The 70,614-nt window shown below is 47.6% G+C and overlaps 3 protein-coding genes across 10 annotated transcripts in view; 1 reads left to right on the forward strand and 2 right to left on the reverse strand.

Annotated features, from left to right (window-relative positions):
* EDC3 (enhancer of mRNA decapping 3) overlaps positions 1-8,980 on the reverse strand; it is a 65,967-nt gene extending 56,987 nt beyond the window's left edge. For 2 of the 4 annotated variants that reach the window (XR_005795939.1, XM_040493265.1), the window contains exon 1: positions 8,433-8,548. Coding sequence is in view for 1 of the 4 variants with exons in the window: in XM_040493265.1 (XP_040349199.1) it covers positions 8,433-8,519 (87 nt within the window). In the remaining 3 variants the exon portion in view is untranslated. Of the gene's footprint in view, positions 1-8,432; positions 8,549-8,822 lie in introns of those variants that run through there. The other 2 variants (XM_040493267.1, XM_040493266.1) reach the window with 2 other exon arrangements.
* A 12,100-nt stretch (positions 8,981-21,080) lies between these two features.
* Positions 21,081-27,293, reverse strand: LOC121041992 (cytochrome P450 1A1). Of its 4 annotated transcripts, none has more exons than XM_040493271.1 (8): positions 27,158-27,275; positions 24,669-24,779; positions 23,695-24,556; positions 23,044-23,170; positions 22,864-22,953; positions 22,656-22,779; positions 22,424-22,510; positions 21,081-22,272 (listed from the first exon to the last, which is right to left on the reverse strand). In XM_040493271.1, exons 3-8 carry the CDS (start codon positions 24,532-24,534, stop codon positions 21,987-21,989), a joined length of 1,554 nt encoding a protein of 517 aa, XP_040349205.1. In that variant the 5' UTR covers positions 24,535-24,556; positions 24,669-24,779; positions 27,158-27,275; the 3' UTR covers positions 21,081-21,986. The 4 variants fall into 4 exon arrangements, with proteins under 4 accessions (XP_040349205.1, XP_040349204.1, XP_040349202.1 ...); XM_040493270.1 differs by having other exon boundaries at positions 23,695-24,559; XM_040493268.1 differs by lacking the exon at positions 24,669-24,779 and having other exon boundaries at positions 23,695-24,559; positions 27,158-27,293.
* A 15,287-nt stretch (positions 27,294-42,580) lies between these two features.
* On the forward strand, positions 42,581-48,335 carry LOC121041994 (cytochrome P450 1A2). Of its 2 annotated transcripts, none has more exons than XM_040493272.1 (7): positions 42,581-42,702; positions 43,802-44,632; positions 45,180-45,300; positions 45,777-45,866; positions 46,046-46,169; positions 47,087-47,173; positions 47,899-48,335. In XM_040493272.1, exons 2-7 carry the CDS (start codon positions 43,814-43,816, stop codon positions 48,194-48,196), a joined length of 1,539 nt encoding a protein of 512 aa, XP_040349206.1. In that variant the 5' UTR covers positions 42,581-42,702; positions 43,802-43,813; the 3' UTR covers positions 48,197-48,335. The 2 variants fall into 2 exon arrangements, with proteins under 2 accessions (XP_040349206.1, XP_040349207.1); XM_040493273.1 differs by having other exon boundaries at positions 43,805-44,632.
* The last annotated feature ends 22,279 nt before the right edge of the window (positions 48,336-70,614 follow it).

Here is a 70,614-nt window from a genome sequence, read left to right on the forward strand (position 1 = left end):
AGAGTATGTGCACACGCAGAGGAGAGGCAGACAGAGAGGGAGAGGGAAAGAATCCCAACCAGGCTCCACACAGTGCAGAGCCTGATGCAGGGCTCGATCCCACAAACCACGAGCTCATGATCTGAGCTAAAATCAAGAGTCAGACACTTAACTGATTGAGCCACCCAGGTACCCTCTCCAGTAAGGGTTTAATATCCAAACTGTAAAGAACTTACACAACACAAAAAAATAACCCCAATAATCTAATTAAAGATGGACAGAGGACGCAAATAGACATTTTTCCAAAGAAGACATACAGATGGCCAACAGACACATGAATAGATGCTCAATATCACTAATCATCAGGCAAATACAAATCAAAACTACAATGAGATAGCACCTCACATCTGTCAGAATAAGCAATACCAAATGGACAAGAAACAATAAATGTTGGCAACGATGTGGACAAAAAGGAAGCCCTGTGCAGTTGGTGGGAATGCAAACTGATACAACCACTGTGGAAAACAGTATGGAGCTTCCTAAAAAATTAAAAATAAAGATCCCAAAAAAAAAAAAAAAAAAAAGAAAGAAAAAGAAATGGAAGGAAAGCTTCCAAACTCATTCTATGAAGCCAGCATTACCTTGATTCCAAAAACCAAAGACCCCTCTAAAAAGGATTACAGGCCAATATCCCTGATGAAGCTGGATGCAAAAGTTCTCAACAAGATACTAGCAAATCAAACTCAACAGTACATTAAAAGAACTATTCACCATGATCAAGAGGGATTCATTCCTGGGTTGCAGGGCTGGTTCAATATTCATAATCAATCAACATGATACACCACATTAATAGAAGAAAGGATAAGAACCATATGATCCTGTCAATAGATGCAGAAAAACCATCTGACAAAATACAGCATCCTTTCTTGATAACAACCCTCAAGAAAGTAGGGATAACAGGGATACCTCAACATCACAAAAGCCATATACGAAGGCCCACAGCTAATATCATCCTCAATGGAGAAAAACTGAGAGCTTTCCCCCTAAGATCAGGAACATGACAGGGATGCCCACTCTCGCCCTGTTGTTCAACATAGTGTTGGAAGTCCTGGCCTCAACAATCACAACAAAAAGAAATAAAAGGCCTCCAAATTGGCAAAGAAGAAGTCAAACTTTCACTCTTCACAGATGACACGATACTCTATATGGAAAACCTGAAAGACTCCACCGAAAAACTGCTAGAGCTGATAGATGAACTCAGCAAAGTCACAAGATATAAAATCAATGCACAAAATCAGCTGCATTTCTATACACCAATAATGAAGCAACAGAAAGAGATATCAAGGAATCAATCCCATTTACACTTACACCAAAAACCATAAAATACCTAAGAATAAACCTAACCAAAAGGTAAAAGATCTGTATGCTGAAAACTATAGAAAGCTTATGAACGCAACTGAAGACACAAAGAAATGGAAAAACATTCCATGCTCATGGAATGGAGGAACAAATATTGTTAAAATGTCAACACTACCCAAAGCAATCTACACATTCAATGCAATCCCAATTAAAATTGCACCAGCATTCTTCTCAGAGCTAGAACAAGCAATCCTAAAATTTGTATGGAACCACAAAAGACCCCAAGTAGCCAAAGTAATGTTGAAAAAGAAAACCAAAGTGAGAGAAATCACAGCCTTTAGCCTCTACTGCAAAGCTGTAATCATCAAGACAGTATGGTATTGGCACAAAAACAGACACACAGACCAATGTGCATGAGAACCCAGAATTGGACCCACAAATGTACAGCCACCTAATCTTTGACAAAGCAGTAAAGAGTATCCAATGGAAAAAAGACGTCTCTTTAGCAAACGATGCTAGAAGAACTGGACAGCAACATGCAGAAGAATGAAACTGGACCACTTTCTTACACCATACACAAAAATAAACTCAAAAGGAATGAAAGTCCTAAATGTGAGACAGGAAACCATCAAAACCCTAAAGGAAAAAAAAGGCAACAATCTCTGACCTCAGATGCAGCAACATCTTGCTCGACGCATCTCCAAAGGCAAGGGAAATAAAAGCAAAAATGAACTATTGGAACCTCATCAAGATAAAAAGCTTCTGTACTGCAATGGAAACAATCAACAAAACTAAAAGGCAACCAATGGAATGGGAGAAGTTATTTGCAAATGACATATCGGATAAAAGGTTAGTAGCCAAAATCTATAAAGAACTTAAACTCAACATCCAAAAAACAAATAACCCAATGAAGAAATGAGAAGACATGAATAGACACATGAATAGACACTTTTCCAAAGACATCCTGATGGCCAACAGACACATGAAAAGATGCTCAACATCACTCATTCTCAGGGAAATACAAATCAAAATCAGTCTGATTCCACCTCACACCAGTCAGAGTGGCTAAAATTAACAACTCAGGAAACAACAGATGTTGGCAAGGGTGTGGAAAAACAGGAACCCTCTTAGAACTGTTGGTGGGAATGCAAACTGGTGTAGCTGCTCTGGAAAACAGTGTGGAGGTTCCTCAAAAAATTAAAAATAGAATTACCTTACAACCTAGCAATAGCACTACTAGGAATTTATACTACTAAGATACAGGAGTGCTGATTCATGGGGCACATGTACTCCAATGTTTATAGCAGCACTTTCAACAATAGCCAAATTATGGAAAGAGCTCAAATGTCCATCAACTGACAAATGGATGAAGAAGATGTGGTTTAGATATACAATGGAACACTACTTGGCAATGAGAAGGAATGAAATCTTGCCATTTGCAATGTGGATGGAACTAGAGAGTATTATGCTAAATGAAATAAGTCAAAGAAAGACAGATATCCTATGTTTTCACTCATGTGGAATTTGATAAACTTAACAGAAAACCATGGGGGAAGGGAAGGGGAAAAAACAGAGAGGGAGGCAAACCATAAGAGACTTAAATACATAGAACAAAGTGAGGGTTGATGGGAGGGGTTTAGGGGAGAGGAGAAAATGGGTGATGGGCATTGAGGAGGGCATTTGTTGGGATCAGCACTGGGTATTGTATGTAAGCGATGAATCATGAGAATCTACTTCCAAAGCCAAGAGCACACTGTATACACTGTATGTTAGCTAAATTGACAATAAATTATATTTTTTAAAGAAAAATAGCCAAATTATGTCCATCAACTGATGAATTAAAAAGATATACACATTCATTCATACATACATACATACATACAGTGAATACTACTCCGCAATGAAGAATGAAATCTTGCCATTTTGCAACAACGTGGATGGACCTGGAGGGCATTATGCCAAGCAAAATCAGTCAGTCCGAGAAAGACAGATATCATATGATTTCATTCATATGTGGAATCTGAGAAACTCAACAAATGAACATAAGAGAAGGGAAGCAAACTGTAAGAGACTCTTAAATACAAAGAATAAATGGAGGGTTGCTGGAGTGGGGGAAGGCAGGGGGATGGGTTAAATGGGTGATGGGCATTAATGAGGGCACTTTTCGGGACAAGCACTGGGTATCACACGTAAGAGATGAATCACTAGAATCTACTCCTGAAGCCAAGACTACACTGTGTGTTAACTAACTTGAATATCAATTAAACAGAAAAGAAAAGAAATACCATACAATCTAGTAATTCAACTACTGGGTATTTACCCAAAGAAAACAAAACCAACAGTGTGAAAAGACAGGTGCGCCCCTATGTTCACTGTAGCTTTACAATAGCTAAGAAATGAAAGCTAACCTAAGTGCACACTGACAGATAAATGTATAAGATGTGGTACACACACAGGAATATTACTCGGTCATCAAAAAGTATGAGATCTTGCCAAGTGTGACAACATGGATGGACCCACAGGCCATTATGCTAAGTGAAATAAGTCTGATAAAGACAAATACCATATGCCTTCACTTACATGTAGAATCTAAAAAACAAAACAAAGAATCATAAATAGAGAAATGGTGGGTGCCAGAGGGGATGGAGTTGAGGGGATGGGTGAATTAAGTGAAGGGGATTAAGAAGTACAAAATTCCCCTTACAAAATAAGTCACAGAGATGAAAAGTACAGCACAGGAAACATAGTCAATGATATTGTGACAACAGTGTATGGTGACAAATGGTACCCATATCCATCATGGTAATAAGCACAGTGTGATGTACAGAATTACAGCTGAAACAAATATAAGATTGTACAGCAACTATAATTTAAAAAGATGTTGTACATTCAAGTTTATATTGGTAATAATTGAGAACTTTTAATAGCTTTAAAACGTGGACTGCCAGTTCTACAATAGAAACTTTTTAAAAAGTAACCACTCGACGTGTAACAAATTACCCTATTATCACAAACTTCCCTCTATGTAAAATACATTAATGCATTATCCAAAACTCATCAAATAGGCTCATTCTATAAAGAAAATTGCTCTATTAATTTAAACCAGTAAATCTAAAACCAGTGAGTGCCATCTGGGTTCCGAATCAGATGAACACACTAAGGAAGGGGGTTTCATCAGAGGGCTAACATCTTCGTGTCAAAAGAAGAGCAACAGCTGAAGCAGAAGGAGATCTAGAAGCCACAAGGAGACCAATCTTTGATGTCTTTTACTTTCTACTTTTCTATCAGGGCCTAATATACATAGTAAGCCTACATATTTTAAGTGTACAGCTGCATGATCTTTTGCATATTAATTCACCCACATTACCACCACCTAAATCAAGACACAGAATACTTTGAACTCCCACGAAGTTTCCACTGTGTCCCCACAAAGGTAGCCATTATTCTGGTATTTAACACAAAGGATTAGGGTAGCCCTTTTTTTTTTTTTTTTTTTTTTTTTGAGACAGAGACAGAGTGCGAGCGGAGGAGGGGCAGAGAGAGAGAGAGAGGGAGACACAGATTCTAAAGCAGGCTCCAGGCTCTGAGCTGTCAGCAGAGCCCAACTCGGGACTTGAACTCACAGACCGTGAGATCAGGACCTGAACTAAAGTCGGATGCTTAACTGAGCCACCCAGGCACCCCTAGGTTAGCCTTTTTGAACTTCATATAAATGGAATCATGAAGATTCTTATTTATTTTTTTATTTATAAAGGCTCTCTTTTGAAGTGTTTGGTTTCTTTGCTCAATTTTACATCTGTGAGATTCATCCTCATTGTTGTATGTAGCAATAGTTCATTCTTTTTCATGACTATATACTATTCTATTATATAACTATGCCTCAGTGTATTTACCCATCCTGTTTGGGGGGCTATTATGTATAAGGAATTTAACATTTTTGTATTTGTCTTTGTTGGGAACAAATGTGCCCATTTATGCTGGCCAATTACAAAGTCTTAGAATATGTATGGACTAATCTGCTCAAACGCTAAACTATCACTTTTTCCCCATTAAGTATGAGGCTTTCCATATCATTTCTCTTAATAAGAGACCTTTAGATAATAAATTCAGGTAGCCCTAAATGATCTTCCACCCATTATGCAACTGAGGCAGCTGCCAAAACAATTTATAAACTACAAATGAAGAACTTGCCAGTTACAAACCAACTAACTTCCATTTCCTCTGCCACATCAGACAGAACTCACACTATTCAGATTGAAACAACAACTCTGGTCAACTAAGGACAGTTATAACCAACAGCTGAGGATGAGTAAGTGGTTACTTATGGGCTTCTGAAAAACTAGGTATTTTTCCATGCATTTATCTCGAAAGCTATTTAATCAAAATCTTGGGAATGGCAGGGTTGCCTGGGTGGCCCAGAAGGCTTCACTAGTAAATTCTATCAAACATATGGAAAAATAAACAATCCTACACAAACTCTTTCAGAAAACAGAAAAGAAAGTAACATTTCCCAACTCATTTTATATGGTACTATCACTCTGATACTAAAGCCAAAGACATTAAAAAAAAACTTCAGTATCCCTCATGAACACAGACATGAAAATTCTTTTTTTTTTATTTTTTTTAATGTTTGTTTATTTTTGAGAGAGAGAGACAGAGCGTGAGCAGGGGGAGGGGCAGAGAGAGAGGGAGACACAGAATTTGAAGCAGGCTCCAGGCTCTGAGATGTCAGCACAGAGCCTGACACGAGGCTCGAACTCACGAACAGTGAGATCATGACCTGAGCCAAAGTGGGAAGCTCATCCGACTGAGCCACCCAAGCGCCCCATAGACATGAAATTCTTAACAAAATATTAGCAAACTAAACTCAGCAACATATAAAAAAATATTATACACCATGACTAAGTGGGGTTCATTCCAGGAACACAAGATTAGTTTAACACCCAAAATTCAAGTAGTGTAATACACCATTTATACATATCTTACACATATCTCAGAGGTTTAATACAAAAAAGGTTACTTGTATATTTTAAACACATCAAGGGGTGCCTGGCTGGCTCAGTCGGTGGAGCATGCGACTCTTGATCTCAACAGTCTTGAGTTCAAGCCCCCACATAGGGTGTGGAGCCCACTTAAAAAAAAAGAATAAAATAAGAACAACAAATTGCATATTTAGATAACTTTGTACGGATCTTCTAGAAGTCAGTATTTACATGCCAAAACTTACATGCTAAATTATTTAAAATGTTTAAACTACTGAAATTTACAATGACCAATTTAAGATGCCAACTTAAATGTGTAAGAGATACATAGACTTTCTAATGTTTTGGACACTAAAAAAAGTTTTAAGACCCTGAGTAACAAGGGAAAAAGAATCACTCATGTCAATGCAACTCAGACAACCAATAAAAAATTACTTTTGAAAATTTGACAAATTCCAACGACTTTTAACTTGCACCCCCAAATTAATTTACTCTTTTAGAGTACCCAGACATAAACCTTATGTTCCAGGAGAGAGCTAATCAGTGCTAAGGTCAATCTTCCTTTCTTGTCCTAGATTCTATGTTCTCCTAATGCGATCTGCCACCACAGTCCCACGAGTTTTTCTCACAACCTAACCATGCCACTGATTCAGATGATTGAAACTCCACTTCTTTTTATCACATGAACCCCTTCCAAGTTACATCTACCTTCTTTTTTTTTTTTTTTTTTTTTTTACATCTACCTTTATTACCTGGTATAATTGTATTTTTTGTAACCTAACTGAAATTTCTCACATTTGTATGACCATTTCGTTTCATTAAACTGCACTGGGAAAATCTTGAGATTAACCAGATGATATTTTCTCTCTTCACTTCAAAAAGGTAAAAAAATCTGATAAGCACACCTTTCAGATAAGGCTTGAAATACACACTGTATATAAAGAAAGTGATATAGCCTCAACTCGCCAGAATCCCAACTGTAAGTTGTATTCATAAATCAAACCTTTCCAGACCTAGAGGCTCAAAGTCATGACTCCATCTAACTTTACCACAATCTGGCAAATTCCCCTATGTCATCCACCAGGTCATCATAAAAAAGATGTAATGAATGCCCTCTAAAATAGTGAAAAACACTATTACTACATTCCTTTGAGACACCAATTTGAAGTTACCGTCCTGTTGTTCTGGAGGAACTTATAACTCTAGCAACCCTGCTCCTCTGGCTAGGATACATTTCCACTTTGAATTCTCAGAAGTCACAAATATCTTAAACAGTTTCTAATCCAGTATTTTTCAAACTACAGGTCTTTGGCAGTCAAACCTGTTGGCAGTCAATTTAGTGAGTAGCAATCAACTTTTTCTTTCGATGAAATAGAAAATGTCAAGGGGCATCATATGTAGAAAGGGTAAACTTTTGAGGGGTATGTCGTGTGTACTGTGCCCATGCTGGGAGCACACACGGAGTCATGATGTAAACTGTATCTAACTGTGGGTCCCAGGTCAAAAAAGTTTGAAATACCCTTTGCTAGTCGCACAGCCCTACCCCCACAAGGAAGTTCCACCAAAAAATTCTAAGTGATAAAAAAGTTACGTTATTTGTAACCATCTTTATTTCATTGAGAGAAACCAACAGATAGGAATTTTGAACTCAGTACCCCTAATCTGCCATTCATAAAAAAAGACTAGAATCCATCTGAGGTTTCCAGTTGAAATAGTGACCTGCTCACAAAGAGTCATTTATGTTCTGATGGTCTTACTAGACCGATACCTGACAGCGGACCGAAATCACTGTAGTCTGTGGCTAGGTAAGAGTAGAAAAACCATTCCAGTTCCTCATCCGCAACCACAGGAGAGGATTGTTAGGACTCCTCCTAGCTCTGGAATTGGAAGAGTCATTGAAAGCCAACTCGCCAACCAGGCGAGGACTACGCCTCGCACACGCCAGAACACTTGAACCACTTAACAAGCCAAATGTTGATAAATTCAATCCACAGCACACAAAGGGTAAAGAAGCTCAGGCTTAACACCTACAGCTGGAAAGAATCAAGAGGCTGCGCCCCGGCGGGTATCGTTAACTTCTCGGCCACCTTTCCCTCTCAGATCCCAGTTCACCTCTGTCCTCAGGCTATCAGTCACGGAGGTGGCACCCGCGCTGTTCCATGCCACCCTACTCCATTGTGCAAAAGGGCACTGAGGCATGGAGCAAAGAGTGGGCTAGCTGCCCCGGCCATCAACGAGGCTAAACCAACAGCCTAGGCCGCTAATGCCTCCCCTCTCCCACGCTTCCCGGGCTGTTTAGAATCCTGCTGCCCTCCGCCGCCCACCTCAAACCACACCCCCTGAGGCAACCCCTAGGACCTGGCCCCCGGCTCGCGCCCGCCTCTATAAAAGTCTACAAGGCCCGGAACCCCGAAGCCTAAAAGCAAACCCGCTTGGCAACCCCGGAAGCCCCCTCCCGCGAGCGCCCGTACCCCAGCCGCCCCGCGGCCCCGCCGCTCCCACCTCCAACGCCGTCTGCCTGTCGCCGCCTCCGCACACCGCGCCAAGGAGACCTCGCAACACGAGGAGACCCAGAGGCTGATAAGGGGCTTCTCCACACCCACCCCCACAGTCGCGGCCGCCGCCGGAAGCGCCCCGCGTCTCCACGCCACCGCCGTGAGGTCACTTCCGGCGCGACGCCTTGGAAACCGGAGGGCAGGCAGTTGAGGGGCGGAGCTCCCGGGAAATTTGAGAGCCTGGAAGAGCGCGGCGAATGCACGCGCTGCGGCCTCCGGAACCGCGCCTGGGCGTCCATTTTGCGAGCCCCGCCTGCTCACGCGGGGTAGGGGCCTGGTTGGAGTTGGGGCCCTGACCTTCTTTCCGGCCCAGTTGTGATGAAAAGTTCCAGCTTTCCCTCTAGATCCCTCGGCTTATCGCCGCAGAAGAGCTGAGGACTTTGGGGAGGAGGGGGTGCCTGGTGGCGTGGACGTCGGCGTTTGATCACTTGTAACTGTGGAACGCAATAAGTAGGCCCCCGCAACGGATTAAAGGAAACCGATTCCCCTTGCGGTTGATCTTCGGAGTGGAATCTGCTTCAACTCATTTGGGAGTTAGTGCTAGCCAATGTGTACTTGAGTGCCGCTCCCCCCCCCCCCCCACATCCCAGTACTTGGTACATGGGTAAGTGCCACTCTCCTTGTGGCATTTTAGAGCATTGGTAGTCTTGGTTTTGCAATGGAAACCTGAGCAAGGTACAGGTGACCACCCAGCTGAATGCAAACAGGCACATTAGGCAACCAACCTCAAAACAGCCATAGACCCCAGCTGACTAATGGGCTACTTGCAACCAGGCACAGGTACCAAAAAGGGAAAATTCTATATGTTGCCATACTTCCTCACTCCCTTCCCCTTAAGTACAGCCCTCCTCCACTGCCTTCTGATGGACAGTCTCTCCTTTGCTGTCCTGCCCGCTGCTCTCTTGCAGTGTATTCAGTAAATGTCTATCTCCTTTGTTCTGCCTTGGGTGAATTCTTTCACCTCCTGCACTACCAGCCTCCACCCAATCTGGAGGCCCCACATCAGCCTTCAGTCATGTGGTTGTTCTCTGCTGCCCCATCATCTTGCACAGTGCTTGCCAAGAGTAGGTGCTAAAATAAGCGTCTGTTGAATGAAAGAAAGAATTGTCCCAAGACCCCCTGCATAGACTGCCTAGAGCTCAAACTGGGAAGCTTTTAGTAAGATCTGAAGCCCTAGTTGGTCAGCCATTAAACTTTGGAAATGAGATCAACTGCCTTAATTCCTCTGCTGAATTGCTCTGCTTAGCAAAAACAGTGTATTGTTTTTGAACTTTGACCTCATGGAGGGATCAGTCACCCATCTTTTAATGCTTTTACACATTGAGTTTCTCATTTGGCCTAACTGGAGTGGCAGATACATTCAGAATTGTAAAGGGGAACTTTGTTTTCTCTAAACTATGTCTTCATTCTTCTTTCTCTAGGGCTGGTTGTCTGAGAACCACAAAGATTCTCTCTGAGAAAGGGATTATTTCCCTTCCTGACCTGAGCACAGAGAAGTTGCTTTCATTGAGTTCTTTCAGAAACCACAAACCAGTGGCATTGGGCAAAGGTTGTTTAAAATACACATTCCTAAGTCTTACTCTCAGTCTAATTCACTGACTCTGGGGTAGGATCCAGTAGTCTGTATTTTAAAAGATTTTTTTTTAAGTTTATTTATTTTGAGAGTGTGTGCAATTGAGCCAGGGAGGGGCAGAGAAAGAGGGGGAGAGAATCCCAAGCAGGCTCCAAGCTGTCAGCACAGAGCCAGAAACAGGGCTCCATCTCAAACAGTGAGATCAAGACCTGAGCCAAGATCTAGAGTGGGATGCTCAACCCACTGAGCCACCCAGGTGCCCCCAGGAGTCTGTATTTTAACAAACTCCTCAGGGAGTTCTGATGCTGGTGGCTAAAATATCATACTTTTGGAGACACATTAAGTTCTTTGCTTAATGTTAGATAGCAAAGCCTCCTAGGACCACCATTCCCTCCCCAAGCCTCCGACCACCATCCCAAGCCAAATCACACAGAAATTGACAAGGTTTACTCCTCCAAAGCCAAACTTAGCTCTTCCCTTTTTCATCTTTCTCCTTCTGCTCTGATGGTTCGTACACTAATGCATATCCAGTTTTACACAAGAGGTATGTTCTCTCAATGGGATCTAGAAGTGGAGGTGTTCATTAATTATACAATAAATTCAAATTAAAGATTATAATTTTACATAATTAGGGGAGAGGGGAAGTCCTGCTGTAACACTGTTCCAAACACCCTGTTTTTGCTACAACCACCAGCTATACAGATTAACTCTCCATGTGTTAAATTGAACACTAGTTCGGACAAGAAATACCATATACCCAGAACATCTTGTGGTACAAGAAAGCACGGAAGGTGTCAGACTACTAGGTTTTTGCTAAAAGAACTTGGAAGCTAACTTAAGAAGCTCCCACTGGTCAAAAGTAGGACAACTGAGCATCGATGAGAACAATGGAAATTCATCGAATATATTAAAATCTGTGTGTTACTAATGATAATTTTATTTTTTCAAGTTTTATTTAACTTTGAGAGAGAAAGAGAGCGCAAGCATGGGAGGGCAGACAGAGAGGGAGAGAGAGAATCCCAAGCAGGTTCTGCACTGTCAGCACAGAGCCCAATGCAGGGCTTGAATCCACAAACTGTGAGATCATGACCTGAGCTGAAGTCAAGAGTCGAATTCTTAACCAACGGAGTCACCCAGGAGCCCCACTAATGATAATTTTGAATAACTTAATTGGAACCATACTTAACCACACACCTGGCACTCCTATTTACTCAAATGAAATTAAAGCCTGTATTCACATAAACACTGGTACACAAAAATTGGAAATAACCTAAATGTCCCTCAACTGGGGAATGAATAAACAAGCTATGGTAGACCCATGCAAACAATAAAAATTAATATATGAACAAAATGAATGAATCTCAAATGCATTATGTTAATTTAAATTCAGACTCAAAAGGCTATATACTGTATAATTCCCCAAGACAAGGAAGTAGGGGAGGGGGTGCTAACAGTAAGCATGGGGTTTTCTAGATATAATATCTAGGCTGAGATATACAGAATGAAAAGGGAATTATTAGGTGATATAGGAAGTTCATTCCAGTAAAGGGAGAATTGTATAGAAAGCCAAGGAAATGTGAGTGAATCACAGCCCATCCAGGGAAATACAAGTCGCTCAACTTGAATGGAACGTATATGTAAAGGGAGGAAGTGATGACAGATTGATCTGGAAACGTAAGCAGAGCCAGATTCCGAGGAGCCTTCCATGCCATAAGGAGTTTGGATTTATCCTAAGGGCAATGGGAAACAAATGAAGAATTTGAAGCAAGAGAGTATCCTAGTCAGACTTGTATTATGGAACATGGACTTGAATGAAAACTGAGTAAACTCAGATGAGAAATGTTGAAAAGCCATGGTAAAGCACCAGCAAGTGGGGCTGATGAGGTGACCACAGACAAATTATAAAGATGCTCAGGAGATAGATCAACCGCCAGCTTTATGGCTAAGGCAAAAGATTGTTTGGCAGTGCTATTTGCTCAGATATGGACTCGAAGAGGATGAAGAGGTTGTGGGTAGGCAATAAGAGAAGAGGGGGAAAAGATAGAGGATAAATTCAGGTCTATATATGTTGAGTTTAAGGTGTGTGGGAGCAGTGAAAATCCTGAGACTTGGGAAATTGGGAGCCTTGCGCTAGACTCCACACTTTAGATGGTCCACACTCTGGAACTCCTTAAGCCAAACTTTCCTCTCTGGGGCTAAGAGGGCATGACTACCCAGAGCTCACACACCCCTCTTTCAGCCCTGCTGTATTTCACATTCCTAAGATTCCCAAATTCCTTTCCAAATGGCCTGAGTCCACTTTCAGCCCATAGATAAGCATCTTGCCCAGGTCATCCTGATGGTGGACCTCACTGCCAATACTCCTAGGCCCAAGGAGTAGACAAAAATGTGGCTGCTTGGGGGGGGGGGGGGGGGGTGGATGGAGCTTTGAAATTCAGGCTGGAATGTTCCCCCATGTGGATCTGAGAAACCCCTCATAGCGTGGGGTAGAATAGGGATAGGAAGAAAAGGGAAACAGTTCAGGGATCTCCATGTGTGTTAGGAGTGGGCCTGCTGTGAGGCATCTGGTAGGAAATTGGAAATGTGGATCTGGGGCTCGGGAGAGATAGAAAAGATTTGGAAGTCATCAATAACCAGGTGGTACTTAAAGACCCAATAATGGATGATGTGGTCCAGGGATGGCATACAGCAAGGGAGTAGTCAAGGGCCAAGGACAGAACTCTGATGAACACCAATATTTAAGAGATACACATAAAGAGAGAATGATTCAGAGGAAATTGAGAAGCTGCAACTAGGAATACAAAAGAAAACTCAGCAGTGGGTAATGCCAAAGAGACCCAGAAAAGTGATCATTTTTTTTTTAATTTTTTTTTCAACGTTTATTTATTTTTGGGACAGAGAGAGACAGAGCATGAACGGGGGAGGGGCAGAGAGAGAGGGAGACACAGAATCGGAAACAGGCTCCAGGCTCTGAGCCGTCAGCCCAGAGCCCGACGCGGGGCTCGAACTCACGGACCGCGAGATCGTGACCTGGCTGAAGTCGGACGTTTAACCGACTGCGCCACCCAGGCGCCCCAGATCATTTTTTTTTTTTTAAAGAGAGAACTTTAAGACAATAGTTAACAGTGCTAAGTACTGCAAAGAGCTTGAATCAGAGGAAGACTGAAAATGTCCATTAGATTTAGTAACTAGGAGGTCCCTGGTCATTTTGACAGGGGCTTTATGAGGGAGTGAAGGGGCCAAAAGTCAAATGTCAGTGGATCAGGAGAGAATGGGAGATGAGCAAGTGGAAGCAGTGAGTGTGGACAATTTCAGGAAATTTAACTATGAAGGTAAGAAGTAGACACAATAACAGTAGTGGCAACTGAAAATAATAATCATTCAGCGACAGAATTTACTACTCACCGAATCCTCTCAAAGACTTCCCAAGTTCCCAAGTTATAGAACTCCACCAGGTACTGCTGCTGGTTGGAGAGAGTTATCTGAACTGGGTAGACCTTACCTGACCAGCAGAGTCAAATTTCTGGGAGCCATTGTAGATGGCTCGGTGGGCAGCACCCACTTGCCTCTCCCAACATATGGAAGGGAGTTTTAACAAGACTTACTTTGCCTTATTGCCCTGTGGGCCACGCTAATAATCTCTAATAAAGGCATCAACCAGTAGAGAATTAACTCTTTGTTCAAGAACAGCACAGCACTAATCTGCAGTTTTTGACTTGACAGTATGTGTTATGGAAGTCTAGAAGGGTAAAGCTGAAGGGTGCCTGGGTGGCTCAGTCAGTTGAGCACCCAACTGTTTTTTTTTTAATATTTATTTATTTTTGAGAGAGAGAAAGACAGAGTGTGAGCAGGGGAGGGACAGAGAGAGGGAAACACAGAACCTGAAACAAGCTCCAGGCTCTGAGCTGTCAGCACGGAGCCGGAGCCGGAGGCAGGGCTCTAACTCACGAGCCAGGAGATCATGACCTAAGCAGAAGTCAGATGCTTAACATACTGAGCCACCCAAGCGCCCTCCTTGTTGTTTTATTTAAAATAACCTAGGGGCGCAGTCGGTTGAGCGTCCGACTTCAGCCAGGTCACGATCTCGCAGTCCGTGAGTTCGAGCCCCGCGTCAGGCTCTGGGCTGATGGCTCAGAGCCTGGAGCCTGTTTCCGATTCTGTGTCTCCCTCTCTCTCTGCCCCTCCCCCGTTCATGCTTTGTCTCTCTCTGTCCCAAAAATAAATAAACGTTGAAAAAAAATTAAAAAAAAAATAAAGATTTAGTCATACCCTACAATGTTGGAAGACAATATTAAAGTTTCCATTTTTAATCTTAAAATATGATTGATTTTATAAACATATTACTAAGTAATGTATATCACATTAGCTTTGCTATTTTTTTTAACTTTTTTTATTTTAAAGAGAGGGGCAGCATGAGTGGGAGAGGGACAGAGAGAGAGGGAGAGAGAGAATCCCAAGCAGGCTCCACACTGTCAGTGCAGAGCCCCATGTGGGGCTCCAACTCATGAACCATAAGATCAGGACCTGAGCTGAAATCAAGAGTCAGACGCTTAACTGACTGAGTCCCCTCCTCCCCTACGGGTGCCCCAGCTTTGCTACTTTAAGTTAAACCTGTACAAAGTAAAGATTTTTCCCTGACAAACAAAAGCTGAGGGAATTCACCCCCACTAGACCTGCCTTGCGAGACATGCTAAAGGAGGTCTTTAAGCTGAAACAAAAAATGCTAGTTAGTAACATGAAAGCATACGAAAATATACATCATACTGGTTAAAGGTAAGCACATAGTCAAATTCAGAACACTAATACTGTAATATGGTGATGTGTCAACCACTAATTCTAGTATAAAGGTTAAAAGGGCATACACTTACCGTGATGACTACCGAGTAACGTATAGAATGGTTGAATCACTACATTGTACAGCTGAAACTAATATAACACTAATTACATTTAATTCTACTGGAATTAAAGAAAGAAAAAGGTTAAAGGACAAAGTGATTAAAATAGCTATAGCTACAATAATTTGTTAATGGATACACGATATAAAGAGATGTAAATGGTGACATAAAAAAACAAAAGCAGGGAGTCAAAGAAAGAATAGAGATTTTGTATGTGGTTGAAGTTAAATTGTCATCCATGTAGGGGCACCTGGGCAGCTCAGGTCATGATTTCGTGGTTGGTGAGTTTGATCCCCATGTCGGACTTGCTGCTGTCAGTCTGTCAGTGCAAGAGCCCGCTTTGTATCCTCTGTGCCCATCTCTCTCTGCTCCTCCCCCAATTATTCTCTCTCTCTCTCTCCCTCATTCTCTCTCTCAAAAAATAAATTTAGAAAAAGCGCTAAAAAAATAGTAAATTGTTATCCACATAAAATAGACTGTTACAAGATGTTTTATGTAAGCCTCATGGTAACCACAAATTGAAAACCTACAGTAAGATTCACAGAAAATGAAGAGAAGGAAATCAACGCATACCACTATGGAAAATCATTGATTCGCAAAGGAAGGCAGAAACAGAGGAAGAAAAACACAAGGGAACTACAAAATACCCAGAAGGGTGCCAAGGTGGCTCAGCTGGTTAAGTGTCCAACTCTTGATGTCGGCTCAGGTCATGATTTCAGGTCGTGATCTCCTTGAGGTCATGAGACCTAGCCTCAAGTCAGCTTCTGCGGTGGGCGAGGAGCCTACTTGGGATTCCCTCTCTCTCCCCCGCCCCCATCCCTCACTCTCTCAAAATAAATAAATAAACATTAAAAACAATAGTCAGAAACCAATTAAGAAGATGGCATTACTAAATCCCTATCGATAATTATTTTCTTCTCCTTTTCTTAAAAAAATTTTAGTGTTTATTTATTTATTTTGAGAGACAGAGCATGAGCAGGGGAGGGGCAGAGAGAAGGAGAGAGAGAATCCCAAGCAGAGTCCACTCTGTCAGTGCAGAGCCCGATGTGGGACTCGATCTTACAAACCATGAGAAAAGAATCCTGTACCCATTGGCAGTCACACCCCATTCCTCCCACCCCTCAGCCCCTGGCAATCACTGATCTGCCTTCTTTCTCCATGGATTTTCCTATTCTGGACATTTCATATAAATTAAATCATATAATATGTGGCATGTATGTAATATGTGGTCTGGCTTCTTTGACTTAATGTTTTCAAGGCTCATCCATACTACAGCATGTATAAATGCTTCTGATACAATCCTTTTTATGGCAGAATAATATTCCATTGTGTGGATATACCACATTTTACTTATCCACTCCCCAGGTGATGAATATTTGAATTATTTCCAGGTTTTTTTTAGCTATTATTAATAACACTGTTATGAACATCCATATGCAAGTTTTTGTGTAGATATATGTTTTAATTCTCTTGGGTATACACCTAAAAATAGAATTGCTAGATTATATGGTGACTCTGTGTTTAACCTTTTTAGGAACTATTTCCCAAAGTGGCAACATCATTTTGCATTTCCACGGCAATGTATGATTATTTATTTTCTTTTAATTGGAGTATAACTGACATACAATATTGTATTAGTTTCATGTGTAAAAGACAGTAATTCAAAATTTGTATACATTACAAACTGGTCACCACCATGTTTAGTTACCTTCTGCCACCATACAAAGTCAATGCAATGTTATTGATTATATTCTCCTTCACCACGTCATACCCCTCACCCCTTTCCTGTCTGGCAACCACTACTCTGTTCTCTCTGGAGAGAACAGATGAGTCTGGATTTTGTTTTGTTTGTTTGCTTGTTTTGTTTTTTAGATTCTGCTTATAGGTGAAACTATGCAGTACTTGTCTTTCATTGTCTAACTTATTTCACTTAGCATAGTGCCCTCAAGGTCCATCCATGTCATTACAAATGGCAAGATTTCATTCATTTTATTCTATTCTCTCTCTCCTCTCTCTCTCTCTCTCTCTCTCTCTCTCTCTCTCTCTCTCTCTTTCTCTACACACACACACACACACACACACACACACACACACCTTCTTTATCCATTTATCTGTCAATGGACACTTAGGTTGCTTCCATATCTTGGCCCTTATTAAGTAATGCTACAAAACAAACATGGGAATGCATATTTTGAGTTAGGGGTTTTGTTTTCTTCAAATACCCATAAATGGAACTAACAGATCCTATTGTATTTTTTTAAGTTTATTCATTTATTTTGAGAGAGAGGTGAGGGGCAGAGAGAGAGAGAGAGAGAGAGAATTCCAAGCAGGCTCCACACTGCCAGCTCAGGGCCAAACACAGGGCTCGAACTCCCAAACTGTGAGATCATGACCTGAGCCAAAATCAAGAGTCAGATACTTAACTGACTGAGCCACTCAAGCATCCCTGTTGATTTCTTAAAATTCTATACACTTATATTTTTTTAAGTAAGCAGCATGGAGGCCAACATGGGGCTTGAACTCAGGACCCTGAGATCAAGACCTGAGCTGAGATCCAGAGTAGGACACTTAACCTTTAACCAACTGAGCCACCTAGACACCCCTATACATCTTTGAAGTCTCTTTTAATTTACAAGTTTTCCCTCCAATTCTTTCTTTCCCTTACAAATTTTCTGTTGAATACCCCAGGCCTTCAGACCTGTAGCATCCCAAGGTCTGAAATTTACTGATTGCACACTTATGTTTCTGTCTAGCATGTTTCTTCATCTTCTATATTAATTGAAAGCTGGAAGCTGGATAAAGCTAAGTTATTAGACTTTTGTTCAATCCCTCTGGCAATATGGTTAGCAGTGTTGGGTTCTTTCATCAGGAAGCACATATTCTGGTTTTCTTTCATTTTTAGGATGCTAGCAGTTGTTCGGTGCAATGCCCAGGTCCATTAATTTGTTGGTGGCTGTAAAGTAGTGACATCTATTATTTCTTTTTCATTTATCAATTGGAATACTTAAGAGATGCTTCTTATCTACTATTTGGTTGTCTGTAGGTATAGGTCATATAGGAAAGGTAGGATAAATACTTAATATTTTGCCTTTGTTTCTCTCTTGTTAAAATACTGAATTGGTTCCTCTGAAGGTAGCCAGCTAATTAAAAAATAGATACATAGATGCTTATGAACTCGTGGATTCAAACACATCTGATAGATTTTAATCAATGGCCATTATTGTTGTTGACACTCAAATTGCCCTATCTTTGGCTTGCTGGAGCCTTTTCAGTTGGCTCCTGAATAGAATGATCCACTCTTGGTAGTCTTTATGGCTTTTGCTGTCTGGTATGAGCAGCTGTTCCGGGCTCATTTTTTATATTTCCTGCCTCAAATCTGTAACCAGCATTTCTCCAAGAAGTGGAGATTACCTGAATGGTAATCTAAGCATCGGGGATGCTCATTGCTATGAGTTGGTCATTGATTCTAACACGTAGAAATACACACACACACACACACACACACACACACACACACACACACATATACACACACACACACACAATTGACCCTTGAACAACAGGAGTTTTAACTGTGTGGGTCCACTTATACATAGTTTTGTTTTGTTTTGTTTTGTTTTTTAAATACAGTACAGTACTGTATTTCTCCTCCTTATGATTTTCTTAATAACATTTTCTATTCTGTAGCTTACTTCATTGTACAAATACACTATATAATACATATAACATACGTTGACAGTTTATGTTATGGATAAGACTTCTGGTCAACAGTAGACTATCAGTAGTTAAATTTTGAGGAAGTCAAAGTTATACACAGATTTTTTACTGCATGGGAGTCAGTACCCAGAACCCCCACATTGTTCAAGAGTCACTTGTATATGTACATATATACGTATATGTATACTTAACATTTTCTATATCTCTACCTTCTTTTTTTCATACCAAAAATCCTAAGTCTTGAGGGTACATGAATAATGCATGACAAGTGAGAATGCATGAGGATGATGAATTTAGATATCTTCATTATTAATTACTCATTTATTTTATCCCCCCATTAAACTATAGTCTCAAAAAGAAATACTAATATTACCATTAGCAATATGATTACTGAGAACAGTTACATAAATTGTTTTTCATATGCTATCCCCATGTCTCTCACTTTTCTTTTAGAACAAAAGTCAGAAAACTTTTTCTTTTTTACTGTTTCAATCATTTTAAACTGCACAATTCAGTGGTTTTTAGTATATTCACAACATTATACAACTCTTACCACTATCTATTTCCAGAATATTTCCATCACTCCTAAAAGAAATGCCTGTACCTTCCATTTCCCCCAAGCCCTCTCCCCAGCAACCAGTAACCTACTTTCTGTCCCTATAGATTTACATGTTCTAGACGTTTCATATAAATGGAATCATACAACATGTGGTCTTTTGTGTCTGGCTTCTTTTACTTAATGTGATGTTTTCAAGGCTCATCTATGTTATAGCATACAATATGAGTTATTTTTTAAGTAAAAAATAAGTCAATAAGGGGCACCAGGGTGGCTCAGTCCTGGTTAAGCGTCCAACATCCAACTGTGAGGTTCGGTGGTTCAAGGCTACATCAGACTCTGTGCTGACAGCTCGGAGCCTGGAGCCTGCTTCGGATTCTGTGTCTCCCTCTCTCTCTGGCCCCCACCCCCGCTCGTGCTGTCTCTCAAAAATAAATAAAAATGTTAAAAATAAAAATAAAAAAAAGTCAATACAAGTAAGATTGGACACCAAATGCCTCATTTCCCTACATAAGCAGGCTCGCTCCAGCTGATTTCAGCTTGTCCCTTGCAGTAGCCTGAAGCTTTTGGTACATTGGCTCTATCTACTCCTGTATAGCAACTGCTGGTTGCTTGAGGACAAAAGCTAGGCTGGAGGTCACATCCTAAGATGTGTTATCCCTCAGTCCATCAGTCAGAACAGCTCCTGGTTATGTGGGTCCAGCCTCTGTCCATACTGGGCACCACTAACTACTCTGACATCCCAAATGGACAGGGACTTTCAGTGTTGAAATCTGGGCCACAGCCTGCTTGTGGGGCCCAATGACCAAAGGCCTCGTTTTCCAACTGTGACCAGCCTGGGGTTCCAATAAGGCAGCAGGACCTAAACCGGGCATGACTAAGTGAGGAGCAGACCACAGCTTCTGAGCTGAGAACCTTCCTTCTCCCCCCACACTGAGACTAGAGTCTTCCCTGTTGGACTTGAGAATCTAATGCCATGAGACCCAAGTGAGATTGCCTCTCGTTCTTTGAAGAGGGATCTGCGTAGATAGCCCCAAGATGTGCAGCAGCCCCTCTCCACACCCAACGAGCCCCAGCCCTGAGCCTCATCTTCCTGGGTGATCTGTCTGATAGAGCCCAAATCACAATGAATTACATGATGTGCTTGTCAGTTTGTTCTTCCAACCAGTTTGGGACTTTGAAGGCAGAGACCATGTTTTATTTGCTTTATACCCCCAGTGCCTGGTCTACAGAATGTACTTCATCAACGTGTGATCGGTTAGAGAAGGAGGAAGACAGTGTAGGGATAGAGTCTTGTGCCCCAACTGGATTGCAAGCTTCCTGAGAGCCATGGCTTCACCTCTTCACTGACTCCTTTTCCTTTTCTTTCTCCCACACTAAAATCCAACATGAGCCTGGGCTCAAAGTGGGCATATAGAGGAGTGATGGCTTCATTCCAGATTCAAAACATTTCCACCATAGGACTTCTGGATAATATCTTTATTTAGCTTAAGTAGAAATTTCTTACACATTTCTGGATACTTGGGTTACAATGTTCTCTATTGCACTCAATAAATTGTTCTTAAGCTCTTACGTGTGATAAATGAAGGCATGCCAGTACAATGCAGGCTAAAATATAAAACTTCTTGCATATGAACATTTTTAAAAGGCATTTTAATATTGGGCATAGAGACCTGATTCAGGTGCCTGAATCTGGGCACTCCCTCTGTTCTCTGCTCCTCTTAGGCACAAGCCCCCAGCCCCTCCTGGACAGGAACAGGGTCCTTGCGAGGCCAGGATGCAGCCCTGTTCCTGCCTGCAGGGAGAACAGAAGAAGGCATCGCAGTATCCCAGACCCATGTGGTTAGACTGCTCAGCCTTATTCAATCTGGGAGACCACCTCTGTGCCTAAGCTGCCTCTTCCCTTCACTCTTGGCAGCTCCCAATTGTCGAAGAGATTAGACAGGCCCTGATGTGGCCTGCTGTAAATGTTTCTCAAACCAGTCAGTCCCCACAGAAAGCCAGCCAGCCACTGGGTTTAGAGGCTTCTAGAGAATTCCCTCAAGGTCTCCAGGGGCCTGAGGACCTCCTAACCCTACCAAGCCTCCTGCCTCAAGCACAACTCTGGAAGGCTCCATCTGCTCCTTTTTTGGCCCCTGCTGTGTCCATTGTCTGTGGTCAATATGCAAAGGAGCAAGTCCAGGGTGGGGGGCAGGCATGATCCTTCATGCTTGCCTGCAGCCCAGACAGCAAAACTCAGCCAGACCAATATCTGTGGGTTTCAGGCCAAGGTTTAGACCGCCCCCCACCCCAGACCCCAGGTCAGCCCCCTGGCCTGGCTGCCCAGACAGGCCAGGTAGATAGAGTCTAAGCTGCAGGGCTCTCAGACCCCTAAGTGCGCATCCTCACTTGGAAGTGTTCACAGCGGGCATGCTTCATGGTCAGCCCATAAATAGGGGTCATATCCACCTTCGTGCCCTGTGGCACACTGAATTCCACCTGCTGCAGCAGGATGGCCAGGAAGAGAAAGACCTCCAAGCGGGCAATGGTCTCACCGATGCACTTCCTCTTGCCCAAACCAAAGAGAATCACCTTCTCACTCAGTGCCTTGTTGATGGTGCCATCAGGAGTGAGAAATCGTTCTGGTCGGAACTCAGATGGGTCACCCCATAGCTTCCTGTAATCAGAGACAGGCAGCTGAAGTGGTAGCCTGGGGGCTCCGAAGCATCAAGTGGGTTGAACCCCAGCCCCAAAGAGTAGGAGATGGGCAAGTGGCCCAGGGACAGCTTGGGACAGGGTAGGGTTTCCCCTGCCTCCTCTCAACTTACTGGTCATGGTTGATCTGCCACTGGTTCACAAAGACACAACGCTCCTTGGGGATGTAAAAGCCACTCAGACTTGTGTCTTTTGTGGTACTGGGAAGGAAGGAAGCTCAGTCAAGCTCAGGGCTACAAAGAGATCTCCCTGCCCCCCATACATGTCCTTTCCACCAGCCCTGATCAGGTACATGGTCTGGAGGAGGGGCCAGGATCAGAGAGGAGTGGATGCATGGGGCCTCACCTATGGGGGATAGTGAAAGGGACGAAGGAGGTATGTCGGAAGATCTCCAGGATGAATGCTTCCATGTAGGGCAGCTGGAGTCTGTCAGAGAGCCGGGGCTGCCGCTCCCTCCCAATCACTGTGTCTGTAGAACATAAAGGACCATGGATGAAGGGGCTGCCTGGAAGAGGCAAGACCCTCTGTCTTGTTAAAGGAAGCCACCACCTACCCAGCTCCTTCTGGATCTTTTCCTGTACATTGGGGCTCGTCACCAGGTACATGAGGCACCAGGAGATGGCAGTTGTGACTGTGTCAAATCCTGACCAGGGAAAAACAAAGGGGAAAAAAATCAAGTGCTTGGCAGGTCAGGGCAGTTGGGCACAGGAAATGACAATGGGGTAGCTCATACCAGCTCCGAAGAGGTCCGAGACAACATTAACAATCTTCTCGTCGGACAGCTGGATATTGGCATTCTCGTCCAGCCTCTTGTCCTGACAGTGCTCAATCAGGCTGTCTGTGATATCCCGAATGTGACCCTGGGTGGGGAAAGCCCACAGATGAACAAGATCCCAAACCCAGAGCTACCTCTCCATCTGGGCCTGGTTCCTTCAAGAGGTGACTTCTGTACTCCTAGGCTGCGTCCCAGCTTCCCACACCTCTTCAAGGCTCCCTCCTGCCCAGAGTACTGGCGGCCCCAACTCAAGGGACACTTGAGACAGAGGTGTCCTCTGGATATGCTCTTTACCCTTCTCTCTCCCATGAGGCCAGGAGATCAACTTTTTAACTCTCCCTGGTCCCCAGAACAACTGGCCTAGGGTTCTGCACAGACTGGCTGTTCAGTAAATATTGCTGTCTGACAGAAGGAAAGAAAGGCTAGCCAAGGAAAAGTTCCAATTCCCCACCAAGGATGGAGTCCACTGTACCACTGGCCTCAAAACCCCAGGGAGGAAGGTCCCTGAGAGCCTACCAGACCCCCCCCCCACTGCTCCATTTATCTCTGACCTTCTGGCCCCAACCCTACCTGCTCCCCACCATCCACCCGCCTCTCCCCAGCCTGTACCTTCTCAAAAGTTTTGTAGTGTTCCTTGACCATCTTATGCATGAAGATGGAGAACTTCTCATTCACGTCCTTGAAGAAATCCAGGGCAGGGTTAGGTAGGTATCGAAGGATGGGGAAGAAGTCCACAGGGTTCCCAGAGGCAGCGCCATCCCCGAACTCATTACTCAGGTTGACTAAGCTAAGCAGCTCTTGGTCATCATGGTCATAGCGCCGGCCAAAACACATGGCGCAGATGACATTGGCCACTGACACCACTACATATCTATAGGGGTCAAAGTGCCCAACTTTTGCCATCAGCTCCTGGAACTTGTCAATGAGGTACTCAGCCTCCTTGCTCACATGGTCTTCCAGGTAGCAGGAGGATGAGGAAGCCGGGTCTGAAGCAATGGAGAAACTCTTCAGGGCATTCTGGGCCAAGCGCCTGCGGGCGGCCCACACCGGTCCAGAGTCTGGGCTGAAGGACATGCTTTGGCCCTCAGAGATCAGAGTGAAGCTGTAGAGATCGGGCCGCCCCTTGAAATCATCACCCTGACGCACCAGGGCCTGCCGGATGGTGTCCAGGCCGCTGAGCACCAGCACGGGTGTGGAGCCGATGCGGATTTGCAGCACGTCCCCGTAACGCTGGCTCAGCCTTGCCAGCACCAGATGTGGGTTCTTCCCCAAGGTCAGCACGTGCCCGAGCAGAGGCCAGCCCCAGGGCCCTGGTGGATTCTTCAGGCCTTTGGGAACCCGAGGCTGCCGGGCCCTGACCACCCAGAACACCAGGCAGAAGACAAAGGAGGCCAGGAGAAGCTCTGTGGCCGAGATGGGGACGGAGAGTCCAAACACAGACAACATCATCAGTGTAGAGATCTCAAGATGGCTGCTGAGAGGTGGGGTGAGAAGAAAAGATGAAGATATCAGAAGGGGGGATGTGAGGAACCAGCATCCGAAAGTGTCAGCATGCTAGTCAAAGAGAGGGGAAATCTTCCTACCCAGAACAGCGAACTGGATATGAAGGAAAGGAGGAGAGGAGAGAAGCTGTTTGTTGAGCTGCCACTGTGTGCCAAGAATTTCACTGCCATTCATTCAGTCCTGGCCACCGCCTATAAGGTAGACCACAGTGAGGCTCAGAGAAGGTAAGTAACTTGTACAAGGTCACACCGTCAGGAAGTGTTGGATCCACACTCCCAAGTGCCCAATTTCAGAATCCCGCTGCACCAATCTGAATGGGTTTTCCAAACATCAGTCTGTGATTCCCATATGGCACCTGTACTGTTATTTATTTTGTGCTTTTCTAAGACCAACTGAAGAAAAACAATTTTTATTAGTTGGCTCCATGCCCAGCGTGGAGCCCAACGCTGGGCTCAAACTCACGACTGTGAGCTCAAGACCCTACAGTCAAGACCTTAGTTGACATCAAGAGTCAGATGCTTAACTGACTGAGCCACCCAGACACCCCGCTAAAATCAACTTTAAATCTACCCACTGAGCATGATTCCACACACAGACATCTGCGTGAAAGAACAGGTTTGATTTTTCCCCCTAATTAAGCGCATAATCAATATACGTCACCCCCAATCCCCTTGAATACTACCCACCACACTTGGGGAAACACTGCCATCAGGAGAGCTAGAGATCGTGGGCTTCTTTTGCCTCATTTCACATTTGGGGAAATTGACCTCCAGAGGGGTCATTGACTTGATTAAAGTCACCCAGCACTCACCGACAGAGCCAGGACTCAGACTTCTTATGGAAAGTTCCCTGGGAAGTTTTCAGCTCCTGTCACAGAAACCTCCCTTTGAAGAGTGGCCAGATTAATCAATGAAAAGGTGTTTTTGTTTTGTTTTGTTTCATTTTGTTTTGTTTTGTTTTGTTTTGTTTTGTTTTTCAGAACCCTCAGTTTTTTTACTGCTCACTCCCAGGGTCTAGGGAATCCTGCCAGACCAGACCTTGGGAGGGGAGAAGGGACTAGAAGACCACTGCCTAAGCCACACTACTAAGCCTCAGCTCTCTGAGTTCAACTGACTCATAGTTTAAAAGCAGTTGGAGACAAGCTACATTGAGGTTGCTGGTCACAGAGGTCCAGGCCAGGGTTTTTGTTGGGCTCAGTTCTCAATAAATGAGTAGTCTCAGCCTCCCCCACTTACCAGTCACCAGAGAGCAGAGAATAAAATGGAAAGCCCCCACCAGATAAGGGCTGCAAGAAAATGCTAGACTGGAATAAGGGACATTAGGAATCAATCTAGATTTAACAGAGGTGGAGATAATACTTTCTCTCTAGGCTTGTTCTAGAAAGGGTGCGCAAATTCATGGAGGATTCTCCTCAAGATATTGGCCTCTGACTGGGGTAACTGCCGGGTGCCCTGAACTGGAGATGAGGAGACTGAGTATTCCAGGTTCCATGGCATGGCCTTGGACTTGTCATTTTGTCTTTCTGGGCTCCAGTTATATCACCTGAGAGAGGGGGTAGGATATGATCTCCGGTTCAGGGTGCCCAGCTAGATCCCAGAGAAAGAAAACCCACATCTGACCTGCGGAACCTCACGGTCTGACTAGTGAGGTTTCCCCACAGGAGAACTACCCAGGATGGGAAGATTGTCTGGATCCTACCTTACCCATATAGCCATCTCTCTAGGGCGGCTCCCTGGAGGAGCTGGATCTCAAAGCACACTCAAGCCCTGACTCTGAGTGAATGAGGGACGAGCCTTGGTGTGCCACAGTGTTCCCTTCTGCTCACCAGGTGCCCCAAGGACCTCTAACCTTAGTGAGATGGTAAGAGGCCAAGAGAGATGTGATTGGTGAGTTTTCAGGGACTGATAGTCCAGCTCTCTACAGCTGGCAGTCTTTCACACTGATTGCCCCTGCCCAGTACAAGCCAGAGAAGGCAGTCAATGAGATAGGGAAGGCCCGGGGCAGTGCCCGGGACTCCTATTCAGATCTGCATCTTTTGTACTGGCCAGCACATCTTGGCTCTAACAAGCCATGCCTTGGGAGGGTAGAGACAGCCAGGCGTAGCCTACAGACAAGGCAAGGTACAGCTGGTAAGAACCCAACCTTCCCCTCCATCCACTCTGACCACCCACGAAGAAGCCCTCTCATCACACTGCCTGACAAAAGGGCTGCACATGATCCCAGCTTTTCACAGTTGTGTCCGTATCCCAGCCTCCCAGGTGACCCTAATGGGGAAGCCCCAGGGCATTCAGGGAGTCAGTGGGAATGGAGCTGGAGACTAAATCCTGGAGTCCTTGGAGGGGGGCCATCTAATATCTAGAATTCTGGCACCAGCTGTGGGACCTTGGGCAATGCCTGCCCTTCCCCCTGGCCTCAGTTTTCCCACTACGGAGCTGGAGAGCCTGGTCACCAAGGATCCTCTTAGCCTCCTTTTTTGAGGTGCTAGACCGGTGGCCACCTAGGAAAACCTGGAGGCATCAAAATTTTCTTTTTGTTGGGAAAGGGAAAGCCATAAGCTCCCAGCACTCACCTGTGGCTGTGAGGAGTACTGAACTCAGCTGAGATGCGTGGTCTCTTAAGCCAGGACCCCAAAGAAGATCAGGGAAGACTCCTAGACCTGTCACCTTCAGGATGAGGGTGAAGTCACTTCGACCTTTATAAAACAGCTTGCACGCTTGGCCACGCCCTCTGGAGCTCGGACAGAGGAAGGGGCGGGCTGAGGGGGGGGGGAGTGGTCTCTCTAGGATGGAGGGAAAGGAGGGAGGGAAAGGGAAGGAAAGGGGGATGGTAAGTGGGGGAGAAGACAGGATTGGGGGAACTCAGAGGGACTGGTAAGAACCCACTACGGGCACTCCTCATCCTAGTGCCAGCACGTAAAGGGGTGAGGGCTGGGGACACCTGGGACCCCAGTTCCAAGGTACCCCATGGACAGCACAGAGCCCCGCTGAGGTGGGAATTTGAAGGAGAAGTCCCAGGACACCCCGAAGACACGGTATTGGGAGACCTCCATCCCCGGGCGCGGGGACCCCTCACCCTAATTTTTGCATGCACTGGAACTTGCAAGTGCTTGCAAGTGCCTCCCCTCGCTACTAGTTGACAGGGGCCCGGCAGGCGGGGCCAGGCTGCCGTGTGATGACCTCTTTCCCCCGGGTTACTGAGTCCGGGCTCGGGCTCGCGTGAGAAGCGCGGCGACCCCAGCCTCGAGGTTACCGGGGCCGGAAGGCCAGAGGCGCCGATGGGCTGGCTCCGTTCGCCAAGAGCCCCCAGAGCCCGGGCGACTAGTTGAAGTCTGAGCTCCCGGACAGACCGGCAGGAATGCATGGCAACCTGCGGTGTCAGTCTCGCTGAGGGCTCACTGGCTCTCACTAGCTCTAGGGCCACTTTGGAATACTGTAAACCAGAGGTACTTCCAGCCGGGACCCACCCGCCCTCGAGGTTCCCTCTTGACTCCGGGGTTGCTAGCATGTTGGCGGGGGCGGAGAAATCGGGAGGCGACTGGGGCTGCGCGGCTAGCTCCCGATGGCGGAGGAAAGGAGGACCCTCGGGCCGGGCAGGGGAGGGGGCCCAGGGACCGAGGAGCCGGGCGCCAGGCGCAGATGCCTCCCCAGGCTAGCGTGCACGTGTCTGGTACATCCCTCCAGGGGGCAGAGGTCACGCGGCCCATCCCTGCCCCACCTGGCCGGGGGCACGATGCCCGGGAGTTGCGTGAGAAGGGCTCGGAGACCTGCGCAACCACCCAACAGCCCAATTCCCAAGCTCGGGTACCGGCAAAGTCACGCGAAGGGGGCGGGGAGTCGAGGGCGGGGCTCTTAAAGAGCCAGTCCCTAGCGAGCTTGGAGGTGAGGGTGGAGCGGGAGTAGCCGCGAAGCCTCGGGTGCACGACCGGATTGGGGGGCGGGTGCGGTGCAAAGGGCCCAGGTTTGCGTGCGGAGCTGGGCTTTTGCCTCCAAGCAGGCGCCTGCGTGTGTCCGTATTTGTGGCCCACGCCTGGGGGCAGACACGCAGACCCAACGCCTGGCTGGCTGCCTCGAACGCTGTCCTCGCCCTTGCCAAGCCTCCCTCCATAGAATGTGCAGGGAGAAAAAGTTGTATTTGCGTGTCTAGCTCAACCTGTCCCAAACTAATCACGTCACCCGCCCTCCCCGTCGTGCTCCCGAACCCAGCAAATGGCACCGCCATCCCCTGGCCCAACCAAAACCAGAGCCTCCTCCCCTCTGAGGTTCCCTCACCTTGCGCTCTACTCACGCACGCATTGGACAAATATTTACCAGACCCCTACTATGTGGCGGGCGCTGTTTTGGATGCTGGCGACTGATATAAAAGTGAACAGAACTGACACCGCTCCTGCTCACATGGAACTTATGTTGGTGGCCCCGGGAGTGGGGTGGGGTCGGTAATGCACAAAGAATGTCAGAGGGTGAAAAGTAAGAGAAGGGGTAGGAATCACGTTGGGGGAAATTGCCATTCAAAATAGGGTGGTCAGGGGCGCCTGGCTGGCTCAGTTGGTGGAGCATGCGACATTTGATCTCGGGGGTTGAGAGTTCAAGCCCCATGTTTGGCGTGGAACCCACTTTAAGAAAAATAGGGTGATCAGAGAAGGCCTCACTGAGAGAATGACACTGAGCAGAGACAGGTGTGTGGAATCAAGGCTCAAGACGCACCGGTATCTGGAAGCAGAGTGCACGGGGCTGGGGAAACAGCAAGTTCAAAGGACCCTAACGGTGGTCTTTGGGAGGGAGCAGTACCAGGGGCACTAGAAACATCTCCTCCGTGTGAGATGGACACATTGTGGGGTCTGAGACAAGGAAGATCGCTCTGGCTACTGTACTGAGAATAGACTACGTGGAGGACACACTTCTCCACCTCAACATCTGTCCAGCCCTGCTGTGTGTCTTTGGCCAGGACCCCAGCATTGCTCCCTATTGTTAAAATGGCCTCCAAACCTGGTTCCCACTTGCCTGTGGCTCCCTCCGATTCCTTCTCTAGCTTGTTAGATCCAGAATGGTCTTTCCAAAAATGGAAAATCTCATTCTGTCACAACCATGCCCCTTCAGTAGCCCCCATCTGAACAAACCCCAGAATCTTTAGCAGAACCTACCTGGCCTGACCACCTCTACTTCTAATCTCCCCTATTTGAAATCTCAGCTAAAACATCACTTTCTTTGGGAAGCCCCTACCCCACCCCAAATTCTCCCCACAGCTAGTTTGGGGTCTCCTGATCTGTGCTTCCAACACTTGCCCCCCCCCCCCCCGTGGTGATTCTCAGAACACTTGACCCCTGCTAGGACCCCAACCCAACTCGTCATTCCTGCCTCCATGCCCTAACACAAGACAAACACCAACCTGGGAGAAACAGATTGCTAAGTCAAGGCCTTGCAAGATATTAATAATTGGTAAAGGAGTTAGATCCACTGGGTGATATATTTTTTTAATTTTTTTCCAACATTTATTTATTTTTGAGAGACAGAGAGAGACAAAGCATGAGGAGGGGAGGGGCAGAGAGAGGGGGAGACACAGAATCCGAAGCAGGCTCCAGGCTCTGATCTGTCAGCACAGAGCCCGATGCAGGGCTGGAACCCACAAACCATGAGATCATGACCTGAGCCGAAGTCAGACACTTAACTGACTGAGCCACCCAGACGCCCCTACCTGGGTGATATTGAGCCCTAATGCTATAATAGTGGAATTTAAGCAAAAGGACAGGCAGGAGACAAGGGAGGTATGGGCTTCCATTCTGCCTTCCATTCATTCCACTTCTGTACTGCTGGCTCAGCCTGAGGAGCTTCATGGCACCCAGTAAAGGTCTGTCCTTTAATCTCAGTTGGAGCTGGAGCAACAGAGAGTGGAAAGAACCCATGTAGAAACTGTGACAAGGGAGCAAAGAGCAAGGCACCCCCAGATCCCTCTCCTGCTCTGCAACCCAGTCTCTCCCTTTGGCTTCCCAGAATCCCCACCAATGCCCTAGCTCTAGAAAATCATGGCAGCCTGCTCATCAGGGATGGAGACTGTCTGCTGGGGCTCCTGACCAGGGAGCCAGCAAACTCCTCTTGGTAGAAGATGCTTTGCTCACATTCTCTAAGGGGCTCTTGACCCCAGAGAAATTCATTAGCTAATTAAGCCAATTTCTTTCCCACTTCTCAGGCACTTTGAGCTGGAGAGACTGACACCAGAACGAAGGCCCAAGGACATGTGGCAAATCAGAGTCCAGAACTCTGGCCTCTTCCTTCCTGGCCAGGGCTCTACCCACCATGATTTATTATCCCAGATTACCAGCAAAGCCTCAGGGGTCCAAAGCTGTACAGGCTCAGCCCCTGGATCAGGGGCCCCCATTTCCCCATACTCCTGGACAAGAGTCTGGAGCACTGGGGTGACAGGAGGCATTGCACTTCTCATCAGCAAGCCCTGTCTCAGTGAATAGCCCACAAGACAAAGGGGCCTCCAAATCACCAGGCAGAGAAAGAGGGAGGCAAGGCAGGTGGTTAGAGAGCCTTGGCATGGAGCTGAACAGCCCATCCTGGGTCAAAGTTTACATGCCTTTGCGTGAGAAGATCTTTGGCTAGGATTCCCTAGCAATCGATTGGTCTGATACCAGGAACATGGGGGCAGGGGGGGGGGCAGTGAGGAGGGGGAAAGGGCTCTGGGCTGAGGGTCTTGGTCCAGCCAAGAGTGTTTGGTCAGCACTGCTGAAGGCAGTGTAGTAGGGGGATGGGACAGCAAGACTCACAAGAAACCCCTACCCCACGGTGGAGACGAGGTTGATGCCCCAAACATAGCCTGTGCGGAATCTGGAAGGGCTCCGGGAGCTGAGAAAAAGTTGAGACCCTGGGGTGGGGGGCAGGTAAGGGGACTCTGCTGGAGGGTAGAGTAAGAAGAGTAGAGGAGGGGTATTCCTGGCCTGCGGAGGGGACATAGTACCAACGAGGCACGGTAGCGGGAGGTTGGGGTGAGGCTGTGGAACAAGAGTAGGGTGTGAGTGGATGTGGAGCACCGGGACTTGCCTCCCAGTGTGTCTTCGCCCTCGACCACACTGAGCTCTGAACCCTAAGCACCTTCACCTCTCCTACCTGTGCCCCGACAGCCAGACAGACTTGGTTTGCAGGATCCAGGTCTCAGATGGGGCAGTGCCCCCTGGCTCCCTGGCCCTTGGCTACTCTAGTTTGGGTGACAACACTTTCCCACAAAACCTATTGAACTGGTATGACTATTAAAAGTGCCCTCTCTCACTCTCCTCTCAGAGACTCGTGGCTTGGACCATAAGTCATGTGATTACCCCAGTGTTAGCGGATATCTGAGGGGTTTTGTGTGCCCAGCGTCCATTCTCTCTTCTTCTGGAAGTACCACTTTGATTGTCCCTTGAGGACTACCTCACTTCTATTCCTAGCCAGTAGGTTTGGCCATCAGTCTGGCACATGACTGAGGCCAGTGAGAGCGTTACAGATGTTTTTATGAAATTGCTGGAAAAGAGAAGTTCTCTTTCTGCCAGGGGTGGCCAAGCTAGTTAGAAAATAAGTCTGGGGCTACCAGTGGCCATGTTTAAAGAAGGCCTCCTTTAGAATGACGTCCATTCAGGGGAAAGCAAAGCTGAGAGATGAGGAGAGATGGCCCAGGTCAGGCATCCGACCGTATGCTCCCTTCACTTCTGTCCAGGGCCAGCATCTGGGCAAGGCCACACTGCTGGCCACAGGGCCGCGATCACCAGAAGTCCTCACTTTCTTTCAGTTTCAAAGCCTCCTGGCTCCTCTCAACAGGGCCACAACCAGGCCCCCCCAATAATCAGCAGAAAGCAGCCTCTGTGGGGGCCCTCCGCAGAGATAGACCTCTGCAGGATCGGGACAAGAGATCTCCATGTTTTGATAGATGGGGAAAGGCTGGGAAGGTACGGACCCTGCGACACTGCACAGAGAAGGCTGGGAGTGGGGGAAGGTGCCCAGGGGTTCCGGGCTAACTCTGGAGGGCAGTGGAGATGAAGGCAGCCCTTCTTTTCGCCTTTTTCTCTTCTTCCTTCAATGGCATCTGATATGATTAATTTAGATCCATATTACATAGCAGAGCTTGACTAATTCTACTCAGCTTGGCAGTTGCCTTTACTGCTAGGGGATGTTTGCCAAGCCAGTGCATTGTGAAAACAGCCTTGCAGGGAAATGTTTGACTAGCTAAAGGGCATGTTCAGCACACTCAGGGAAATGCTCTGATCTCCCGTTAGAGATGCCCTTTGAATAAACACAGAGGTTTGCTGAGAGCTAACGTTCTTGTCCTCTTATCAAAGCAAGGCCTCTGCTTTGTCAGCCAGATGTTCCTGGATGACCTCCCACTGTCTCTGCCAAGGAGGAGGTCTCATTCAGACCTATGGGGCACAGCCCGGCTGCACCGCTAGCCAGTGACAGGCCCCTCAACCAACTTAGCAACGCTTTCCCAACTGCCCCGCCTCTTGTAGGCGCCCAGTAGCCACTCTTCCCACCTTGAGTTTTCCTCCTTTCTCACACCGCCCCCAGCCCCAGTTTTGTGCAAGTACCCTTCCTCTTCCTTTCCAGAGCTATGTGCCTCTGGAGGAGGCTGACCCTAGCCCCCCAGCCGCGGGTACCGTGTCCCGGCTGCTTTGAACCACTCCTTGTGGCTCCAGCTGCCTTGCTGGTGACTGGACTAAACACAGATCTGTGCTATGATTCTGGCTAATGAGATCTGGAGAAATCTGGTAAATTCTAGGACTCCATCTGGTGAAGGAAGACTGGTTAACGATAACAACGCATCTTCAATAAAAGCTTCAGAAAGAAAGGAAAAGGTTTTGTGGACCATTTGTGTTGTCTCGTGTATGAAACAAGGTCCAGTAGAGGTGGCTGTCAAGCTGCGGCCTACTGTAGCGACTTTGCTAGGCTGTGTGAGAAAAAACACCCCAGCCTCACTCTCTTGCCACCCTCCCATCTCAGGCCAGCGCCTCCCATTGACTGAACCCAACAAGGAGCCAGAGGATGGTGGTGGGAGGAGGGCACTGATATAGTCTGCAGTGGTTAACCTCTCCGTGCACAGAGCAAGGGGGTGGGGGTGGGTCTGGAGGACAAAGAGGAGTTTCAGTGAGTCTGCGATGATCTCATTCCTCTGTTTGCCTGCTTGTTGTCAGTCTCCTCTGTGAAGGCAGGGGGCCTGTCTTCTTCACTGCTGTACGTTTTCTCCCAGAACAGGAGCCGGCAGCATGATCTATGCTCAATAAATATGGCCGAACATCCGCTAATGACAGAAACTGTACTAAAAACTGAGTTGTCCAGTCTAGAAAGGAAGAATGAAACCAAGCAATGTGACACCGGGGTATTAGTGCCATGGAGAGCTTGGCCCAAAAGAGGAGGATCCGAACCAGAGTAAGGGGTCAGGCTGGCCCAGACGAGGTGGGGCTGGAGCTAAGGTTTGGAGGATTTGCTCTACTGGAGAGATGAGAATCCTTCGTCATTAACGCATCACAATATCGTAATGTAAGTAAGCATTTCTAACCTGGAAGCAATGCTTTTCCTGGAGGGTGTTTGTTGGATGGGGAAGAAGTGGTTGGAAGAGGATAGGGTGTTCCAGGCAGAGGGAAGAGCATGTGTGAAAGCACAGAGGCAGACAACAAGAAGGATAAATGGTCCCTCTGAACTGGTGGGAAAGACGCCTAAGAAGGAGGGGATGGTGGGAAGTGAGGAGAGGAGTGAGCAGAAAATGGCTCACATGCTGAACTGAGTTTGAATTTTGTTTCAAATGTCTTAAGAAATTACTAAAGGCTTTGGGGGCACCTGGCCGGCTCAGTCTGTGGAACATGCAGCTCTGGATCTCCGGGTCGTGAGTCTGAGCCCCATGTTGGGTGGAGAGATTACTAAAGAAAAAATTGAATAGAGATGTGACACACTCAGACCTGCAATTCAACAAGTTCACTTGGGTGGTGGTATGGAGCTCAGACTGGAGGGATGAGTCGAGGAGGGAGCTAGGAAGGGTGCCGGCCAATACAGCAACCCTGAGCCATATGCGGCTACTTCCATTTAGAATTAAATGGAATTAAAAAAAAAAATAAATTAAATTAAATTAAATGGAATTTTAAAATAAATTAATTTAATTTAATGAAATTAAAAATTAATTAAATTAAATTAAATTAAATTAAATTAAATTAAATTAAATGGAATTAAAATTCAGTATGTTAGGGGTGCTGGGTGGCTTAGTCAGTTGAACGTCAGACTCTTGATTTTGGTTCAGGTCATGATCTCACTGTTCATGAGACTGAGCCTCTCATCAGATTCTACAGTAACAGCACTGTCAGTGCAGAGCCTGTTTGGGATTCTCCCTCTCTCTCTGCCCCTCCCCTGCTTGCGTTCTCTCTCTCTCTCTCTCTCTCTCTCTCTCTCTCTCTCTCTCTCAAAAATAAATAAACACTTAATAAAAAAATAAAATTCAGTATCTCAGTTGCACTAACCACATTTCAAGTGCTTGATAGCAGCATGTGGCTCGTGGCTACCCTATCAGATAGCACAGACACAGAACATTCTACCACCACAGAAAGTTCTGTTGGACAGCACTGGCTTAGAGACAGTGAGATCAAGTAGGAGATTCCCGCAAAAGCGAGGGCAGGAAGTGGTGTGGACAGCCTTCTGCAGACAGTGCCACAGGAACAGAGAAAAGGAGCAAGGCTTAAGAGGTATTTAGGCAGTAGGATCTTGAGAATCCAGCTGGTGGTGAAGGATTCCTGAGTTTCTGGCTGGGCTGATGATCCAGAGGGAAGGTGTGTGGGCAGGGAGGTGACATGATTCATGTGGGCATGATAAGGGTGCTGTGGGTGGGGGCCCCTGGATGGACCCATGCAGCAGGTGATTGGATGTCCAGAACTGAAGCTCCAGATCCATATCTCATAGATCGTGAGACCTGTGTCCAGCAAGGTCTCCTTCTCTGCCAGGTCTGAGCGCAGAGATGAATGGGACTCAGCCCCTGCCTTCAAGGGGCCCACAGTCTCTGCTGGAGTTTGGGTGAGATGACGGGCCAGCCAAAAACTACAGCTCCTTGTGGCCAGAGCTGTGGCAGAAGTGAGAATGGGATGATGAGAGGCACAGAGAAGGACTCACCCCACAAGGAGTAGAAAAGGGGCTGCCAATTGCTGACTCCTGACCACCAACCAGGCTGATGACCATGCACTGAACAAATTTGTTGAGTGATGGAGGAGTACCCTTCACCCTTTCCCTCACCTTAACCTTAGCCACACTCTGCACTTTCCTGGAATCCTTTCGTCAGGATAGGACTGCTGTGAAGCTAAAACAGAGACGGCCACCATTAAGTATGCAGCACAGAGCCTGGGCGATAGTAGGTGCTCGGCAAATTTTAACTGTCAGGATTATTACTTGAAATTTCCATAAAACTGATGCAGGAAATGCCCAAAGCAGAGTGTTCACAAAGCTCTCGTGCAGGTTAGCACTCTTACTTGTGAACACTAATGGATTCAACAAATCTTGTTCTGAATACATGTTGTGTGCCAGTTTTGGTGCTGGAAACTAGAGGTAAGGAGAAAAGCAGAGGCTACATCAACCCTTAAGCTCACAGTCCAAAGGGGAGACAGCATGAAGGGAGCTGTCAAGGAGAGCAGTGTGAGGCCTAGGGGAACTCAGAGGAGGAGTGTGGTGACAGCTCAGCAGGGTATAGAATGATGAGCAGGAACTGGCCAGAGAACACGGGGTAGCCGTGAGTTTCGAGCAAAGGGATCAACATATGGAGAAAGACAATGGAGGTGGTCTGGGGGTATGCTGGGGGCTCATGACAGCAAACAGAGGCATAGAGGTGAGCAACAGCTGCCCCTGAAGCCTTTGGGTGCTAAGCAAAGGAGTCTGGTTTTTATCCTGAAATCTGAGAAACATCAAGGGATTTTAGAAAGGGAAGTAGTCAATACGCTCTCCAGAATGGACAAAATGAAAAATGTGAACAGTAGTCCATGGTGGTGTGTGCATGAGAAGCATGCACCCTCACACACAGCTGGTGGACATACCTATTGGTTCAAGTACTTTGGAAAATTGTTTGGTAGAATCCACTAGCACGGAACCTATGTCTAGCCTATGATGTAGCATGTCCTCTTATGGCTTTATACGTAGCAGAAATACATACAGAAATATGTGTAAGAACGCTCTCAACATTCAGGCCCATCATAGTCCGAGATGGAAAACAACCCAAACATCAATCAGCAGTTGAATGGATAAATAAATTGCATGTTCATGTTATAATGGAACAGCATACAGCAAGGGGAACGAACTACAACCACATCCAACTTGTGAATAAATCTCATAAATGAATGGAAAGGGACCAAGGTAGATACAAAGGAGTACGCACTGACTGCTCAGTTAGACACTTAAAAGTGATTGGAATGAGTTTTATGATTTTTTATTTTATATTTTACCATAATAGAAAAAGTAAAAACAAATTCATAGAACCATACAATTCATAGAGCAGAGGGCACTCTAATGTAAACAATGGACTTTAGTTAATACTGATGTATCAGTATTCATTCACCAGTTGTAACAAATCATGCTAATGGGAGGTGTTGATCATAGGGGAAAGGGGGAGTGGAGGTAGGGGGGTATATGGCAGTTTTCTCTACTTTCCACTCAATTTTTCTATAAAGTTAGACTATTATAAAAAATAAAATCTACTGGGGGCTCAGTCAGTTAAGAGTCAGACTCTTGATTTCGGCTCAAGTCACGATCCCAAGGTTGGGGGATCGAGCCCCACATTGGGCTCCATACTGAACGTGGATCCTGCTTGGGATTCTCTCTCTCTCTCTCTCTCTCTCTGTCTGTCTCTCTCTTTCTCTCTCTCCTCTGCCCCTCTCCCTTTCTCTAAAGAAAATCTATTAACTAAAAATATTACAGGACAGGGGCACCTGGGTGGCTCGATCAGTTAAGCATCCGACTCAGGTCATGATCTCGAGGTTCATGCATGCTGACAGCTCAGAACCTAGAGCCTGCTTCAGATTCTGTGTCTCCCTCTCTCTCTGCCCCTCTCCCACTCACATTCTGTCTCTGTCTCAAAAATAAAATAAACATTTAAAAACATTTTTTAAATATTCCATGACAAAAAAAAAAAAAGAGTAGACACAGCATAATTTCATTTATATAAAGAACACACACAGGGGCACCTGGGTGGCTCAGTTGGTTAAGTGTCCAACTTCAGCTCAGGTCATGATCTCACAGTTTGTGGGTTCAAGCCCCGTGTCAGGTTCTGTGCTGACAGCTCAGAGCCTGGAGCCTATTTCAGATTCTGTGTCTCCTTCTCTCTCTGCCCCTCCACCAGTCGTGCTCTGTCTCTGTCTCAAAAATAAACATTAAAAATTAAAAAAAAAAAAAACAAACACAGACAAGACTAACCTGCAGTCTTAGAAGTTGGGGTGATGGCTTCCCTTGGGGTAGGAGCACAAGGAGGTTTCTAGGGTGCTGGTAACGTTCTGTTTCTTGATTTGAGGGCTGGTTACGTGGCTTTGTTAAATCCGTAAAAATTCATCAAGCTGTACACAATATCTACACTTTTCAGTGTGGATCTTATAATTAATTAAAAGTTCTAAGATTTTCATTAAAAATAAGATAGACTGTTGCATAGAAGTTCAAATATTTTATGTAGATACTCCATCCTCAAGGTTGGGGGGGAGCAGAACTCTCCACTCTGTAGGTGTGGGCTGCTCACAGGGACTTCTTTCCAAAGAGCACAGTACAGATGGGGGGGGGGGGTGACTCACCATGGAAAAACTTGACAAACTCCACTTCAACCGGCTGATCAAAGTGAACATCAACCATCCTGAGCCAAGCTGACAATATGTAGCCTTGACATGATGTGACAAAGATGGCACTTTTCTTCTGTGGTCTTCTACAAATAACCCATAACCCCGGCATCAAACAGATTCCAATACTGGGCATCCTGTGGAATAACAGACCAGTACTCCTGAGAACTGTCAAGGCCATCAAAAAAGATACTCAGAAACGTCACAACCTAGGGGAGCTTAACGATGACTCAGTGTAATATGGGGTATTCCTTGATGGGATAGTGGAACAGGAGACATCAGGCAAAAACTAAGGAGATCTGAATAAAGTATGACTTTTTAATTAAAGAATTAGAGTGAGAGAGATGGAGAGGGAAATAAAGGTAGAGGGGGTGAGGAAGGAAGGAAGGAAGGAAGGAAGGAAGGAAGGAAGGAAGGAAGGAAGAAGGAAGGAAAGAAGAAGGAAGGACAGGAGGGAAGGAGGAGAGACACCCACAGAAAGAAAGAGAGAAATATTTAATTTTCTGTAAAACTTAGCCTAACCTCAAACTTTAATCTTTCTTTTTAATGTTTATTTATTTTTGAGAGAAAGCATGGGGGAGGAGCAGAGAGAGAGGGAGACTAGAGGATCCGAAGAGGGCTCTGCGCTGACAGCAGAGAGCCCAATACGGAACTCGAACTCACAATCCTTGATATCAGGACCTGAGCCAAAGTCGGACACTCAACCGACTGAGCCATCCAGGTGCCCCAAACCTTGATCTTTTTATTGCACAAGCTGAACCCAGTAGAGATACAGACAGAAAGCAGCTTTCCTTTCTCTCAGCCATGGATCTTCAAACCCTCTCTGCAGTTGTACCAGACTTCTTGACCTTGGCCCAGCTTGACCACACAGCTTTCCCCAGTTCAATCTAAATCAAAATTTGCTACGGGGCGCCTGGGTGGCTCAGTCAGTTAAGCGTCCGATTTCGGCCTGGGTCATGATCTCACGGTTTGTGGTTTGGGGCCCTGCATTGGACTCAGAGCCTGGAGCCTGCTTCGGATTCTGTGTCTCCCTCTCTCTGCCTCTCCCCTGCTCATGCTGTCTATCTCTCTCAAGGAATGAATAAACATTAAAAAAAAATTTTAAATCAAAATTTGCCTCTCACGTCCAATTTAGGGTGTGTTCCCAGCCTCTTGGGGACCTGGCCAGACCCCCTGAGAAGGAGAGAGTTTTGCTCTGTTTCTGTACTCCTTCCTTCCCCCGCCCTGCTCTTTACTGGCCTCTCCACCAGGGAGGGCAAAGAGGGAAGGTGCTGGAAGAGAAGCCAATCTCTTTTTATTTGCTGGGTGCTATTTATCTTCTCTCTTGGCTAAAGACGCCCTTATGTGTAGCAGATACTCCACTGCCAGCTTTGCATCGGGTGCCTTAGAGTCCCAACTGTCCTCCATATCATAGAGTCCCTAAGTAGTGCATGGACTCTCTGGCTGACCTCTTGCCCGCCCCCAGCTCACTCTCACAGGGTACATTTGCAGCCTGTGGCTGCTGAGGTCCCCTCCCTTCTGCAGTGAGGTCCCATGATGCAGCTTATGTCTAATCCCTTCAGGATGTCTACCCAGCCCTCAGGAGACTCATATCCTGGTACTGCACCCCACTCTGGCCATGCAGACTGCCCTCTGCTGCCCCCACCATCACAGCTGCTCCCCCAAGTCCAGGGACACGTTTCCAGCATGTGTATAACATGTTGGTCCGGAGTACAGTCTTCTGAAGGTTTGGGTCTCAGCTCTAATACACTCCTCTGGAACCTAGAGCAAATTACACAACTTGTCTGTGCCTCTCTTACTCCATTGTAATACGAGAACAGTATTAATTTCGATTCCATGGGATGACTGAGAATGTTTTTTGTTCATAGGTGAAAAGCTCTTAGAACAACTGAGTCCATAACTATCAAGCTCTATAAAGTATGTGATAAATATGCAAATGGCACAGTCCTCCTCACCACTGTCCAACCCACCTGGACTCTTGGCCCAAGAAGGAGACGCCATTCTCCCCTCCTTTTTTTTTTTAAGTTTATTTATTTTGAGGTGGGGAGGAGCAGAGAGAGAATCCCAAGCAGGCTCTGAACCATCAGCACAGAGTCGGATGCGGGGGCTCGAAACCACAAACAGTGAGATCACCACCTGAGCCGAAATCAAGAGTCAAACACTCAACCCACTGAGCCACCCAGGGACCCCAACAGGTATCCAACTTTCAAACCTTGGGTCCTCTGGACCCTCCTCACTTAGCGCTCTGAGATGGAGAGTTCCTCCTGCCTTCCCCAGGGAAGGAGAGCGAATCACAATGGAAATCCTCACCAAGCAACAGCCCTCTTGCTACCTTAAAGCTCCTTGATAGTCAGTGAACACCCACATACCTTCCCCTAGGACCTTGGATAGCTAACATTTGCCATATCTACTGTCTCTCCTCTCTATATGCATACACCCAGAGACATACATTTTTTCCCATTTTCTTTTTAATGTTTATTTCTTTATTTTGAGAGAGATACTGCATAAACAGGGGAGGGGCAGAGAGACGATCCCAAGCAGACTCCTTGATGTGAACACAGAGCTCAAGGTGGGGTTCAGTCCCACAAACCGTGTGAGATCATGACCTAAGCCAAAATCAAGAGTTGGAAGCTTAACCGACTGAGCCACCCAGAGGCCCCTTAGACATTTTTTAACAGAATTATTTAAAAGTTGAAAAAATCAGGGGCGCCTGGGTGGTTCAGTTGGTTAAGTGTCCGACTTGACCTTAGGTCATGGTCTCAAGGTTTGTGAATTTGAGCGCCACATCGGGCTCTGTGCTGACAGCTCGAAGCCTGGAGCCTGCTTCGGATTCTGTGTCTCCTTTTCTCTCTGCCCCTCCACGACTTGTGCTCTGTCTCTCTATATCAAAAATAAATGTAAAAAAAAAAAAATGTTTTAAGTTGCAAAAATCATGACACTTCACCCCCAAACACCATAACATTAATCTCCTAAGAAAATTTCCTACAATATCCTGCCACATAACCACGATGCTACATTCACACCTAAGAAAATTAACGTTAATTCCTTAATATCTTCTAATCTCCAATCTATGTTCATGTGCCTCCAGTTGTCCCAAAAATGTCTTCTGTAGCTTTAAAAAATTTTTTCTTGGAGGCCTGGGTAGCTCAGACAGTTGAGTGTCTGACTCTTGATTTCTGCTTGGGTCATGACCCCAGGGTCATGGGATCGAGCCCCCCATCAGGCTTTGCACTGGGCGTGGAGACGGAACGTGGAGCCTGTTTGGATTCTCTCTCTCTCTCTTTCCCTCTGCCCCTCTTCCCAACTCACACACTCTGTAAAATTTTTAAAAAATGTTTTTTTCCTTTAAATCCAGGGTCCAGTGAAATTTTACATATTGCATTTTTTTTGTTTTTTAAAAAAGTATTTATTTACTTTTGAGAAAGCACAAGTGGGGGAGGGGCAGAGAGAGGGGGACAGAGGATCCAAAGCAGGTTCTACACTGACAGGCTGACAACAGTGAGCCCAATGTGGGGTTCAAACTCATGAACCGCAAGATCATGACCTGAACTGAAGTTGGACACTCAACCAACTGAGCCGCCCAGATGCCCCTACATATTGTATTTGGTTGCTTTGTCTCTTCAGGTTCTTCACTCTAGAAAAGGACCTTTTTTTAAATGGCGTTGACTGTTTTGAAGCCAGTTGCCATGAGGAACTGCCCACAGCATGGATATTCTTCATTTGATTTTAAATTTCTTATCATCCCTTACCAGGAGGGAGGAGGGCAAAGGGGTCACCCTTCAGAATGCAGGGTCCTAAATGTTTTTCAGATTAAAGATTTGGGCTGAAACTCGGAGTTGGCCAGAACACGGCCATTTCTTACGGGGTTTTGCAGCTTGTTGGAAGGGTGCTACAGATCACCATTCCTGAGAAGAGCAGATCAGCCTGGACCAAGTGCCCAGGCAGGGTGCCTCCTCATGGGTGCAGTGGGAGAGGAGACTGAAACAGCCCAGGGGTCTTTTGCTCCTAGACCCTGACCTGCCCTTGAGAGAAAAAAGCGTTTTGACCCTGGAGCCTGAAAAGAGCTGGACATTCCTCCCCAGGGACATGACAAGACCTGCCTTGGGCCCTGGGTAGTCGGTGCAGCTGAGGGATCCTTGCCCAAGGTCAAGGGCTGACCCTTCTGACTTCATTTGATGACATTGATATCAGGTGATCAGGATGGCCAGGCCAATCTGACAGAGGGTGATGTTTATAAAAGGCCCTTCACCCAGAGACAGAAGCTACGTGCCAGACTCCATAACCCTGCTGATCTCAAGCACCTACCTCTACAGGTACCTTTCTTGGGCTCATTTCTCAGTCCCTGGGAAATATCTTGGGAATGAATGGAGAGGAATAGACCCTGAGTTAGGTGTAGGAGGCCTGAGTTCTGGTCCACCCTGACCAGTTCCAGACCTCAGTTTCTACTTATTTATTTATTTATTTATCTTGAGAGAGAGAGAGAGAGAGAGAGAGAGAGTGGGGGAGAGGTACAGAGGAAGAGAGAGAGAGAGAGAGAGAGAGAGAGAGAGAGAATCTAAAGCAGACTTCATTCTCAGTGTGGAGTCCAACACAGGGCTCAATCCCACGACCCTGAGATCATGACCTGAGCTGAAATCAAGAGTTGGAAGCTTAACCAACTGAGCCACCCAAAAGCCCCTCTCCATTTTTATTTTTAAATTTTCTTTCTGTCTCCATTTTTAAATTATCAACTTGGACTGGGCCATCTCTGATTAGAATGGAGAGATGGGGAGGGGTCCCCACCTGGCACGAGGGCAGCCCTGGCTGTGGCTTGGTTGCAGCCCAATCTCAGTCTCCAAGACTGTGAGAGGGTGGGGACTCATCCTCAGAGAAAGGACTCTCCTTGATCTGGTAAAGAATGCCCCAGGGGAGGAAGCATCCCCAGTCATTTGCATGAGCCCTGGGACCCTGGCCCCCTCAGTGTTTGTTGCTGGGTGGGAGCTGTTCCCCTTTCCCTGGGTAGGAGGAGGTATTGGCAGGAAGTCAGCATCGGCAGGGACCCTTTGGCATAATGTCCAGCATAACCTTGAACTGGGGGCTGGCAAGGGTGCTTCCCTGTTTTGAAGTCGTCAATTGCCTCCACTCCAGCCTCAGAATTGGAAATTGAAGTGATGGGCAGATGGGAGCATCAGGGATAAGAGTTCAGACACTTAGGTTGGGAATTTTGAGTCTCCTTTCCAGGCCTCAGATTCAGTGATGCTCTAAGAGTGAGCTTTTGGGACACGGGACCTACGGTGGATACACTTAAGTCTTTCTGGCATCTAGCTAGGAGCCAAGTACCAATCATGTGCCAGTGTTTATTGACTGAGTGAGTGAATGAACGAGTGAATGGCTCCATCTTGATGCTCAACCTGGCTCCTCCTTCTTCCCCAGTAGTTGATACAGATGGCAACATCCCCAACGGCCACAGAGCTTCTCCTGGCCTCCTTTGTCTTCTGCCTGGTGTTCTGGGTGGTCAGGGCCTGGCAGCCTCGGGTTCCCAAAGGCCTGAAGAGTCCACCAGGGCCCTGGGGCTGGCCTCTGCTCGGGCACGTGCTGACCTTGAGGAAGAACCCACATCTGGTGCTGGCAAGGCTGAGCGAGCGTTACGGGGACGTGCTGCAAATCCGCATCGGCTCCACACCCGTGCTGGTGCTCAGCAGCCTGGACGCCATCCGGCAGGCCCTGGTGCAGCAGGGTGATGACTTCAAGGGCCGGCCCAACCTCTACAGCTTCAGTCTGGTCACTGATGGCCACAGCATGACCTTCAGCCCAGACTCTGGACCGGTGTGGGCCGCCCGCAGGCGCCTGGCCCAGAGCGCTCTCAACACCTTCTCCATTGCCTCAGACCCGGCTTCCGCATCCTCCTGCTACCTGGAAGACCACGTGAGCAAGGAGGCCGAGGCCCTCCTCAGCAGGTTGCAGGAACAGATGGCAGAGGTCGGGAGCTTCGATCCCCATAGCCAAGTGGTGCTGTCAGTGGCCAATGTCATTGGTGCCATGTGCTTTGGGCAGCACTTTCCTCAGGACAGTGAGGAAAAGCTCAGCCTCATACACAGCACCAATATATTCGTGGAGAATGCATCCTCCGGGAACCCTGTGGACTTCTTCCCCATCCTTCAATATATCCCCACCCCTGGCCTGCAGAGATTCAAGGCCTTCAACCAGAAGTTGGTACAGTTCCTGCAGAAAATTATCCAGGAGCACTACCAGGACTTTGACGAGGTGAGCCCAGGGTTTTGGAGCTGCAGGGCCTGGGTGCCGTCCCTCTCACTCAGCTTCAAGGTACACACACAGCTGATATGCTGCTGCCAAGGCCTAGGAAGGCTCTGGAACACCCTGGACTAGCTGTGGGACCTGGAAACAATCCCTTTCCCTCTCTGGCCTCAGTTTCCTCATCCCTCCTGCCTCTCTTTCAGGGTGGCTTGAAGCCCCAGAGATATTTGGCTGTGAATGGGCCCCTGGCAGAGTCCTGCAATGTGGGGGGGTTGTTGTCTTAAGAAGGCTTTTGTTCTGCAGGAATCTGAATGCTGACAGAGGCTAATCCCCAGCTCAGGTGGCACTTTGCTTCCCAGTACTCACCCCAGCCTCCTCCTTGGAAACTGGACCCTTGGGGTTATTGGGAGGAAGGGTCCCCAGGGCTGCCACCAGCTCCCACTGTAAGCCCAGCTTACTGCCTAGAGGCCAGGGGGAGGTGCCATGTGGAATGGGGCAAGGTTCAGTGGTTGGCCCTGGAAATGCCAGGGTTGTCCCTAAGCTTGTGTCCTCACAGAACAACATCCAGGACATCGCAGGCGCCCTGTTGAAGCACTGTAAGAAGGGCTCCAGAGCTAATGGTGGCCACATCCCTCACGAGAAGATTGTCAGCCTTATCAACGACATTTTTGGGGCCGGTAGGAGTCAGACCCTTGCTCCTCCATCCATCACTGCCTGCTGTCCACCCACAGACTTGTTCAGCCCCTGAGTCCATCAGATAACTTGCCAACCACATACCAGATGGGTGCAGGACACGCAGACACCTGGCCCATGTTCAGGGTCTGAGTCCAGGCCATGCCAACAACTGTCAGTGGAAATTCAACCAAACCCCTCTCTGCCTCTGGGTCTCAGTTTCCCTACCTGAATAATAAAGGGTTCTCTAGCCTGGAAGTCTGGGTCCCTGTAATTCCAGAAACGAATTCTAAAACCAGTGACCAAATTTGCGGTGAGAAGATCTGTCTCTGCCCTCAGAAAACTCATGGAGGGGGTGGAGAAGGTAGGGGGGAAGAAGGCAGAGAAAGCAATGCTTGGTACATTCATGCTGGGTGTTTGGGGAATGCCGGTTTCTTGTTCTTGGCTTTCTTACTTCCTTACCTTACACCATGCTGCCCAGGATTTGACACTGTCACAACAGCCATCTCCTGGAGCCTTATGTACCTTGTGACAAATCCTGAGAAACAGAGAAAGATCCAGGAGGAGCTGGGTACGTGGCAGAGATGCATTGGCTGAGAGAAGCCTTGGGATCCCCAGGTGATTTGTTCGATCTACACGTGGCCGTTATGGGCCTAACAGGGGATGTAATAGGGGACATAATAGGGGACGCAGATGCTATGGAGCAATCAGGACGGCCCTAAGCCCTGTTTGGTCTTCCGTGTTCTACAGACACAGTGGTTGGCAGGGCACGGCGGCCCCGGTTGTCTGACAGACTCCAGCTGCCCTACCTGGAGGCCTCCATCTTGGAGATCTTCCGACACTCCTCCTTCATCCCCTTCACTCTCCCCCACAGGTAAGATCTGTTTATTCTGCCCTGCCGCCTTTGAAGTCCTCACCATGTCTCTTCTTCCCATCTTCTCAGCCCTGGCCCTGGCTCAGATCTCGGCATCTCATTTCTGGCCATGTCACCAAGTTCCTCACAGACCCTCAGCCTCTAGTCTGTCCCCCAGCCAGTCCAAGCCTGATCAAACTACCCCACTTTCAGGAGAAAGTCACATTCTTGACCTCAGCTCTCACTCGCCTCTGCTCACATTCCCTCCCTGCAAGTACTCTCAGCCCTGCCAGGCTGGCCTCACTGGACCTCACCAGCACGATGAAGCCAACCTCCAATCCTGCTGATGCTGGACCTTGGGCCGGGAATGCCATCTACCCTCTTCTCTGGCTACCAGAATCCTGTGCTTGCCCAAGGTCCATCCTGACACAAACTTCCCCTTCGCTATCAGGCTTTCTTGACTCAACTGGCTGGCACAGATTCATTCTCTGATATCTTGCAGAACTTTCAGCCGTTTGGCTTTGATAATGTCCTGGGATTTTTCACAATGTCAAGAGAGTTAGTGAACATTTACTTCTACCCATATATTGGTCTAGTCATTCCTGGAGCAAGAGGTCTGGCTCCTCAGCCAAGCTGGGAACTCCTGCAGGGCTGGCCCAGACTGCCTTCTTCTTGGCTCCAGAGGATGGCCAAGTGCACAGCCAGATGCACAAAAAAGTTTAGTAAACACTGGCTCGGCTGAAGGTGAAAAACAGGCGCTGAGGAAGGGGAAGGATAACTTCACCGCTTCCCTGCACCCGACATTCCCTCCCAGTGTGGGGTATGGAGACTGTGGTGAGCAAGCTATTGGGCTGGGGCGGAACTAGGAGAGAATAGTTCCCAAAGACATGCCCCAGTTTTCCTGCCCTGAGCCTGACTGCCCCCTCTTCCTTCCTCAGCACAACAAGGGACACGACACTGAATGGCTTCTACATCCCAGAGAAACACCTTGTCTTCATAAACCAGTGGCAGGTCAATCATGACCAGTGAGTATACATCTCCCACTAAAAAATACGTGAGGCTCAGCAGTCAGGAAGGCTGTCTGTCCCCCTGGGAACTGGTTATATAATAGAGGAATGGGGCCTTGATTGCTATACATAGTCTGTTCTAAGTAACAGACTTTAGGTCCATGTTTCTCAAACTATAGTGCACATAGGAAATGACCAGCAGGTTGGTTAGATTAGGGTGCCTCATCCCCCAAGATTCCCCTTTGGTAGGTAAAATGGAGTACCTCAGGTGATTCTGATGGCAATGGCCTGGTGACCTCTCTTTAGAAAATCCCACTCTAGCCTGTAGGTAGGGGGACCATATAATTTACCATCTAAACGGGGGCGCTCCTGAGTGTGAAAAGGGATACTACCAACAATTCCTCCAAAGCAATAAGCATAAACCAGGATGTACTGTTGATTCCCCTTATATATTGAGTAGGATGGAGATAACATTTTCCTTCTTTTAATTTCTTGTAATTGAAGCATTATTTCTTTAAAATAACAAACTAATATTAAAAAGCACCATTTGCAAGGCCAATCATTTTAGAGAGAGATTTGTAAAAGAAATAAGCATCAAAATACGGTTTGGCCGCTTTCTCCACTCTCTTTTCATCACTTTCGACCTATTCTAACACTTGTACCATCAACAGAAGTCTCCCCCAGGTCTTTCCTCCCAGGGTCTCCCCCACCCAGAAATCCCATCTCCTCTGTTCCTCTTGCAGAAAGGTGTGGGGAGATCCATTTGAGTTCCGGCCAGAGCGATTCCTCACTGCTGATGGCACTGCCATCAACAAGATCTTAAGTGAGAAGGTGATGATCTTTGGCCTGGGCAAGCGCCGGTGTATAGGGGAGGTCCTGGCCAAGTGGGAGGTCTTCCTCTTCCTAGCCATCTTGCTGCAGCAGCTGGAGTTCAGCGTGCCAGCGGGTGTGAAAGTAGACCTAACTCCCATCTATGGACTGACCATGAAGCACGTCCGCTGTGAGCACGTCCAGGCCTGGCCACGTTTCTCCACCAAGTGAAGACACCAGCATGCCAAGGCAGAGGGAGGGGTGAGGATCACCCATGGGTCCCCAGCCCTTGTTTTTTGCCTTTTTATTAAATGAAAGCTTTATTGAGGTATAATATACATACCATACAATTCACTTTCTTAAAAGTAGACAATCCAATGGCTTTTAGTATATTCACAGATCTCAGGGGGTTCCTGGATCCAGTTTCAACATGGGGGGTCCCCACACATACAACACCAAGCAATTCTTGGACACCAACAGGGTGTCCAAGAATTCAACTCAATTCTAACACTGTCTACCCAGAGATAGCATTACACTTCACAGGTTAAGGGCTCAATCCTACAGGACTGCCCCCCACCCCCCACTCCTGACTTTAGTTACTAGTCACAAGCCCCAGGCTGCTACTTGTGCTTCTGACCAACCAGCTTCAGACTGGGGGTTCCAATGACCTCCCCCTCCTTAGGTTCTTTAATTTGCTAGAGTGGCCCACAGAACTCAGGGAGACACTTACTTAGTTTACCAGTTTATTAAAAGATATGATGAAAGGTAGGAATCAGCAGCCAGACAAAGAGATATACAGGGCAAGGTCTGGGGAAGGGGTATAGAACTTCCATGCCCTCTCCAGACACATCATTCTCCCCAATCTCTGGGTGTTCACCAACATGGAAGCTTTTGATCCCAGTCCTTTTGGGATTTTATGGAAGTTTCATTGCATACTCAGGACTGACTAAGTCCTTGACCACTGTCTCATTGAACCATCAGCCCCTTTCCCCTCCCCAGAGATCAGGGAGTGAGACTGATCCAACACTCTAATCACATGGTTGGACCTCCTGGAAACCATCTCCCAAAGTTACCTTCATTAATGCAACAAAAGATGGAGTGCCTGGGTAGCTCAGTCGGCTCAGGTCACGATCCCAGGGTTGAGCCCACACTGAGCATGGAGCCTGCTTAAGATTCTCCCTCTCTCTCTCTCTCTGCCCCTCTCCGCTACTCACTCACTCTCTCTAAAATACATATATACTTTTTATATATATTAAATATATATTAATATATTATATATTATATATAATTATATATATATACATTTAATATATACATATATATAAACAAAAGACACCTTCATCACTCTCAACACTTAGGAAATTCCAAGGGTTTGAGAAGCTGTGAGCCAGGATCTGTGGACAAAAACCAAATATATATGAGAAATATGTTTGGTCATTCATATGACCAACATCTATTTCTCATAAACCACAAATTGCAACAGAGTTGTACTACCATACCATAATCAATTTTAGAAACTTCTCATTGACTGGAAAAGAAAGCTCATACCCACTGGCAGTCACTCCCCATTTTCCCCGACCCTCCTCCGAGTCCCACCAGTTCTAGGCAACTACTAATCTACTTTCTGTCTCTATAGATTTTCCTACTTTGCACATTTCATATAAATGCAATTATACAACAAGAGGTCTTTTGTGACTTTTGTGACAAGTGGTCTTTTGTGACTGGCTTCTTCACTTTACTATACATTACTAGTGTAATGTTTTCAAGGTTCATCCATGTTATAGCATGTATCAGTATCAAATGTCTTGAGTACTATGAGTAGGCCCAGGTTTGTTTCCTCCATCATCGAGGGTACATTGTTCACTGCTCTCTTCTCTCCTTTCCTGTTTGACCCAAGTCTTTGAACACTTGAAGGGAATATGAAGGAAGGGACCCAGGTTTGTGGACCAAACCCAGATGGCTGAATGGGGGGAACTTCATGACCCATCCTCAAAACATCTGACTTCTCACAAGACCTTCATTTGTTCATCTACAGCTAGGGGAGGACAAGTTCCCCAGAAGTCCTCAGGTTATCTGCAAGAGCCCAGGTCTCATCAAAGGGAATTATCAAAGAGTAAAAACATAAGCCATAGAATGGGAAAAAAGATTTGCAAATCACATTTGCAAATCATATATCTGATAAGGGATTAATATCCAGAATACACAAGGAAATCCTACAAATCAACAAGAAAACAAACAACCCAATTTAAAAATGGGAGAAAGACTGGAATAGAGGTCTCTAAAGCAAACATGCAAATGAACAATAAGTACATGAAAAGATGCTGAACATCATTAATTATTAGAGAAATGCAAATCAAAGCCACAGTGAGATACCACTTCATACATACTAGAATGGCTATAATAATGATTTTTAAAAACCTGGATGGTTATAAAAATAATTTGTTATATAAATATAAATGGTCATTCCATTGTAACCATAAAGCAAAACCCTATGGTAGATACACAAAAGATAAAGAGAAAGGAATCTAAACACTCCACAACCAGATGCACACACATACAACACACATTTTTTATAAGTAAAAAAAAAAAAAAAAATGCAGAAAATGAGTAATTGTGGTAAGTACTATAAACAAGACTGTCCACTCACTGTTAGCTGTGTTAATACCTATAAATGGATAAATAATTGAAAGGAACTTCATTCACATGGTAGACATTTTTGTTGCAATTTATCTAGTATCAGATGTGGTACTGGTCTCACACTGTTTAATTTTGTTAATATATAAATTCTGCTAGTAATATATCTTGGTCCAAATCTGTAATGATAGAATGTAGAGTTTGGAGAGTAGCAGACATTCGAATGTTTGTCCACAAGTACATTAGTAAGACCAGACAATAGAAAGGTACAGGCTGGGGCACCTCAGTGGTTCAGTAGGTTAAGTGTCCAACTTCAGCTCATGCTGTGATCTCCCAGTTCACGAGTTCCAGCCCCATGTCAAGCTCTAGGCTGATAGCTCAGAGCCTGGAGCCTGCTTCAGATTCTGCATCTCCCTCTCTTTCTGCCCCTTCCCTGCTCACACTCTGTCTCTCTCTGTCTCTCAAAAGTAAATTTAAAAAAACATTAAAAAAAAGAAAGGTACAGACCAATTTCTTTTCATACAATCTAGTTTAATGGGGGTATTGAGCCCTTAAAATGTGGCTAATCCAAATTGATATGTGCTGTCAGTGTAAGATACACTCAAGATTTTGAAGATGTACAAAAAATGTAAAATATCTCAATTTTGTATATTGGTGAAATTATATTTTTGGTGTAGCGTGTTAAATAAAATGTTATATTCAAAATTAAAACAAAAACAAAAACAAAAGGGGCACCTGGGTGGTTCAATCAGTAGAACATCCAACTCTTGATCTCAGGTCTTAATCTCAGGATTGTGAGTTCAAGCCCCATGTTAGGTGTGGAACCTATTTAAAAACAAAACAAAAACAAAAATAAATACACCACTACAGAAAATAATCAAATCACAAAGGAAGAGAACAAAAGAAGAAGAGAAGCAGGAGAAATACAAAAGAGACACAAAACAATTAACAAAATGGCAATCACTACATATCAATAATTATTTTAAATGTAAATGGACTAAATTCTCCTATCAAAAAACATAGAGTGGATGAACAGATTTAAAAAAAAAAAAACAATAACTATCTATATGCTGCCTCCAAGAAACTCATTTCAGACGTAAGGACACACAGACTGAAAGTGAAGGGATGAAAAAAAGATATTCCATACAAATGGAAACCAAAAGAAAGTTGGGATCACATCAGACAAAAAAGAGCTTAAAACAAAGACCGTAATGAGACAAAGAAGGTCATTACATAATGATAAAGAAGTCAATCCGACAAAAGGATATGACACTTGTAAATATTTATGCAGCCAACATAGAGACCCCTAAATATATAAATACTAACGGACCTAAAGAGAAAAATAGACAGTAATACAATACTAGGGGACTTTAATTTTTTTTTTAATGTTTTATTTGTTTTTAAGAAAGAGAGAGAGACAGAGAGAGACAGAGCACAAGCAGGGGAGGAGCAGAGAGACAGGGAGACACAGAACTCGAAGCAGGCTCCAGGTTCTGTGCTGACAGCACGTGGGACTCGAACTCAGGAACCATGAGATCATGACCTGAGCTGAAGTTGGACACTTAATCGACTGAGCCACCCAGGCCCTCCTACCACAATTTTTCTAAAAAGCAAGTAACACAATGAAATATTGCGTGCAGTAAAAAGAAATAAGCTACCAAAGTGACAAAAAGACAGGGAGGAAGCTTAAATGCCTATCACTAAGAGAGAGAAGCAAATCTGAAAAGGTGACCTACTTTATGATTCCAACTGTATGATATCCTGGGAAAGGAAAAATGGTGGAGACAAAGAAAAGATCCGTGGTTTCCAGGAGTTTAGGGATGAGGTGTGGGGGTGGGGGAGAGATGAACAGGTAGAACACAGCACTTTTAGGGCAGTGAAGCTATTCCATGTGATACTATGATGGCAGATACATGGCATTATACATCTGTCAAAACTCACAGAATGTACAACATAAAGTGAATCCTAATGTAAACTATGGACTTTAGTTAATAATAAGAATCAATACTGGTTCATTAATTGCAAAATATGTGCCTACTCATGCAAGATGTTAATAATAGGGAAACTGGAAGCAGGGCAAGCAGGTATGTGGGAACTCTCCATGCTTTCTGCTCATTTTCTAAACCTAAAACTGCTTTAATCAATTAATTAATTAATTAATTAAAGCCCATCTGGGGCCCCTGGGTGGCTCAATTGGTTGGGCTTCCAACCTTGATTTCAGCTCAGGTCATGATCCCAGGCTCATCCCAGATTGAGCCCTGCGTTGGGCTCAGTGCAGAGCATGGAGCCTGGTTAAGATTCTCTCTCTCTCTCTCTCTCTCTCTCTCTCTCTCTCTCTCTCTCTCTCTCCTCTCTCTCGGCGCCTGGCTGGCTCAGTCGGTTAAGCGTCCGACTTTGGCTCAGGTCATAATCTCATGGTTTGTGAGTTCAAGCCCCGTGGCTGGCTCTGTGCTGACAGCTCAGAGCCTGGAGCCTGCTCCAGATTCTGTCTCCCCCTCTCTCTCCCCTCCCCTACTCATGTTCTGTCTTTCTCTCTCAAAAATAAACATTTAAAGAAAAAAAAAAAGATTCTCTGCCCCTCTCAGCTCTCTCTCTGAAATAAAAAAAATGAAAGTTTATCAATTAAAAAAAGACAAATAACACAATAATATAGTGCCAGAACGTTAAACAAAGGTCCAGGCCTTTCCATCTCTCCACATAGCTCTGGGGGTGGAGCCCCCATTTTCCACTCCGGTGCCCCCTGATTTCACCACCAGTGTTTCCACCTGCAGAATGGAGGCAGAGTTGGATTAGTGGATCTCATAAGAGCCCTAGGTTCTAAGTGTATAAGAAGTTTGCTTTGTTGTTTACAAAAAGAGAAAGCTGTTCATCATCTCTTATCCCCTCCCCATTGAAAAACAGAAACAGGAAACTAGGGGATGCTGAGATTTGGGCTTCCCCCCTTCCCCCACACACCTGAATGGCCACCTGACTCTTTAATGCCCCTCTGGCCCCAGGCTCTTTCCAGGGACACGCCTTTATGCCTGAAGGGACCAACTGACTCCAGAGTACCCACCCAGGTGTGAGTGGGATGGAAGAGAGAAAATCATGGAGGAATCCTCAGGGCGGGCCCTTGAAGGAGGTCGGACACAGAAAGAATGGCTGTGCCCCTCCAGCTGTTATGACCCCCTGCTTTCTGGAATAAACTCAGCCTCATCTGTCCTACAAATTACAATTCTCCGAGATGAGACGAGATGAAAATGAGCCAGACCTTCATTTCTGAAGTGTTCATCCAATGGCACAACGGCCCCCAACGTTCTGGAAACAATTGTGGTCATCTGTAGCTTTGAAAAGGTTAATACATTTTAAGAAGGAAAATCAGCTGGAGTCTGTGCTAAAAGCCTGAAGGGAGGATGCACCCCACCTGGGTTCCAGCCAACTGTGCCCACACCTGTCCTCAAACCTAAAGCAAACTCTCCAAGGAACCTCCATCTGAGAGAAAACTCAGTTCACCTATCAGATGGAAGAGGCACAGCTCTGCCCTAGGGAACACCAGCCTGAGGAGGACTACAAAGTCCTGCCCTGGGGACTTGAGACTTTTCTGGACATCCCAAACTGAGGGGAGGAGACACAGCCCCGGGGGCGGGGGGGGGGGGGGGCCACCCCACTCTGAGGGGGAAATGAGCCTGCCCTGAGAGTCCGGGTCTGAGGATGGGGGTGGAGCCCAGCCCTGGAATCTCAAGAAGCATGGCCTTGTCTGAAGAAGGAAACATTGCCTTGTTCTGGGAGCCCCAGTCTGAGGGTAAACATGGTCCAATCCTTCAGATCCTCTCCCTCGTGGAAAACTCCATGGATGCACCCTTGTGGCACACATGAAGACCCCATCAAGCAACAAACAGTGCCATACTTTGCCAATCTGAGATTCCAGCCAGGTCCCAGCTGACTTTCAGGTTCACAGGTCACTCAGCGGTCACCACCCTGTCCTGCTCCCTGTGGTCAGGAGTTGGCCTGAGCTTCTCACGCATGCCTGGCCAATCTTTAACTCACCCAGGCTGGCCTAGGGCTCACCTCTGGCCAGAGCCAAAGTTGGAGGAATTAGACATAGAGACTCCACAACCCCTCACCCCTGCTAATCATCCCTGCCCCCCACAGCAGGCTGGAGGCCGATTGGAACAGTCATGTCCTGCCCCTTCCTGGGCAGGTGTGGGACACACATCACCACAAGGTGTTCTCTCAACCCTAGGAGGTAGGCACCATTATACCCTGCTTGGAGACAAGGAGTCCACGCCTGGGAAAGGCTGGAACCGGTGGGGGAGGAACTCAGGGCTGTGTCACCTGTGCAGAGCCTCTTTCCCTGCCTGCTCCTCTTGCCCCCCCCCCCCCCCCACTTAGCCAGGACTGTCTGGCTGGAACAGGGTGGCTCTCGAAATGCAGTTTGATCAGTGAACCCCATGGAGAGTTGGAAAGGGCACTCAGTGGGACGGTTTGGAGCCCTGAGCTCAGGTTCCAGGTGTGGGTGACCTTGGGCATGTCCCTCCCCATCTCTGGGCCTCAGACCCCTGTCTTCAACCACCTCTGATGTCTTCTCCAGCACCATAAACCTGAAGCCAGAGCCAAGAACAATATCCCTGCTCTGCCAGCCTCACTTCAGGCTGTGGGCAAAATCCCATGAGGCTCTGGCACACCTGGAGGGGCAGTGCACAGGGGAGGGCTAATTCTGGTGAACACAGTGGGAACCCCGCCTCTGCCTCAGGGGGAAAGTGAAATGACTCCTCGGCCTCCCAGCATGTCCAGTCAGATCCCCAACTCCTTTTATCTCAAGTATCATCCACCTACTAGGTCTTAGTTCATGTTCTTGGAGAGGAATGTGATGGGCTCAAGCCATCTTTCCCACCGAGGCCTTATGGGTGAGAGGTCACAGGTTAGCCAGTGATTGGGTCACCTTGGAGCAATTGCTCACGTCTGATCCAAGTGGTCACAGCACGCTGGAGAGACGATGGCACAAGAACTCCCACCTGTCACTTTCCTGCCTGGCCCACCCCTCCTCACACCCTCAGTGCAGAACAACCATATTCTCCTTGATACTCCAAGACTGGGCCTTCTGATTAGGAAAGGAGAAGGACCATCCCTGTTCTTACTCCAAGGCAGCTCAACCCATCTCTGAAGGGGCTATAATGATGCTGAGCCAGGTGGTCCTGCCTTGATCCTTTTGTCAGCAGGGTGACCTCTCTCCCAGGATCCCCTCGGTCCCGATGCAAATGAACCCAGATCTGCCCAGATAAGTCTCAGTCCTAAGGCAACTTGCTCCCCAAGGAAAGATTTTCCAGTTGACAAAGAAATCTGAGGGACAGGGCAGACTGAAACCAGGGTGGTGGGTGCACGTCTGGGAAACCAAGCAGAGGCTAGATTTTCCTACTCCAAAGTTTATCTGGCTCAGAAAGTCAGTCCCTGAGTCTATCCTCCGCCTCATCCTTGCTATTGGCTCTTGTGCCCGAGAGGGGGCTGCCAGCAGAGTTCATCACACCCTCACCTGAGTGCCCCACCTTGCAATGATGCCCTCCCTCAAAATTAGCCCCCAAGCCCCTGCACTTTGGTTATGCCTCTACCATGACATAACACCAGGTTCGCAGGGTCCCCCTGGAGTTGGGGCCAAAATTCAAAGATGTGCAAGGGTAGGAGAACTTTGGGGGAAGGAGACTGCCCTGTGCAAAGCCCTCACCTTGCACTAACGAGGGGGGCCATCTCTGGTCCTCTCTGAGGCCACCTGCACGCTCCCTGGGGGCCCTGGGGGCCAGCAGATTTCTCTGGTTTTAGAAGGATGACACTCGATACGTTTCCCCACACTGCCCCTTCATGTCTGCACCTCCCACTTCCTTCTGGGCAGGTAATTGATGATGGGAGTCCAATCCCCAGCAGGGCCTGGGAAAGGGAAAGGAGATAAGGCAGGAGGCTGGCTCACAAGGAGAGGTCCAAATCCCAGCTCACCCCTGGGCCAGTTATATAACCTTTCTGAGTGTAGCTTTTCCCATGGTGCGACTGGGGATGACAATCCTACCCCACAGGGCTGCTGGGAGGCTTGATGAGATACAGTGGGTAAAGTGCCAGGTATTATTTAGGTCAGTGCTCAGCACACACACACACACACACACACCCCAGGAATGCTGGGAAGTGAGGTCTCGGGGCAAGACCAAAACCATGACACGCATGCTGCATTTGCAGCTGTGCGTATGCCAGGCACACATGTGTGAGCCAGCATTCCCGGGACCCTACACCCTCTCACTGGGGTCTTGCCAGGGTCTGGGCTCAGCCCACTTCCTTCCATTGCTCCCCCCCCTCCCCGCCCAGAAGCTGGGAAGGGCTGGGGGTGCTGGCGTGCCAGGGAACAATAGGCCCCCAACCCCTTCCGGCCCATTGCGTGAGAAGGAGCTGCCGGAAGGAAACTCACCTCCCGGTGAGACAGGCCGCCACCACCCTGACGCCTGCTCCAGAGAAGCCTGGAGACCCCCATGCTGCTCAAGGGGAGGGCCTCTGTGTGCTCCAGGCCTCTTCCTCTGGGTGCATTCTGTCCCTACCACCTGGACTGGCTTCCTGTACTGTTCTGGCCAAGGCATCCCTGCCCCCCTCCACAGGAGCCCAGGACTCCGTTGTCATTCATCCCTGTGTCCCTTAGTGTGTGGCCCGGCTGGAGCAGTCTCCATGAGTGTTGACCAACTAAGTGAGCGACTGAGTGCAGGAAGCCAGTCCAGGGATAGTCGGGGGCCCAGGGCTGAGCCAGGAAAGATGAGAGAGAGAAGGCTCCAGCTCAGCCAGAACTTACACTGCAGATAGCGATGAGGCCAGCGCCCCAGAAATCCCTCGAGAGAGCATAGGGCCCACTGCTGGGGGGCCAAGGGTGCTCTCGCTCTCCCTCAAAAGTCCTTCCACCACACAGGGTTTCATTTATAGAGCAGTTCCTTCACCTCCAACCCCAACTTTCTCACGCACATCCCCCTCATTCCGGGTGGGTCCAGTGCCTCCTCCTTCAGACTAGGGGCTCTCTAAGGCCAGGGAGGAGGGTGGAGGGAAGGGGGGCGCTCTTCTCCCACTCTGCCTGTCCATACCCAGCAGCACGTGTCAGAGGGTTCACACCAGGGGTGCTAGCCACCTGAGGCTCTGGACAGCACCCCCATCTAGGCACCGGTTTCCCCACCGAGAAGCCGTGTGTGCATGAGGTGTGGACTGGATGAGACCATCCCTGCGGCGGGGCCCTCCTGGCCTGGGTGTGCGGATGCTGCGGCCCAGAGCGCAGCCTTGTCTCATGTGCGATGGAAGCTGAGGTCCGCCTGGATCTCGCCCCAGCTACTTGTTTTCCCCGTGTCGCCCCCGCCCAGAGCTCTGGGCAGGGTCTCAGCTCCCCTGGCCAACAGGTCCAGGTCTCCAGGTTCTCAGGTGCGACCACTGCCTGTGAGCAGGAGAAGCAAACACATCCTTCCCAAACCTGCCTAATTACCCTGCCAGCCACCTCCCCACGGCCACCCCCACTGCGGAGGAAGCGCTAATCTGGGGACTGAGAGATTCCTGATTCTCACGATTCTCAAGGCAAGGACTCAGGCACGCGAGCGGGCAGCTCCCGTGGCCCGGAGGGCACAGGAGATGGCAGGCACACCTGCGAACACACGCCTGGCTGCAAGCACGCACATACTTGGCTGGTGTGCTGATTCGCCTGAACACACACCTGGCAAACTCACGCACGCAAATCTACCTGGCCACTCCAGGCCCACACTCGCCCGCGTGCACCCACCCACCGAGAGCAGGTGCCCCCCACCCCATCCGCAGCCTCTTACACACCCCCCCCCAGGACTAGTGCTCGATAGGCGTTCCCACGCCTACCACCACTCCCCACAGGCCCACTGGTGCTCTTGGGCCACCCCCGGACCTACATCTTCTTGTGGACCCCACACTATGTCCACTTTGGAGGTTCAGAGGACACTAGGGGCGTAAAAGGGCTTTGGAGATGAACCCCAGACAGAGCCAAGGGATAATGGCAGAGGTCTAGCGCTGTGTAGCAAGTGATACAACAATGAGTTTTTGCTTTCAGCAATACTACCGATTCACTCATTCATACAAGTTATTACAAAGCATCGTTTCCAACCAGTGTGGGAATCAATGGTTCAACCATTGAATCCATGATGTTGAAAAAAAACAGATACCTCCCTCTGTCCTAACACCAAAATAAATTCAAACGGATCAAAAATTTACATGTTGGTAATAAAACCGTAAAAGGCCGAAAGAAAATGGAATTAATGGATTCTTGAAAATAATCTGAGAGTGGAAAAAGCCTTTCTAAATTTGACACAAGTCCAAAAGCTCTAAAAGATTGATTCTGCTACAATAAAGATAAATCATTTCTTTTTAAAAAAATTTTTTAATGTTTATTTATTTTTGACAGAGAGAGGGAGACAGAACGTGAGCGGAGGAGGGGCAGAGAGAGAGCGAGGGAGACGCAGAATCCTAAGCAGGCTCCAGGCTCCGAGCTGTCAGCACAGAGCCCGATGCGGGGCTCGAACCCATGAACTGTGAGGTCGTGACCTGAGCCGAAGTCAGACGCTTCACTGATTGAGCCACCCAGGCGCCCCCAAAGTAAATCATTTCTGCATGTAAATGAATCATAAAGTCAAAAGACATGCAATGAATGTGTCTTCCATTTTGCCCCTGCAGATCCCCCTCTCTACCCTTCTCTAGGCTGCTCTTTGTCATGGGAAGGCGACCTGCAGGAGCCTCCCCCACAGGCTCGCTTGCCCTCTGCTTTCTAGCTGGGTACATGGAAATTAAGCTGTAATGGAAGATGGGGGATGTGTCCTCTCAGACCTCCCTCCCCATGCAGCTCTCTCCCTGGGGCTCAGCTGTTCCCTCCAGCAGCGTCCTTCAGACAACTGAACTCTCCCTCTAGCTCCTCCCTATTCCCTGCCTATGCCCTTGTAAATAATCCCTGTATTAAACCTTCCTCAAATTAAACTTATTTAAGAATGCCATCTGGGGGCATCTGGGTGGCTCAGTCAGTTAAGCGTCTAACGCCCGATTTCAGCTCAGGTCATGATCTCACCGTTTGTGAGTTCAAGCCCCACGTCAGGCTCCACCCTGACGCGTGGAGCTTGCTTGGGGTTCTCTCTCTCCCTATCTGCCCCTCCGCCCTCCCTCCCTGTCTCTCTCTGTCTCTGTCTCTCTCTCTTTCTTTATATATATATAGATCTATAGATATCTATTTATATAAATAAAAAAAAAAAAAAAGAATGCCATCTGTTTCCTGTCGGAACCCTGCATGATACACAGGTACATGATACCTAGGTACATACATGATACATAGGTAAAAGGTTAATTTCCTTAATATGCAAAGAGTTCCTACAGAAAAACAACAATCTAATAAAAATGGACAAAGAACATGAAATGTTAACAGAACAGGAAAATACAAATGAATTTTAAACTATAAAGAGATACTTGGCCTCACTTGTAATATAACTTTTTTTTTACTTGAGAGAGAGACAAAATGCAAGCGGGATACAGGGGTTGAGGGAAAGAGAGAGAATCTCAAGCAGGCTCTATGATCAGCACAGAGCCCACTGCGGGGCTTGATCCCACAACCCTGGGATCGTGACTTGAGCCAAAATCAAGAGTTGGACGCTAACTGACTTGGCTACCCAGGTGCCCCCAAAAATATAACTTAAAACAAAAATGACAGAGGGGCACGTGGCTGATTCAGTCGGAAGAGCATGTGACTCTTGATCTTTGGGTTGTGAATTTGAGCCCCACATTGAAGGCAGAGATTACTTAAGTAAATAAAACTTCAAAAAAACCCGTAAAATGACAGACATTTGTTCCCCAATCATATTGGCAAACATGAAATATTTGATAACACTGTGTTGGCCACGGGATTAAAAACAGTCACTCGGGGCGCCTGGGTGGCGCAGTCGGTTGAGCGTCCGACTTCAGCCAGGTCACGATCTCACGGTCCGTGAGTTCGAGCCCCGCGTCAGGCTCTGGGCTGATGGCTCGGAGCCTGGAGCCTGTTTCGGATTCTGTGTCTCCCTCTCTCTCTGCCCCTCCCCCGTTCATGCTTTGTCTCTCTCTGTCCCAAAAATAAATAAACGTTGAAAAAAAAAATTAAAAAAAAACAAAAAAACAAAAAAAAACAAAAACAGTCACTCATATTCATTACTGGTGAAAGTGAATTTTAGTTAAAAAATAAATCTCTAAAAATGAATTTTGACAATATTTGTCAAAAATTTTAAAGCATAAGGCCACCTGGCTGGCTCAGTTGGTGGAACATGCAACTCTTGATCTCAGGGTTGTAAGTTCGAGCCCCACATTGGGCGGAGAGATTACAAAAAAAAAAAATCTTAAAAAAAAATTTTTAAGTATATACTTTTGGAGGTACCTGGCTAGCTCAGTCAACAGAGCAAGCAACTCTTGATCTTGGGGTTGTAAGTCTGAGCCCCACATTGGGTGTGGAGATAACGTAAAAAATAAATTAAAACAAATTAAATTAAATTAAATTAAAATAAAGTAAAATCTTTAGGGAAAAAAGTGTATACCTTTGACCCAGAAATGCCACTTCTAGAAACTCATGCTTCAGTTAAGCTGACACAAATGACAGTATGTTCAGTGATTTTTTTTTTTTTTTGCAGCATCTCATTAATCCCAATAACCTGGAAGTGACTACATAAATTATAATAGACCCATACAAGACAACATGCATGCTATCAAAGATTCTCCAGGACAGAATATCTAGTTTTGTTATCATTTATGTTTTTAAAAACCATATACTGGGGCGCCTGGGTGGCTCAGTCGGTTGAGCGTCCAACTTCGGCTCAGGTCACGATCTCGCAGTCCGTGAGTTCGAGCCCCACGTCAGGCTCTGGGCTGATGGCTCAGAGCCTGGAGCCTGTTTCCACTTCTGTGTCTCCCTCTCTCTGCCCCTCCCCCGTTCATGATCTGTCTCTCTCTGTCTCAAAAATAAATAAAACATTAAAAAAAATTAAAAAACAAAACAAAACCGTATACTGGGGCGCCTGGGTGGCTCAGTCAGGTCATGATTCACAGTTCGTGAGCTCGAGCCCCACATCGGGCTCTGTGCTGGCAGCCTGGAGCCTCCTTTGGATTCTGTGTGTCCCTCTCTCTCTGCCCCTCTCCCTCTTGCTCTCTGTCTCCCTCTCAAAAAAAATAAATTAATTAAAATAATAAAAATAAACTAAAATAATTTAAAAAACTAAAATAAATAAAATAAAAACTGCCTACTAATATGTGCAGAGAGTGTCCTGCAAAGATGTAAAAGAACAAGTAAGGCTCTTCTCTAAAGAAGGTAACACACATCTGGAGGACGTGGGTTTGAGAGATTTCATCCTTTTGTAACTTTTGATTTCGTACCATGTATATAGATTTCCTATTTCAAAAAAAAGGAATTTATGTTGTATTGATTGAACGTCTATTATGTACTACTAGGTGCTATGCTGGCTGGTAGAGAGACCAAAATAGACGAGATTAGCATGGTTATCTTCTGCTTTCATGGAATTTATTATCTACTAAAAAGGCAGATATTGGGGCGCCTGGGTGGCGCAGTCGGTTAAGCGTCCGACTTCAGCCAGGTCACGATCTCGCGGTCCGTGGGTTCGAGCCCCGTGTCGGGCTCTGTGCTGACAGCTCAGAGCCTGGAGCCTGTTTCAGATTCTGTGTCTCCCTCTCTCTCTGCCCCTCCCCCGTTCATGCTCTGTCTCTCTCTGTCCCAAAAATAAATAAATGTTAAAAAAAAAAATTCATTTATATACATAATTATAGTTGTCTTATGATCATATCTGGGCAAGTTCTCCTATTTGCCATCCTGGGGTCTGGCTGGACTCTTTGGCCCCTGCCCTGCACTCCCAACTTGGAGCCCAAGAAGGTCCTGGCCCTCTCTGACCTATACTTGGTGAATCTGACAAGGAGCTGCCTTCTCCTCAAGCTACTCACCGCCCCCCCTGCCCCGCCACCTCCTTTCCCAGAAAGGGTCCCAGCCCCACTCTCGGGGGGAGATGGAATCCTGAGGCCTTACCCACTGCTGTGCCTGTGCTAATAAGCCGGGGTGGAACCCAGGGGAGGAGCGACCTGGGAAGACCAGTCCCTCACACCAGCACCCCTTCCAGCCTCCTTTCTCTGCAAGGTGTCTGCAAGCCGGATATGCAAGCCCGGGAGACTGGAAAGCCAGCACCATGGTCTGCCCACCCAGGGGATGATGAGAGGCACTCCAGGCACTCCCCGCCAGCTCACCTCTGTGCCTGCTGTCCCCCTCCTCTATGCTTCCCACCTGGGTGTGGGCACTGCCCTGGTTGGGGGGGGGGGGTCCTCTCCTCCTGTGCCCCACTCCCAGCAGCCACACTCTCCTGTTCTCCCTGCCACACAGGAAGGGTAATCCATTCCTAGATGCCCAGGCTTCCTTGAAGCTTGCCACAACAGTGGTCTTCAAAATTTGTTAGCTTTTTCCAGCACTAGGGCTCATTGTTCAAAGATCTTCCCACCTGCCCCGCCCCCAAAAGTCAGCCTTGTGAGCTGCGGGAAGGCGAGTGGCCCTTTCTCGCACCCCCCCATAGGCAGCTGTCCAACTCTGTAGCCCTCTTCCTGCCCCCAGCCAGGTTCTCAGCTCTCAGGCTTAGATCTGACCCCCTCACCCCTGCCGGGAGCTGCCGCAGCGAGAATGCAGTCTGGGCCGCCCCCTCGTGGCCACTCGGAGAAGAACAGGCGTCCCGAAGCAGCGGAAGGTAGGGGGCAGCCCTGACGACCCCGTCCGGGATGGACAAGCGAAGGAAAAGCAAGTTTATTTTGCAAACGCAGCCTCAAGACAAGTCTCAAGCGCTTCCCACTCAGAAATTCTGGAGAAGCCACTAAGAATGGCCAGAGGCAAACGGATGGTTGCCAGAGGGGGAGATGGATGGGCAAAATGGGTGAGGTTTGGGAACGGGAGATACAGACCTACAGGCAGGGAGTAAGTCACGAGAATAAAATACATGGCATGAGGAATATAGTCAGTGATATCGTAGTCGTGTTGTAGGTGACATTTGTGAGCACAGCATAATGTATAAACTTGTCAAATCACCATGTTGTACACCTGAAACTAACGTAGCGTTGTTTGTCAGCAATACTCAAATTTAGAAATTTTTTCTAGAAAAAAAGAATGGTCAGAGGATGCTCTCCCCCTACACCCCTCCTCCATCATTCCTGGCACGATCTACATAGATCTGCCTGAAGCAGAAATTCCTCGTCCAACTCCCTGCCAGGAGTTCAATTCTGTTCTCTTCCAGGTTCAGGGAATCATTACCCCCAAGGCTGACCCATCATCTTCCCCGTGCTGGGGACACCAGGAACACTGATGGTGTAGACCCTTCCTGACTTCCAGGGACTCACACTGCTACTTACTGGAGCAACAGGTGAGCAAATGAGGGTTACAGGTGCACTGACAGGCCCAGAGACGGGAGCGGCCTGTTCTACAGGGACCTACACCTTCACCTACCTCTTCTCAGAGATCTTCTATCCAAAGGGGTTAAATGCTAGAATCTGGAAGATGTCCAGATGCTCCCCTGATTCTGCTTGAGAATCCACCTGAGTTTCCTGAGCACTTGTTTTCTGCCAGATCCCTCCTGCTGCTTTCTTTGCCCATTTGGTCCTCACGGCACTCTGTGAGGGCAGGGCGCTCATGCCCGCTGGGTGCAGAAGAGGAGATCCCTTGCCCAGGATGACACCACTAGCCATCTACAGAGTCAGACTTGACCTCAGCTTTGCCTGTGACTCTTGCAGCTCCTGCAGAAGTCCTTGCACCAAAGCATGCCCCCGGGGCCCACACCAGGCATGCTAGGAAAGCTCACGAGTGACCCCCATCTGCCCCCTCATGCCCTCCACCCCAGCCCTGCCTCCACCAGTGTCCCATCTCGGGGTCCAGGACCATTCAACCCAGACACTCCTACCTGGACTGTTTCTGGCAGGAGATGGCTCTGAAGCGGCAGCTTCCTCTCTTCCTCAAGGGAGGCCTGGCAGGCGGGGTGTAAACATCTCCCCCAGCTCACTGCCAAACAAACCTAGGACGTGGGGCCGGCCTCTGGAACCGCTGTCTGAGAGCCTCTCATGGGGTAGAAGAGAGAGCCCAGGCTTTGGGATGGTTCTGCAAATCACCTCTGTGAGCCTCTCTTTTGCTGTAGAGATAAGATCGAGATGCTACTATTTCCCTTGAGGGGAAATGAGATCGAGTGTACAAACACCCAGCACATGATAGGTGTTCCACAAACGGTGCCTTCCTTCTGTCTCACCCTCCCTTGCTCCTGTTTTGTTTTGTTTTTTAAGATTTTATTTTTAAGTCATCTCTATCCTCAACGTGGGGCTCGAACTCACAACCCCGAGATCAAGAGTCGCATGCTCTTCCGACTGAGCCAGCCAGGCACCCCTGCTCCTGTTATTCAGGAGAATTCCAGTGATGTCAGCAATGCTGAGGCCAGGCCAGATGCCCTGAGAGCCAGTGTGGTGGTGGCCTTGGAATCAGAGAGCAGCCCGAGGTCGGGGACCCTGGGGAATCCTAGCAGCCTGGTGCTGATCTGGCTGTCCTTCACTAGCACCCCATCTGGAAAAAGGCCTTCCAGAGCCAGATGGAGAACGGCTAGGAGTGGTTCTCTGAAGGGCTGACTTCTGCCTCTCTGTGAAGGGATGACCAACCCACCCATGTTTTCCAGAAGTCACCTTATCTCTTCCCCTTCCGGCTGCCCTTGGTTCCCTTCCCTCATCTACACGGGCCAGCCTTGCCCAGAACCTGCCTTGCAACACTCCCAATTGGAGAGGGTCAGCTCTGGCTCTGGCCCCAGTTGAGTCCGGGACAGGGTCCTCTCCAGGCTCCTAGCAGACAACTATTTCCAGACATGCACCTGCTCTCCAGACGTGGCTCTGGGGCTGCTGGCCAGAGCCCTGTGACTCTGCCCTGCCCCTCCAGCCCCTCCACCTTCCCCTTCCCTTGGGATCTCCTCTCTGGCCGCCAGGAGGCGCTGTTCCCTCTCAGACCTGATGAGACCACAGGCCAGCACCATCAGAGAGACCAAACTCATTCTAAAAGAGAACAGAAGGCAAGTCATTGTGAGGAGTGCAAGGGGAAGAAAATGACCTTTGTCTGGTTACTGTTATGAATTTGACACTTCCCACGCAGGACCTTACCTCACACTCCTGCCACAACAACGGGTATGGGCTCAGGGTGACTGCGGAGGGTTCTAAGTGACAAACGGAAACTGACCTCTGGCTCCCATAAGCAAAAAATAAACGTACTGTTCGCAAAAGCAGCAGAAGAGACCGAACACGCAGGGGAAATGGCAGTCATCCAAGGAAGACGGCCACAAGGAGACAGCTAAGATCAGGCTCTCAGTGCGGTTTGAACAGGATGCTGCCCCCGGCCTCTCGGCTCCCAGCTGCCACTGAAAATAATCTCCAAGGGTTGCTGGTGTGTGTGGCACTGCATCCTTGTGTCACGCACCCTCACCCTAGCTGACATGAGGTCTGGTGTTCTCTGCACCACAGCTCAGGGGAGCAACCAGCTCCTGCCAAGCTTTGGTCACTTTCACCCCAAGCTTAATCCTTCACTCATTCAACCAACACTAGGTCCCTTGTCAACATCAAGCACCAAGGACCTTGGCTCCCAGACTCAGGCAGGCCTGACTTCTCTCTAAAGCTGCCACTCTCACTGCTGACTGGCCAGTGGAGCTGGGGATTGAGGTCTGGCGACACCCTAGCTGCTGAGGAACTGGAGTTGCATGGCCCCCTGGGGCGGGGGGAGGTCTTTGGGGAATAAGAGGGCCATCTTTCCAACCAGAACTGGCCTGCCATGGGCACTGTGTCCCCCCCATGGACAGACAGAGGGAAAAAAGCCAGCCCCTGTCCTCAGAGAGCTCACCCGTCCCCAAGACACCCACAACCCAGAACTCAACTCTGGGGGGCTTAACAACCGGAGGGAAGGAACACTTTCCTCCGGGCTCCCTGCAGCCCACTGAAGAAGGGCCCTCCAGGCCTCATTCCTGACTCAGGTGGCTTCTAGAACCTCCTTCAGCTCAAGGAGGGTCCCCTCCCTGCCCAGCTCCACTCCACTCCCAACCAAAAGAGGGGTCTTTTCAAAGCTCCCCTAATCTCCCACAGGGACAGGTGTTGACACACAGGTGTATTCACAGGTGCAACAGGGCAGGAGGATTTGCATGTGATTTGCAAAAGCTTGACCCCCAGCTGCTCTCACCTTGCTGCCCAAGCCAGGCAAACCTCCTGCTCCTTCTCCTTGCCAGTCCCCCCCCGGGCCACGTTTCCAACCTCTGCACCTCAGAGAACCCCAGGATGCTTTTTCTTGCTTTCCCCCAAGCAGTTCCCATGAAGAAGCCCCAACAGCACCAACTGGGGCTTCCAATCTGCGAGGCAGAGCCTGGGCACTTCTGGGTGGGGGTTGGTTCAGCTCAAAGATGACACCTGGCAGGTGAAGCTCTCTGGGCAGCACTGAGGGTAGGCATCAACCTGTAAGAGGGTTTGTGAGCCCAGCACTCCAGGAAGCTTTGGCCCTGCCCAACCCCAGGGGCTCCAGGGCCTGGAGAGGAGTAAATACACCCTCAATATTTGGTGAATGGATGAAGGAGGGTTTGAATGTATCAGCCACTCTGTAGCCAACCGTAGGGACAGGCACAGACAAAAGCCTCAGGGAGGTGCACTGAATACTCACAGGACAACAGGAGAGGGCCAGGACTACACAGCCTGTTTTGGGACTCAGAGCAAAAACTCTCTTCTGCCTGCCAGTGAGCGAAAGCATGCTTTGTGCCAAAGCACTGTGCTAAATGATCAGCTTTACATCGTCTCCCGTTAGCATCACAAGTACCCTGTGAGGTGGGCCTCTCATCCCCATTTTAGAGATGAGGAAACTGAGGCTAGGAAAGGTTAAGTGACCTTTGCCTACAGTCACACAGCTGGGCAGGAGTGAGGCCAGGACTCTAACCCAGACTTGTTAAAATAAATTGGGTGACAATGATGCGGTGGCATTCTGGGTCCTTCCTCCCCTACCCAGGATCTGGTGACTGAGTTCCCTGACAGAATCCCTCTTAAGTTTCTGTATCTGCAAAACAGAGATAATGATGATACTTACTTCAAGAGTATATTGCAAGGATTAAATGACTCTTAGGACACGTAAAGTGCTTAGGATATTGTCTGGCACATTGTCAGCCCCATATTAGTGTTGCCTCATTATTGGTTTTTTTAATTATTATTGATTGAAATTCACGTTATTCATCCCACCAACATCTGAGAACACTGCATTTCAGCCTCCCAGAGCAGATCAGGAAATCCCCACCAAGGGGCAGTCAGTGAGTGCTGACAGGGCCTGTTGAGGGGCCCAGCAGAGGGGAGTGGTCTAGCCTTGGGATCTGGAGAAGGTCATTGTAGGACAGAAAGCAAATTCTCCACCTGTAAGCAGGAGTAGCTCTCTCTTTTTTTTTTTTTAAGTTTATTTACTTATTTATTTGGAGAGATCAAGAGTGCACGTGAGAGCAGGGGAGGGGGCAGAGAGAGAGGGAGAAAGAGAGAATCCCAAGCAAACTCTACACTGTCCGTGCAGATGTGTGGTTTGAACTCACGAACCACGAACCATGAGATCACAACATGAGCCGAAACCAAGAGTCAGAAGTTTAACTGACTGAGCCACCCAGGCACCCCAGGAGTGTCATTTAAAAATTCAAATGCAGGGGTGCCTGGGTGGTTCAGTGGGTTGAGCGTCTGACTTTGGTTCGAGTCATGATCTCGTGGCTCATGGGTTCCAACGCAGCATCGGGCTCTGCTGACAGCTCGAAGCCTGGAGCCTACTTTGGATTCTGTGTCTCCTTCTCTCTCTCCGCCTCTCCCCTGCTCACGCTCTCTCTCGACTTCAAAAATAAGTAAACATTTAAAAAATGTAATAAGTAAATTTAAAAAAATTCAAAGGCCAAGAGGCGCCTGGGTGGCTCAGTGGGCTAAGTGCCTGACTCTTGATCTCTGCTCAGGTCTTGATCTCAGGGTTGGGAGTTCAAGCCCCACACTGGGCTCCGCACTGGGCCTGAAGTCTACTTAAAAATAATAATAATAATAGGGGCACCTGGGTGGCTCGGTTGAGTGTCCGACTTCAGCTCAGGTCACGATCTCACGGCTTGTGGGTTCGAGCCCTGAGTCAGGCTCTGTGCTGACAGCTGACAGCTCAGAGCCTGGAGCCTGCTTCAGATCTGTGTCTCCTTCTCTCTCTGCCCCTCCCATGCTCACACTCTATCACTCTCTCTCTCTCTCTCAAAAATAAACATTAAAAAAAAATTTTTTTAAGAATAATAAATAAATAAATAAATAAACAAATAATAAAATATTCAGAAACACACAAATGCACAGCTGGACCATGGTAAAACCCTCAAAGAGCCCAGTGTCTCTACCTGGGGAGGAGCTGCACAGACTCTCAAGGTCTGCTCTGCTTCAGGGCTCGGCCACCCTGCGCTGCCCCTCACTCCATCCTGGCCTCCTTCCCCTCCTCTCAAGTTCAGTTCCTTCCAGCTCCAGTGCCTTTGCTCCTGTCATCCCCTCTGCCTCCCCCCAGGCTGGGTCTGAACACTCAGGTGAGGAGGGCTCCTCTGCGCTGAACCCACGGCACACCTGCACATCCTCTTGGTAACGCTCATCACCTTGCTCAACATGTGTGCCCCCCCAACCAGAACATTCCAAGAAGACAGGGACCGAGGAGGAGAGAAATCTGTGCCATGAGGGCGGCACCGAGACAGCTTGCAGGGATGACAGGTATCTTGACCAGTTCATGTCATGGACTTAGCTCTGCATTCTCCCACTTCAGGGAGGTTCTAAATCAGGCAGCCCAGTACCCGTGACCTTTGCAGTCAGGGGACTGGCCAGTTAACCCCTGTATAGCGGGGGAAGACCTGTGTGTGGGTGGGCTCAGGCCACAAGAGTGGGGTCCTCCAACTCCCCAGCGGCCTTTCAGTTGGCCAAAGCCACAAAGCCACCAAACTGCCACCACCAGGACTTCTACCACCATCATGTCAGAAACAAAGACTAACTTCCTAGGACATTTCCCTTGAGCAAACTGGTGCCGTGAAGGGAAGAGACCTTTATCTGACATCAGCAATGCTTGTGCATAGTAAGTGCTCAGTAAATTTTAGCTGTCATCATCAGTAATGATAATGAAGTGCCTGGCACATAGTAGGTGCTCGGTAGTTCTCTGGTCCCAGGGGGTCACCAGTTGGAGGCAATCGGCAGCCACCTCCCCTCATCCTCAGGGCCTACACTTTTGCACAAGGAGTCAGACCTGTAGGAGACCCCCAAATGTAGCCCTTCAGCACATAGGTGGGGAAACTGAGGCCTAGACAGGGAGGACTTGCCCAAAGTCACAAGCAAGATCTGTCCCTAGAGCCTGGGTTTCCCAGGCCAACACCTCATCCTCATGATAAACTCTGCAGCCCAAGGGTGGAGGTTTTCAATGTGTGACACCTCTAGATTCAAGTGGACACTGCTTACTCTAAAGGACAGCTTTGTAAGGGTGGGAGTTCACGTTCAGGCACAAGGGCTTGTCTGGAAAGCCAAGGCTTCAGGCCTACGTGAGGCAGGTGCAGCTTTGTGACTTGATGGAGCCCATGGAAGCCTGCTCCCCTGTGGGTCAGGAAGGGAAAGAGGCCACAGGAGAGGCCCATCCTGGCCCCTGGTTCCCTGAGCTTCTAGCAGCTATGGATATCAGCTTGGCCATCCGGCCAAGCAGCCCCTGGCTTTGAGATATCAGAGGCCACTGTGGCTTCTTGCTTTCTCCTGGTTTCTGCCCTTCTCTAGGTACTCCCAGCCGCTGCCATCGGTCTGGTCTCCCTGGTCACTTTCCCTCAAGCCCCCCCGTCTACTGCTTCCACCCCTCAACCCAGCCCTCGGGTCTGTGAGACCCTGCAGCAGGGCAGTGGCATTCACACCAGGCCTGAGTGACCCCAAAGCCATGCCTTTTCCACCTGGTCTCATTGCTGCCAGGGTGTCCC

Source organism: Herpailurus yagouaroundi, unplaced genomic scaffold (assembly GCF_014898765.1).
Source record: "Herpailurus yagouaroundi ecotype Mexico unplaced genomic scaffold, PumYag 184, whole genome shotgun sequence".
Taxonomy (NCBI): domain Eukaryota; kingdom Metazoa; phylum Chordata; class Mammalia; order Carnivora; family Felidae; genus Herpailurus; species Herpailurus yagouaroundi.

Excerpts from the sequence above, each read along its gene's own strand:
- LOC121041994 (XM_040493272.1), top strand. The coding sequence starts at position 43,814 with ATGGCAACATCCCCAACGGCCACAGAGCTTCTCCTGGCCTCCTTTGTC. Across the intron at positions 45,867-46,045 it reads AAAGATCCAGGAGGAGCTGG|ACACAGTGGTTGGCAGGGCA; the intron begins GTACGTGGCAGA and ends CGTGTTCTACAG. Across the intron at positions 47,174-47,898 it reads TGGCAGGTCAATCATGACCA|AAAGGTGTGGGGAGATCCAT; the intron begins GTGAGTATACAT and ends TTCCTCTTGCAG.
- LOC121041992 (XM_040493268.1), bottom strand. The coding sequence starts at position 24,534 with ATGATGTTGTCTGTGTTTGGACTCTCCGTCCCCATCTCGGCCACAGAG. Across the intron at positions 22,511-22,655 it reads CCTTTCACTATCCCCCATAG|TACCACAAAAGACACAAGTC; the intron begins GTGAGGCCCCAT and ends CTTCCTTCCCAG. Across the intron at positions 22,273-22,423 it reads TGGCAGATCAACCATGACCA|GAAGCTATGGGGTGACCCAT; the intron begins GTAAGTTGAGAG and ends CTCTGATTACAG.